At 42.0% G+C, this 72089-nt stretch overlaps 1 protein-coding gene across 1 annotated transcript; it reads right to left on the reverse strand.

The window, feature by feature from the left end:
• Positions 1–8774: 8774 nt before the first annotated feature.
• Positions 8775–58179, reverse strand: LOC132822108 (protein shisa-5-like). Its single transcript, XM_060835143.1, has 5 exons — positions 57933–58179; positions 34399–34465; positions 25898–26013; positions 13664–13843; positions 8775–11665 (listed from the first exon to the last, which is right to left on the reverse strand). Exons 1-5 carry the CDS (start codon positions 57994–57996, stop codon positions 11568–11570), a joined length of 525 nt encoding a protein of 174 aa, XP_060691126.1. The 5' UTR covers positions 57997–58179; the 3' UTR covers positions 8775–11567.
• Positions 58180–72089: the final 13910 nt, after the last annotated feature.

Raw genomic sequence — 72089 nt, forward strand, 5'->3', positions numbered from 1 at the left:
TACAGTTGGTGAGGACGGCCTATCGGGAGAAGCCATAGTTGTCAGATTTCTGACACTGAGGCTCAGAAGGGAAGGAGGGGAGAATAGAAAAGTGCCAGTGGTAGGGGACTCAATAGTTAGACGGATTGACAGGAGACTTTGTGGTCAAGGAACAGGACTCCTAGAAAGTACCAGGGTCAGGGATGTCACCAATCGGGTTTACAGGATTCTGAAAGGGGAGGGTGAGCAGCCAGAAATCATGGTACATATTGGCACCAATGGTAAAGCCAGGAAAAGGATTGAGGATCTGAAAAGTGACTACAGAGAGCTAGCTTAGAAGCTGAAGAGCAGGACAAGTAATGATCTTGGGTTTGTTACCGGTGTCACGGGATAGTGAGATAAGGAACAGTCATCGAATGCAGCTTAACACGTGTATGTGAGGCTGGTACCTAGACCATTTGGGTTGCCTTCTGGGGAAGGTGGGACCTGTACATGAAGGGCAGGTTGCACCTTAACTGGAGGGGCACAAATGTCCTGGATGGGAGATTTGCTCATATGGTTCGGGATGGTTTAAACTAGTTTGACAAGGGGGCAGGAATCCGAGCTACATATCTGAGAGGGGAGCAGTTGCAGATGGGATAGTAACAAGGTGTAGTGAATCTATCAGGAAGGTTCCTCACGTGATGAAACAGAGGGATCAGTTAAAGTGTGTCTGCTTTAGCGCAAGGAGTGTCAGAGATAAGAGTGATGAACTTAGAGCATGGATCAGTACTTGGGACTATGATGTTGTGGCCATAATGGAGACATGGGTTCCACAGGGGCAGGAATGGTTGCTAGATGTTCCAGGGTTTAGAATGTTTAAAAAGAACAGGGTGGGTGGAAAAAAAGAGGAGGGGGTATAGCATTGCTAATCAAAGAGTGCATCACAGCTACAGAAACGAAGGTAGTTCAGGAAGGTTTGCCAACTGAGTCAGTATGGGTGGAAGTTAGGAACAGCAAGGAGACAGCCACCACTCCCCCTGCCCCCCCCCCCCCCCCCCGCTCTAATGGTAGTAGAGAGATTGAAGAACTCATAGCCGGGCAGATTTTGAAAAAGTGCAGATGTAACAGGGTTGTTGCTATGGGTGATTTCAACTTTCCCAATATCGACAGGAACGTCTTTAGTGCAGATGGTTTGGATGGAGCCATTTTTGTCAGGTGTGTTCAGGAGGGTTTCCTTACTCAGTATGTAGACAGGCTGATGAGGGGAGAGGCCATTTTGGATTTGGTGCTCAGCAATGAACCAGGACAGGTGTCAGATCTCGCAGTGGGAGAACACTTTGTTGACAGCGACCACAACTGCCTCACATTTACCATAGCCTTGGAAAGGAAAAGGAGCAGTTACCGAGGGAAGATATTTAATTGGGGAAAAGGAAATTATGACGCTATCAGGCAGGAGTTGGGAAATACAGACTGGGTTCTGGATTAGTGGTGCTGCAAGAGCTCAGCAGTTCAGACTGCACTGCTCCTCGGATGCTACCTGAACTGCTGTGCTTTTCCAGCACCACTAATCTAGGATCTGGTTTCCAGCATCTGCAGTCATTGTTTTTACCAAGTACAGACTGGGAGCAATTGTACCAGAGAAAGGGCACAGCAGATATGTGGAGACTGTTTACGGAGCTGTTGTTGTGAGTGATGCAGGAATTTGTTCCTCTGAGTCAGGTAAGAAGGGGTAAGATTAAGGAGCCTTGGACGAGGAGAACAGAAAAGCTTCTCGTCAAAGAGAAGAAGGCAGCTTCCATAAGGTGGAGGAAGCAAGGATCGAGCACAGCTTTAAAGGATTACAGGCTTGCTAGAAAGGACTGAGGAGAGCCAGGAGAGGGCACGAAAAAGGCTTGGCAAGAAGGATTAGGGAGAACCCAAAGGCATTTTACTTATACATGAGGAATAAGAGAATGATCAGGCAAAAGGTAGGGTCAGTTAGGGATAGTGTAGGGGACTTGTGCATGGAGTCTGAGCACTTAGGGGAAGACCTAAATGAGATTTTTGCTTCATTTTCACTAAGGAAAGGGGCCTGGTTGTGAATGCGTACTTTGAGGAGATGGAATACAGGCTTTAACAGCGCAAGACTGATGAAGTTGATGTGCTGGAAACCTTGGCAAACATTAAGATTGATATGTCCCCAGGGCAATGAGAGGTATGGATAGAGTCAGTAGCCAGAGACTTTTTCCCAGGGCAGGATTGACTGGCACGAGGGGTCATAGCTGGAAGATATTAGGAGAAAGGTATAGAGGAGACGTCAGAGGTAGGTTCTTTACGCAGAGAATTGTGAATACATGGAATGCGTTGCCAGCGGTGGTGGTGGAAGCAGAGTCATTAGGGATATTTAAGCGACTGCTGGACATGCACATGGATAGCAGTGAATCGAGGGTGCATAGGTTAGGTTATTTTATTTTAGATTACAACATGGCACAACATCATGGGCTGAAGGGCCTGCTCTGTGAGGGTGACCCTCATCTTGACCTCCTTCCACCTATCACACCTCCATCGCCCCTCCCCCAAGTCCCTCCTCCCTACCTTTTATCTTAGCCTGCTGGACACACTTTCCTCATTCCTGATGAAGGGCTTATGCCCAAAACATCGAATCTCCTGTTCCTTGGATGCTGCCTGACCTGCTGCGCTTTTCCAGCAACACATTTTCAGTTAAAATGAACAGAGAAACAAAATCTCCCAGCGTGAAGAGTGCAAGGAATTAATCTTTCTTAAGCTTCAAAATTTGGTTTGAAACATTTTCAATCCATTTAGCCACACAACTTGTCCATTTATTACAAGTGCTGAGACAGTGGTGCAGATCCAACAGCAGTCCATTTTGTAATAGCAAAGAAACTGTTCATGAATCTCATTTCTCAGTCTTTGTATTGCTGCCAAGAACTATTGCAGAACTAGGATAGGGAGACCACAGAACACCAAACAATGTTGCACTTTAAAGCATTAAAGCTGTACCAAATAAATAATTGACAAAGGTCAAATTGACCCCAACTCAAGTTTATTTTTTTAAGTACTTTAATGTTATTTTTCATTTTAAATTGAATGTTAGATACTCTCTGCAGTGAGATTACTTTTGATAATCATCCCTGGCACCATTATACTAAATCTTTTCTGCACTCTCAGTAAAGCCTTGACATCATGCTGTGTCCCAGAATTGAATATTCCAGCTGTGGTTGAACCAGTATTTTAGAAAGCTTTAGAGTCATACAGCACACAAACAACTCGTTCATGCTGACCAGACATCGAAATGTTGTAATTGTGCATGCCTCCACCACTTCCTCTTGCAGTTTGCTCCATATAGGCATGAAAAAGTTACCCCTCAGGTCCTTTTTAAATCTTTCCTCTCTCACCTTAAACCTATGCCCTCAAGGTTTGGAGGGCATAGGTTTCCCAACCTAGGGAAAAGACCTTGGATCAGTGGTGCTGGTTTCCAGCATCTGCAGTCATTGTTTTTACCTAGGGAAAAGACCTTGTCTATTCACCTCATCCATGCCCCTCATGATTTTATAAACCTCTATAAGATCACCAACAAATCTTCCAGCTCAGCGAGCAAACTTACAACCTAAACCTTTAAAAGGTCACCCCTCACTCTCTGATGCTCCAGGGAAAAAAGTCCAAACCTATTCAGCCCCTCCCTATAACTCAAACCCTCCAGTACTGGCAGCATCCTTGTAAATCTTTTCTGCACTCTCTCAAGATTAACAACATTCTTCTTTTCGAAGCATCACTAGAACTGTACGCAGTATTCTGAAAGAGGCCTCACCAATGTCCTGTACAGCTGCAACTTGACATCCCAAATCCTATACTCAGTGTTCTGACCAATAAAGGTAAGAGTGTCAAACGCCTTCTTCACCAACATGTCTACCTGCGACTCCACTTTCAAAGAACTACGTACCTGCACCCCCTAGGTCTCTTTGTTCAGCAACAATCCCAAGGGCCAGACCATTAATTTTATAAGTTCTGCCCTGGTTTGCCTTACTAAAATACAACACCTCATATTTTTCTAAATTAAACTCCATCTACCACTCCTCAGCCTATTGGTCCATCTGATCATGATCCTGTTGTCCAATACAATATCTATTTTGATGACATCTGTAAATGTATTAACCATATCTCCTATATTCATACCCAAATCATTTATATAAGCAATGAAAAGCAGTGGACCCAGCAACGATCCTTATGGAACAATGCTGGTCACAAGCCTCCTGTCTGAAAAGCAACCCTCTACCACCACTCTCTGTCTCCTGTGCTCCAACCAATTTTGTATCCAATTGGCTAGCTTGCTCTGGATCCCATGTTGATCTAATCTTATTAACCATCTGGAACCTTGTTGAACGTTTTGCTGAAGTCCGTATAGACATTATCTAATGTCATGCCTTCATCAATCTTCTTTGCCAGCATGTTGACTATCGATAATCAGTCCTTGCCTCTCCAAATGCATGTAAATCTTGTTCCTCAGAATCCTCTCCAACAACTTGTCCACTGCTGGCATCAGACTCACCAGTCTGTCAGCTAAATTTATTGGTCTTGACAATCCACCAGTCTGAACGTCAGTGTGTGATAAACGTGCTGTGACCAGATGTTACTGGAGCACAGGAAGAGGCAGTTACTGTCTGTTCCAGGGATCTCAGGTCAAGGTTAAGATTAGGTCTACAATGGCTGCTGGCAGTGTCACCAGCAGGACAAATGGCTAGTGATGGATAATAAAACTCTGTTATCTCACTTTTTAGTTTACAATCAGTCTAAACACTATGGCAAAGAGAGAGAAAACACCTTTAACATACTGTCTAGCTAACACACATTGTTACAGTTAACCAGAGAATGCAACTTTTAAAAAAAAGGTTTGTGATTTACACACAAAAGAAGTGAAACTATCATAGTATTCTAACAGATGAAAGCCTCAACAAAAATTAAGGTATTATTCAATGGACAATTTCAGTTACATCACACTGTAAACTTTTGCTATAAATTCTGTGTCTTACAGTTGTGTCCTTCACAACCACCTGATGAAGGAGCAGCGCTCCGAAAGCTAATGCGTCCAATTAAACCTGTTGGACAATAACCTGGTGTTGTGTGATTTTTAACTTTGTGCACCCCAGCCCAACACCCTCACCTCCAAATCATTCTAAAAGATGAGCGGCACAGTGGTTAGCACTGCTGCCTCACAGCACCAGGGACCCGAGTTCAATTCCCACTTCAGGCAACTGTCTGTGTGGAGTTTGCACGCTCTCCCTATGTCTGTGTGGGTTTCCTCTGGGTGCTCCAGTTTCTTCCCAAAAATGTGCAGGTTAGGTGAATTGGTCATGCTAAATTGCCTGTAGTGTTAGGTGTAAGGGGATGGGTCTGGGTGGGTTGCTCTTCGGAGGGTCGGGGTGGACTTGTTGGGCCGAAGGGCCTGTTTCCACACTGTAAGTAATCATCTAGTTCTGGCTTAATAAACAATCCATGTCTTTTTCAACATTTCAGTTACATCACACTGGAAACTTTAGCTATAAATTCTGTGTCCTATGATGATTTGGAGATGCCGGTGTTGGACTGGGGTATACAAAGTTAAAAATCACACAGCACCAGGTTTTGGTCCAACAGGTTTATTTGGAAGCACTAGCTTTCGGAGTGCCACTCTTTCACTAGGTGGTTGTGGAGTATAAGATGATACGACACAGAATTTATGGCAAAAGTTTCCAATGTGATGTAACTGAAATTATATTTGTACACACCAGTCCAACACCGGCACCTACAAATCATCTTTTTATATTGCTTTCTCGTGGCTTGCCACTAATCTTTGTAGCGTTGCATGCCTTTTATAAAAATGTGATAACATCCTAACTTCTTTTGATTAACCATAGTTGGCTTATCACATACCTAGAAACCTTCTTCCTCTCTGGCACAGGCTTTTGATGTGAGTCATGATCTATTTTCTTAAATGTCTGCCATTGTTCATCAACCAGCATGTTCATTAAATTTATTTCCCAGTCCAATCCAAACCAGACACTTCTGCTCTCATTGCTTTGAATTTTTATTTAAATTAATAACAGTTATTCTGACTAAAGTTATTCACTCTCAAACTGAAAGCTAAGTTGTTCCAAGTAATGGTTATTGTTTCCTTGGGGTCTTTTACTCTCACATTATTTATTAAATTTGCCTCATTTCATATTATCAGATAGAAATAATTTTATCCATGGTTGATCTACACCATACTTTAAAGAAACCTGTTTCAAGTACTCTCTCAAAATATTTTTGCCTTGTGGCTATCACTACCAATTTGACTTTCCCAATTGACATGAGGCTTAAAGTAGCCCATGATCTTTGTTATATACCCTTATTATCTTCTCATTTATTCTTTGGAGATTATCTGTATTTGCTAACTTTTTGAGGGGTGATAGACTATCGACTATTCCCACTGGTGTCTTCTCTTAATTCTTACCCTCCCATTTGGACTCTTCATCTTCTGATCTAAAATCATTTCTTGCTATTCCATCTTGGACAAATAAAGTACCCCATCAGCCATTCTATCCTGCTAGTCCTTTTCAAATGTCACGTGCCCCTGAGTACTCCATTCTCAGATTTGGTCCCTTTGCAACCATGTCTCCACAATAACTATTCGATCATATACAATAATCTCTATTTTTACTGGTGTTTTCCCACAATCCTTCTTTTTATTTACTTGTGGAATGTGGGAGGCACAACCTGGCTAGCATTTATTGCCTCTGGAATTCAATTCTTTTGTCACTGTTTGAACCAAGTCTTTAATGAGGTCAGGAGCTGAATGGCCCTGGTGAAACCCAAACAGGACATCACTGAGCAGGTTATTGCTGAGCAGGTGCTGTTTGATAGCACTGTCAATGATGCCTTCCACCCCATAATGATGATCAAGAGTAGACTGATGAAGCACTATTAGCCATGTTAACAAATTTCCATACTGTCAGATAGATGCCAGTGTTGTAACTGTACTGGAAGAGTTTGGCTAAGGGAGCAGCAAGTTCTGAAGCACAAGTTTTCAGTACTGTTGCTGGAATGTTGTTAGGGCCCATAGCCATTGCAGTATCCAGTCTCTCAAAACATTTCTTAATATCACATGGAGTGAACAAAATTGGCTGAAAACTGGTATCTGTAATGCTGGGGACCACTGAAAGAAGTTGAGATAAATCATCTACTTGGGACTCCAAGTTGAAGATTGTTGTGAATGCTTCAGGCTTATCTTTGGCATTGATGTAACCATAATGCATTCATTTGCTGAGTCAGCCATATCTGCTATCTTTGACCATCAGAAGACAGCAGAGACTGGCTTTTTGCTGACATGAGTCACTTGCCTACACATATAGGTCATGACACATCTGGAACAAGAACCATGATACATCATTGGCCAGGCAACGGACTTAGGAACATAGCAATAATATGGAAGGGAAAGATTGGATAGAAGGAAAGGGTTTAAAGGAGGTAAGTGAGAGGGCTGCAGTCACATGATCTACAGCTTAGATTTCATGTTACTCTCATTAGAATGAGGGTGGGATTCAGGTGGTACCTGCCTTATTGGGATGGGGCATCAAAATACTAGGCTGAAAACAGGACTTATAAAACCTCTCCCTGCTCTAGCTTTATTCATCCAAGAAGTTCTATCTTCCTCTTTGAAAACGGGTTCTAAGATGGGAGGATGCAAATGATGGGGTCCTTGTGTACTATGGTTCTTAAACAGCAACGTCTATGAATGTACATTTGTATTTGGAATGAGATGTTAGCTGTACCGCCAATAAGTCCTCATAATTGTTTGCTTTTGGTTCTCGTTTCACTCCATTCATGCAGGGCACAGCTGGTCTTTAAAAATCACACAGGAAGTGGAAATCCTGGGATATTCTGGCAGTGGCTCTGGCGAAAGGGAAGATCAAGATTGAGACATGGTCTATAGTGAATGAGATATGTTTTGGAAATCAATGCAAGAAACTCACTGCGGCCATGGTGACAAGCCCCTCCATGAATCTCACCAAAGTAGATGAAGCTAATTTTGGGTGCAATTCAGTCCTCTTGTGTGCAATGAATTTGCAGAGATCAATGAAAAGGATGATCTGCTAGTGCATGAAAATAATTGAGTTCAGTTTCATTAATTTGGGTAGCTCATGATGTAAAAGATGATAATAGATGCAATTTTTTTAAATTTGAAAGTGTGTGGGATAGAAACACAATACTGCACTAATGTGCCTTCCTGGCTTTTTGTAACATGATCTCTACCATGAGCCACAAGCATCCATGTGACAGCCAGTTCAATAAAAGATACAGTACAATCTAGACTGTTGTTTTGCAAAATCCTGTTGAGTACAGGCCTGTTCAATTCATCTTGAAGTATAGTGGCTGAACTCTGACATTACAATGTCTAGGAGAGGGTGAGAAATTCCTGTTAACCCCTGCACAGTAAGATTTACAATTCAACTGACTTATAATGGATAGCTGGTTTGCAATGCAGTGTGATGCCGACAGGGTTCAATTCCTGCACTGGCTGTGCTTACCATGAAGGATTCTCCTTCTCAACCTCTCCCCTCACCTGAGGCCTGCTGACCCTCAGGTGAAAACATCTCCAGTTTTCTCTCCTCTCAGGAGAGAGCAGCTCTTTGCAGGTCATGTGCTGAAATGGACATGATTGCTTGAGAAAATACATTCCAGGTCCTGTGCAATTCAATACAAAACCTCCAGATTGGAAAATTCCACTCATTCCTCAGGAGAGAAATATTAATGCACAGAAACATTGAGAAATAAATTGTATTTATTGTATGCTTGCAAAGTTTTGAACAGTTTGTAAGATCATGAATTGCAAAGTATTGATTATTTATTTTATTTTCATTCACAAACCAAGCCGTCTCCTTAAGTATTATAAAAGATCACACACACATCAAACCTAATGAAAAGTAAAATGACCAAATTGCTATAAAAGGCACAGATCTTAAATGCACATCAGAAGTTGACCAAAAACACTCTTTAAAGTTGTAACTATTGAGTGAATATATTGTCTGAAGTAGTCTAAAGCAAAATATATGCGATATCACCACACCAAGCTAAATAAATGCAGCATAAATTTCTTGCTGCACCTAAACTTTTACATTTACACACATATTTTTAGATATGTCAAGATTTGAGCTAGGAAAAGATTGCAAGCAATAAGATTCGATTGAAACGAAAACCTTCAGAAACAGTAAACTCACAGGAAACGTATCATTATATTAACTATTTTCTCACGATGTGATGGCAGGTATATCAGATGTAAATTATTTCAATCTATTTTGGACCATTAAAGTACTCCTCATCCATGAGTTTCCAATGTGAGGATGGAGGGGTTTTGAAATGGAATTCTAGAAGGTAAGGCCTGGACAATGACAGTAATTCTACACAGGGGGATGAGGTGGTGGCCTGATTAGCCCTTCTCCTCCCCCCCATAGCTATAAGCTGTTGCAGGCCGAGGCTCTCAAGTTGCCAACCAATCTGATAAGCCAGCATCAGAGCTTAGCAGTGGTCACTGCAGGAAGTGGAGGCAGGAAGCCCCCAATACAAACCCAGCCAAAGGGGAGAGCAGGCATCGGTGGGAGGACTTGTTTAAGAAGTGGGGGATGAGCATTTTGTACTTGTTCATGGACATCACTGGCTTATTGTCCATCTTTAATTCCACAGAGGGCATTTAAGAGTCAACTATATTGCTATGAGTCTGGAGTCACATGTAGACCAGACCAGGGTAAAGATAGCAGATTTCTCAGGACATCATTAAACAAGATGGGTTTTTTACACCAACTGGCGATGGTTACCATTGAGTCAACTTTTTAACTGAACTCAAGTTTCACTACCCACTAAGGTGGAGATTCAAACACATGTCCACAGAACAGTGACTAGGGTTCTGGTTTTTTAGTCCCGTGACATTATCACTACGCCAACTCCCTAGCATGTCATGGCACGTCCCGTATGGATTAAGGGTGTCCGACAAAGGCAGAACACCCTTTTTTGAAACATTTAAAAAAAAGACTGCCCACTCGCATTAGTCTGGCTTCAATAACTGTTTTATGACTGGGAAGTATCAGGGTCAATTGATCATTTAATTATTTATTTCCACACTCAGTAGACGGACTGCTGATTTTGGTTTCTGATTAGAAAATCCTTTACCTTCTTCACACTAATCTTTTGTATGATGAGCACTCAGTCACATGTTTGGAATGCCACCCCTCCCACACCCGACAGAGTTTCTAGGAGCTGGTATAGCATTCCTCATGGACCTCTCCATTTACATAACTGGGGCGAGGGAGGAGGAGGAAGAGCACAGTGGCGTTAAGCAGAAGCAGGCACCATTTAAAAAAGTGTAAGCAACCAGTTCTGAATCCCTACTTTTGGATGTACAGGGAGCAAAGCTGTCATGTCATCCTGGGATGGGAGGACTGATAGATGAAGAGAGATTGGATTGGTTAGGATTACATTCGCTGGAGGTTAGAAGAATAAGTCATAAAAGCCTGTAAAATCCTAAGAGGTAAACACAGGAAGGATGTTACCAGTGACGAGGAAGCCCACATCCAGGAGTTACCGTTTAAAAATATGGGGTAGGCCACTTAGGACTGATATGAGGAGAATATTCTTCACCGAGAGAGTAATGAGCCAGTGGAATTCCTGCCACAGAAAGGCATTGAGGTCAAAACAGTTGATATTTTCAGGAAGGAGTAGGACATAATTCTTAGGGCTAAAGGGGATAAAAGAGCACAGGGACAAAGCAGGAATCCAGTACAGAGTTGGATGATCAGCCATGATCGTACTGAATGGCGGTGTAGGCTCGAAGGGCCGAATGGACTACTCTTGCTCCTATTTTCTATGTTTTGTTAAAAGGACCTTTCTGAGGAATTGTGGAATTGTATATTGTGGCAGGGTTCACATAAATAAAGAAGAATCAAGCCTCTCTGACTTGATTCTGTGATATTGTGGTTCAGGAACAGACCAACTTGAAGCATTGTAAATGAACTCAAAACCGATGGGTTTCACTTTGGACCTGATCTCTACGTAAATCAGCAGGCCAGCCTGTCAGGTGGCTGCTGTGCTTGAATTGGAAATCCAGGGAAGTTTAGACAGACTAGGCTTAGATCGGCTGGAAATTAGAAGAAGTAAGAGGTGACATTGATTGAAGCAAGTAAGTTCCTGAGGGGTTTGACTAGGTGTATGTGAAAATATTTCCGCTTGTGAATTGAACTAGGACTTCACTGTTTAAAAAGAAGGGGTGGTCCAAAGAAGACAGAGATAATCACAATTCCTATGCTTGCATGTTCACATGTAGAAGATACAGTGGTAATGGAGGCCATTTGGTCCATCATGCCTGGAGCTAGCACCGAATAACTGAACATCCATTTCCAATGGGAATGAAGGAACAATCCCACACTGCAAATCAATGTTCTAAAGAAATTTTCTCCTTGTTTAGCTTGCAAGACCAAGACATAGTACAGCATTTGTGTGTTCCAAGTACTGGAGCGAACTTGTGTTAAATTATGCAAAACAAAATGGCGAGAGGAATGAAAGCAGGTGTTCGCACTTTGAAGGCACAGCTGGTCAGGTTCTCACTTATGTGGCTCCACTGGATCCATAAAGCTTGGATTATCCCCAGGGATTGGAGTGTGTAAAGACTGTGTTGCAGGATAAATTTGAGGTTGACTCACTATAACAAGAGAAAAAGAAATCAACAGCCATTAGCCCTGTTGCTATGTTCTAACATAGATAGGTTCTAAAGTCGCAGCATTTGAGCACTGCTCTCTGAGTGTAAAGGAAACTGAATGCATTTCAATCCCTTCAATTTGCAAACTGACATGAAATTCTGGCAGTCTGTACAAATGGAATCCTGATTCTTCAATCATAACTTCAAATGAAGTTTCCATATGACACTTCAAGATATATTTGAAAAATAAATATAAATGAAATGCCAAAATTAGTATTAGCATCTACTGTGTTTAGTTTTCTTAATTGTACAATTATTGCTGCAGTAACTCACTCAGCAAATGGGCATTCACAGCTTGTACTGAACACTGAGGATCTAGTTCCTCCTCTTCTGCGGATGCTTGAAGGAGGTCTGGTGTTCCTCTAGGATTTTCAATTCCAGCCTCATCCACAGCTGCTCCAGATCCTGCTGCCTCCAAATATTCCGCTGTCTACTTGTACCCATAATGGGCTTAACTGCTTTTATCAGGCTGATGGAAAGGCTGCTAAAATATTACAGGGTCCTAAATCGCACGGCACTCACCCACATAATACTGTCCTAAAGCAAGGGAGGCTCTACCCTCAAAATGAACCAGACCTTCAAGCATCATTATTGTCTAGCTTGCTGCTACCAACTATATCTAACAGAAAAATGCATAAAGATCAAATTAGCTATTTTATTTTCTGGCATAAATCTATATTGCAAATCAGAAATCCATGCAAAAGGGTAGACACAGTGGCTCAGTGGTTAGCACTGCTGCCTCATAGTGTCAGGGACCGAGGTTTGATTTCAGCCTTGTGGAGTTTGCATGTTCTCCCCATGTCTGCGTGGGTTTCCACTGGGTGCCTTGGTCTCCTTGCACAGTGCAGGTGAGGGTGGATTGGCTAACCTAAATTGTCCCAGGGTGGGTGGGATGGTCTTTGGAGAGTCAGTGCAGACTCAATGGGCCAAATGGCCTCTTTCTGCACTGTAGAAACAATTTTACATAAGAGCAGGAGTAGGCTATTCGGCCCTTCGAGCCTGCTCCCCCATTCAATAAGATTGTGGCTGATCTTTTCATGGTGTCAGCACCATTTACCCGCCCTCTCACTATAACCTTTATTCCTTTATTGTTCAACAAAAATTATCTATCTTAGCTTTAAAAACATTTAATGAGGAAGCCTTGATTACTTCACTTGGCAGGGAATTCCACAGATTCTCTGGGTGAAGAAGTTCCTTCTCAATTCAGTCCTAAATCAGCTCCCCCTAATTTTGAGGCTACACCCTCTTGTCCTAGTTTCATCTGCTAGTGGAAGCATCCTCTCTACTTCTATTTTATCTATTCCCTTCATAATTGTATGTTTCCATAAGAACCCCCCTTCCCCCGCCACCAACTCTTCTAAATTCCAATGAATATAATCCCAGCCTACTAAGTCTCTCCTCATGAGCCATTCCCCACAACTCTGAAACTGACCTAGTGAACCTCCTCTACACCCCCTTCATTCCCAGTACATCCTTTCTCAAGTAAGGAAACCAAAACTGCCCACGGTACTCCAGGTGTGGCCTCACCAGCGTCCTATACAGTTGCAACAGCACCTCCCTACTTTTAAACTCAAACCCTCTCCCTACTTTTAATCAACATAATTGGGCTTATAACACTGAAAATAACTTCCTGACAACAATCCCTATAAACTTCTTCAAACCATGATGAAAAGCTTACTTCACATGCGATCCAGGAATTGCTTTATTTATTGCTAGGATGTGGGCATTGCTGATGAGGCAGCATTTTATTGCCCATCGTAAAATATTGTTTGAAAGTGAAACAGCCCTTCATTTATGACAATATGTTTCTAAATTAAAAACTTGGGAAGCTCAAAGTTTCCCACTGGAAAAACATAACTTTTTAAGAGTAAATGCATTGCATCATTAGCACGATTTGCATCATCAACTGAAAATGCATGGTGGAGCATTCCATTGACTTACTTGTGGAAACTTCTTGGTAGGTTGGCGGTTGTCCATAATTTGGATATGCCACTGGATGATTATAAGGATACGGAACGGTGGGAACTGCTGACTGTGCAGGATGATATTGAAGAGGCCGGTATCCTTGGACTTGTGGATAAGCTGCCATTTGTTGTGAACAAGCTACAGTGGTTACAACAGCTGAAACAAATAAAGAGGCAGAAAACTCATGAATTAATTACAATGCACTAAGATATTTCTCATGTAAAGATTCTTAATGCTTTTGTTCAAATTAGACATTTTGATTTCCCTCCAATTTTGTCATCAAGGAATAGATCAAATACAATATATTTTATCTGAATGTTCTCAATATGCAAAACAACATGATGTGGTTGTCTGACTGGTTTCTCAACACAGTTGGGACGGACAAACCACCAAGACATCTATCATTTCTTTTCACTGCCTATAACCATTCACTTCAAAAAGAAGCTATGGTTTCTTAATATTAGCATGAATGAATTCAAGACTTGAACAGGATCTTTGTCGTTGCCAGTGGTTAATGATGGAGCCTCCCTGCTATGCCATCATCATTATACTCATGCCATTATTATTCTGTCAAGTATGCAGCTTTTGCACAGAAACTGCTCGACTACTTAAGCCCACAAGTATCCACATATGGGAAGAGATTTTGAAATTTCTGCTCTGTTCTGCATACAAGGATGCTCGTTCCTCTTGTTCCATGCATTCTTTGCATTCCAGCTTTATGGATTCACTAACCTTTCCCTACTTGGTTTGTATCAGTCAGAGCTAGTTCTTGTTGACTCAGCGCACAACAACAGGAGTCAGCTCATCTTGCCTGTGTGCTAGTCTATTCTGCCAAAAATGAAATATTTTCTTGTCAACTTAACTGAAGTGTGAACCTGGTTAGCATAAAATGGTTTCAAGAAGAGATATGTCAATCACAATAATTAAACATGATAAAAATAATCTATTTTTCCAAATTTTGACCAACGCAGGTTACAGGCAGCTATCACCAGCTCAAATGACTCATGTGTAATGTAAATTACAAAGCATTAAGTGAGGAAGAAAGCATTTTGTATGTGACTTCAAGACAAATTCCTTCACTCCTCATAAAAGGAAATGGGCTGAGTTTTCCCAGTCCCCTTGGGACTTGCCCCATGGTCATTAAACAAAACAAGCAGCATCTTCCATGGAAACAAGCAGCCAATTAGGACACTTAAGTCCCTCCTAAGGCACCAGCATTTGAAGCCAGTGGAAATTTATCATCATAAGACAGACTTACTATTCAGTGTAGAGTCTACCAGATCATGGGTAGAGACAAAAAAACTACAGATGCTGAGAAAGTCTATAGCCTTAAAACTTGTCCTTAAACATTTAGACTAAAATGTATCATTGAATTATAGAACACATTTGCTGCACACCAGGCAGGAGGGTTGGGCCACAGGAAAATGGAGAACCCAAGTTATGCAAAAGATAAAAGCATCTATTCTCACCAAGTGATAACAGGATGCTCTAAGCCAATTGAGAACATTTACCTTAACATCAGTGAATCTATGTAAACAGGACACCGAGTGATAACTTTCATGGCTATTCTCTTGTGAAATGAATAATAGTGTTTGATTCTAACCTCAAAACAAAACTTGGTATAATCAAAAATATCGCAATTGACTGTCAGGTCCTAACAATTATAATGGATTCTTATTACCCCTGACAAATTAGGCAGACATAGAGGGTAAAACATCTTTTCTGTTATGAGTCCCTGACTTGAGAACTCAAAAGGACACGAGAGAGAAAGAGAGAGAGAGAGAGACCATTTTAGTGCGGGGACTGTCAAAGCCAGTAGAAAATTAACTCTTTATGCTTACTTGCTATGGATTGAACTTAATTGCATTTTAGAGACTTTATGATGATTTTGAGAAGCTATTACTGGTTATGAAATGCAAACTCTGTATAAGGTAATAATGATGAAGCTTTAACTTACTTGTTGTTCTTACAGACCACTCTACCGACCTTACAGACTGCTCCACTGTCAATTCTAACTAATCAGATCTTATGTATTATTTGAATTTGAAACACAATCCTGAAAAGAAAGCATGTTTAATTTGAAACTAATGAATCAATTTAAATGCAACTTATGGTAACATCTCAGCCTCGGGACAGAATGATTCAGATAAAAAGCAGCTTAAAAAATTATTCTAAACCTAACATTGAAGAGATTCTGGGCAGGAAGCCATTTTATGATCAAAAGTTTGCCCTCCTTGCTCAGAAGCCATTTTGTAAACAAATTGTATCTGACATGTGAGCTGTGCAAGGTTACCTATGAACTCTTCCAGTTAGCTCAGAATGGTACCTCTTTATGATAGGAACTTCTCAACAGCAGATGCCTAACATGGCTGGATTTGTTTTGCCCACCTGATGAATGGCTCAGGGCCTGTAGGAGTGATCAGTCAAGCGCACACAGGCCTGTCAATTAACTTCTCTTCCTTACGAATTATTGCCGTTCACTGCTATCTGTTTAATTAAGAACATGCTGTGTTTTTGTCAACATTTTGTATAAAGAAACCCACTTTGTGTCAGTACAGCAAGGGCTCTTAAAGGAAGAGTGATATCCTGCTGTCTTGGGTTATTAGAACCTAAGTAGTTTAGCTTATGTTATCAGTGTTATGCTGTTACAGTGATGCTATTGGTAAATAAAGGGGATGACTAAAATTAAACTAAACTGTAAGAGGTTTTCTTATTCCAGACTACCAAAGAGTACGATCTCTGGGACGAACTGGAGGCTTACAGAGGCTTACAGGTTGAGTCCACAAGGGATTCCCTGGGCGGTCTCAAATCTGTACTTTAACAATGCTGGAATCCAAAGTAGACAGGAATGAGGGTGGAAGAACACAGCAAGCCAGGTAGCATTAACAGGTGTAAAAGTTGACATTTTGGGTGTAACTCTTCTTCAGGACTGGGGTTGTGTGTGGGGGAGGGGAGCTGCAGATAAAGGGGAAGGCAGGGGCAGGGTGGTGAAGTGGGGTTAGGTGAAGACAGGTAGAGGGTACAACCTGGTGGGTCAATGGGAGGAATGAATCCCATTGATGGCAGGGCAGAGTGGAAGGGAGGGGGAGGGCCTGGGAAGGGAGTTGGGGGATGGGAAAGGAGGTTAAGTGAAATTGGAGAACACAATACTGAGTCCTCCGGGCTAACAGGGTGCCCAGGTGGAAGACAAGGCATTGTTCCTCCAATAAGAGGTCTGATTTGTTTTGGCAATGGCAGAGGCCAAAGATGGTCATGTTCGAAAGGGAGTGGTTGGACGGGGTTGGGGTAGGGGCAGTGTTGGAAGGGGTTGTGGGTGCAGTCGGGGGGAATGGGGTTGGGGCAGGGGTGCCGATGGGGTACAGGGTGGGGGCGGGGGCAGGGGTTGGACAGGGAGCGGTGTGCTGCTGCCTCGTGTCCTGAACGGGGAGCAGACATAACAAAAACTCTGAGTCCTGGAGGAAAGGCATTGAATCAATTCACCGAATAATCAATTATCGAGTCATACAGATGTACAGCACAGAAACAGACCCTTCGGTCCAACTCATCCATGCTGACCAGAAATCCCAACCCAATCTATTCCCACCTGCCAGCACCTGACCCATATCCCTCCAAACTCTTCCTATTCATATACCCATCCAGATGTCTTTTAAATGTTGCAATTGTATCAGCCCCCACCACTTCCTCTGGCAGCTCATTCCATACACTTGCTACCCTGTGCGTGAAAAAGTTGCCCCTTAGGTCCCTTTTATATCTTTACCCTGGATGTAGGTTTGCTTGCCAAGCCAGAAGGTTTCTTCCCAGATGCCCCGCCATCACACCAGGCAACATCCTCAGTGAACCTTCGAATGATGCTACCTAGCATGGTGACGAAATGTCGGAAAATGAACCCTCCAGCTCAGTGAGCAAACCCACATCCAGAACCACAACCTGAGCTACAAATCTTCTCAAACCTTGCTAATATCTTTCCCCTCTCACCCCAAACCTATGCCCTCTCCCACCCCAGGGAAAATACTTTGTCTGTTTATCCTATCCATGCCCCTCATGATTTTATAAGCCTCTATAAAGGTCACCCCATAGCCTCCGATGCTCCAGGGAAAACAGCCCTAGCCTATTCAACCTCTCCCTATAGCTCAAATCCTCCAACCATGGCAACATCCTTGCAAATCTTTTCTGAACCCTTTCAAGTTTCACAACATCTTTCTGATAGGAAGGAGACCAGAATTCCATCTCCAAACATTCACCAGCCCCAACTCCTCACATAAGTCAGCCACCTGCTTGGCCTGTGAAGAGATAGCTGGGGGCCTAGTAGGCAGCCTGTCCACTGACAGATCAAAAAGGCAATTGAAATTCCCCCTATAATAACGTGCCATGTTCCAAAGGCACCCAACTTAAAAAAGCACTAACCAAAAATTTGAGGGGATGCGCCAGAAGACAGTAAATACCATATGCCATTTAAAATACCATATTCCTCCTCATGCATCAGGGCCTTAAGTATCACAAACCACTCTCGCTCATCTTTCACCTTCTCTAATAATGTGAATGGAAGATTTTTCTGGATAAGTGCTACCACTCCCCTACTTCTAGTAGTAAAGGATGAAAAGAAAACCTGGTCATAACCCTCCTGTGATGTCAACCCTTTCCCACTTAAGACTATAAAGAACTTTTTTCCTTTAACGTGCGAATGACTTGCCTTGATGTTTCAGGTGTACCATTTAACAAGACACTTAGCCATATCCCCTTTCAGAGACCCTTGAACCCCTGGGATGGTGAACCGTGCTTCCAATGCGAATGAAATAGTGCCTGCCCATCTCGTTCGGATAATCGAGGTTCCTCTGTACTCATTTGCTATCTCTGTCAAATTATGTTACACTTCTTATATTTTCCCATTGTCCTAATTATGTTATGAAAGGACAATTGATTCTTACTATCTGCTGTAAGATTCATCATATTAATTTCTGTTATAAAGTTAGTTATGTGTAAAGTTTTTACATCTATCCCTACTGTAGGGTTTTGATCAATTTGTTTCTTACAGGGTATACTAGGCATTCCTGTAGTGATAAAGGCATGTTTCCCAAGACAAATAAACTTTCATATCAATATTTGAATTATTTTCCTCTAATGCTTTTCGTGATCTTTGTATTTTGTTACATGTGTATTTATAATTATGTTGAAATCTCTTGTGATTATCTGAAGAATTTTTAACTAGAACCTACTTCTTAATATTGTGAATGATTTCAAAGAAACAATTTATCATTGAAGAATGCTATTATCTGCTGTTTTCACAATTGCATGATACATTAGGCTGGCCGTTTGCTGTCTTCTGGACTGAGATTTATTGTCCTTATCCTGACTAGCTCTTTTCACCTAATGGGACAACATCCTTTCATTAATGAAGCTGGAGTCATTTGCTGTCATAGTTTAACAAACTTGTTTACTTGTTTGATCCTCCAGATTTTTACAAGCTATAATCCCATTAGTTTGTCTGTGTTTGCTACTGCAGGAGTTTACTTTCCCTTTCAAATCTTCAAACTGCCTATCTTTGGGCATTTCTTATCAAACTGCTTCTAACTAATCTTCTTGCAGCTGTTTGGGCAAGGGTCCCTTTTGCCTCTGAATAACCTCTTCTCAAAAGTACCATTGTGTCGTACTTAAATGTCGGAGCAGGCTTTTAATTCTGTTTCACCACTTGTCAGCCATTTTGTGCAGGACTTGAGGGACAGCTTAGCAGTCAACCAGTTTGTGCGCCTCAAATATGGGCAGCCCGAGCACAATGCCAGACACATCTTTAACATTCTGGGAAATGGTCTGCTATGTTGGATGTGCATCAAGAGATGCAGTTATATGTATTGGGTGGGACTTGCAAGCCAGAGGCCTTCAAGGTAGAATAGTGATCAATTTCTACACTAGCTGAGGCTTTCAGGGTACAATATGTAACCTGTTTGTCACCTGACAGGCTACCATACATAGTTGCATAGATACTTTATAATTTGAACAGCACCACAGCAGAGTGTAAAATGATCTACTCAAATGTTGATATTCACGCACTGTTGGCATAAGCAAGCACAGAGAGTGTAGGTGAACTGAGGAAATGTTATCAGTGAACAAAAATACTATCAAGCGAAGCCAACTCAGGGAATTAGTCCAGCTGTATCTGTGCATGGGGCTAGTCCACTTCTGATTTAGATTAGATTAGATTAGATTCCCTACAGTGTGGAAACAGGCCCTTTGGCCCAACCAGTCCTCCGAAGAGTAACCCACCCAGACCCACTTCTCTCTGACTAATGCACCTCACACTATGGGCAATTTAGCATGGCCAATTCACCTAACCTGCACAGAAAGTCACCCAAGGCTGGAATTGAACCTGGGGCCCTGCTGCTGTGAGGCAGCAGTGCTAACCACTGAGCCACTGTGTGAGGAAACTTGAGGGACTAAAGCCAGGAACGTTTTGTGATGTTTACCCATCTGTGATGCACATGGGGCAGCTCTTGGTAAGATTGTGGTTTGGAGGATATAATACCCAGAGGAGTAACATAGTCTATCACTGCCAACAATCAATATTTCAGTTCAATAGCACTGAGGTGAAATCAATTATGGGAGCCATCAAATGCAGTTTGAAATATGTAGAAAACTCTTCTTTCTCAATAGGCTGGCTCTAGTAAGATGTGGCAGAGCACAGACACTTCTATCTAAAAAAACACTATCAATGGCTCAATGTGTCTGTACCAAGACAAAACTTCCTCTGGTGTATATCTTTGGACTGTCGTTGAATTTCAAACACATTGTTGATTATTACTGTGAGAGAAAATTTACTACCCTGTCCACCTACAGCATGGCCACAAAGAGCATAAGGAACCATGTCTGCCTAATCCTCAACAGAAACTACCCAGAGTGCCTCAGCCCCTTGACTAAACAGACAAACTAAGACACAAGGCGGCAAACAGGCAGTGACTCAAGCCACTTCCAGACTGGGGAATACACATCCCAAGACAGCCTGGCAATAGACTTCCTAGCCCTCAGTAGGCACAACTGCTCCCAAAGCCCTAAGGGCAGCCTCACTCCTCACACATACTGGAACTCCACAAAGGGTGCTCAGACTGAAAGGCACCGAGGTATCTTACTTGCGAACTAACCTCAATAAAAACCCATTGATGCCTAGATGAGAGACATTAGCACCTACTGTCGCAGAGGATCAGAATCTCCTGACTCAATCACAGACTGATTGCTGCTAACAGGTGGTTGATTGTCCTCCCATTGATTGTTTTTTAACGTTGATTGTTCAGTAATTCACACCACATTACTATACCTCTATAAAACTGCCTATTCCCACTGCTTGAGGAGGAGAACCCTTGGTCTACCTGTACAGACAGTCAGTTCTGTGTCAGCCTAGTCAATTTCTTTTCCAGCAATATGGCTTGTAATAAACAGTTTGTCAATTTCACCCGATCCACGCTTGTGTTGTCTCTCTTCAATTGGGTAATTTCTCCGACAATGACAGTACCGTGAAAAACACTAAATGAATCAATGCTGAATCTACCATTGACAGATGATTCAATTTTAGCTGAATTCATTGTCATTCATACATGCATTATAACTATGTTGAATCAGTCAAGACAAAATATACAGCTTCAGAAGAGAACAACTACCTGGTGGCAATGATTGCATTTCAAAGTGTTTATTGTGAAGCTTTTTAGGATGAATCTGAGAGACATTATACAGTGTAAAAACATTTTTTTTCTTTTCTGCATTATCCAGATACCATAAATATTACAACCTGATCATTGAACTGGAGGCTACCATTTGTATCCAAAGGTGTGAACATAATATATATGAAGCAGGTATTCAGAAACTGTCTTGTGCTCAGATTAAATGACTATATAATCTTCTTATCCAACAATAGACTTTCTAACGGGGAGCAATTGGAATATTACTCAGCTCAGCTTGATGCTATTCCCGGTTAATAATAAAATTCTATATATACTTCCTCTCCAGACTGCTGTGAGCTTGTTCAGATCAAGTGACACTTCCAATGTTGATTCAAGTATTTATGTATCTGATGTGCCGTGGGCTAACCACTTATTTAACTGGACCTGTATTTTCTGAAGGAGCCCAGCGAAGGTTCACTAGGCTAATCCCCGGGATGGCAGGACTGACATATGAGGAAAGACTGACATACGAGGAAAGACTGGATCAACTGGGCTTGTATTCGCTGGAATTTAGAAGAATGAGGGGGTATCTCATAGAAACATAAAATCCTGATGGGACTGGAGAGGCTAGATGCAGGAAAAATGTTCCCGAGGTGGGTTAAGTCCAGATCTAAAGGTTGCAGTCTAAGAATAAGGGATAGACCAATCAGAACTAGGATGAGGAAGAATTACTTCACTCAAGAGAGTTGTGAACCTGTGGAGTTCTCTCCCACAGAAAGCTGTTGGGGCAAATTCATCAGATATATTCAAGAGGGAGTTGGATGGGGCCCTTGCAGCTAAAGGGATCAACGGGTATGGAGAGAAAGCGGGAATGGGATACTGAGATTGATTGATCAGCCATGGTCATATTGAATGGTGGCACAGGCTCAAAGGGCCAAGTGGTCTACTCTTGCACCTAGTTTCTATGTTTCTGGTGTAATTTCACACACTGCTGCTGCCAGCATGTCTGGTGACCAACCACTGGTGGCTCAATGCCTGAGATAGTTAACTGACATGAGTCCTCTTCCTTTCTACTAAACTAAAACATTAAACTGGCAACCCCTGAAGGGCATTGTAAATATAGTCAAGAATGTCAAAGGAAATTTACAAATCAAATGTCATTTTGGGGGAGTCATCTTTTATAAATATCTTTTAATCAACAATTAGTGACATACTGCTTCGGCATATGGGACTTGAATGTGGACTCTAGTCCAGAGTTAGGGATACCATCACTGCACCGCATAAGCCAGGTTAATTTTCCTTCCTACTCTTAAAATCCCAAACTAACAAATGGTTAAATAGTCTAATCTTTCTTACTATGCTGAATCTAAGGACCTGCGTAATTATCAGGGGCAGAGGATAGACCACTAGAGGGTCTTAACAAGAAAGGTACGTGTCTTGTATTAAAGTATAGTTTACTGCACCATAACTAACATTAACTAACTAGACATAATTACAACTGTCAGGAGCCAGGCAAGTTGGGATCTCATATGACCAATAATTTCTCTAACCATATTATGTCATCAGTTTGGTACAGCTTAATAGAGCTCAACATTACCTGGTCTGGCTGACATGTGCCTTCCAGACCCACAGCAATGTGGCTGGCTCTTAACTGCCCTCTGGGCAATTAGGGATGGGCAATAAATGCTGGCCTAGCCAGAGACGTTCTCATCCCATGAATGAATAAAAGAACTTGACTCAGAAACTGTGCTTACTATAACATTTAGATGGACTGGCATGGGAGGAGAGGTTATGTAGGGTGGCCGGCGACGACCCAGAGTGATCATAGATAGGTTATTTCCCCTTGTGAGACAGTCTAGACCAGAGTCATAATCTCAGAATAAGGAGTAGCTCACTTTGGACAGGGACGAGAAAGAATGTGTTCTCACAGAAGATAGTGATCTGTGGGCACTTAAATTTATTCAAGGCTGAGAAGGATCTTTAATTGATAAGGGAATCAAGGGCAATGGGATAAAGGTGGGAAAGTGGAAGTGTTCTCATGGAATGGTGAAAGGACTCAATGGGCTGAATTGACTCCTTCTGCTCGAATTTTGTCTAGTTTTATGGACAGTGATGGAATTTAAGATGACATGACATTCACACAACAGGAACATTCCTCATGCATTTGAAATGCTGTTGTAACTCATTAGAATCAATCAGACTGCAGCCCAGATAGTATATTTATCACTGCAAACTGATGCAATGTTTAAATTACTTTTATTTTGTTATACTTTAGCAATCAGCCACAGTGCCAATGATCTGAGAGCTTTGTTTGCTCTCCTGTTAGGTTATTGCCTCTTGTTCTTTAAACCAAACATTCCTATCTGGTTGGCTGCTTTTCAGGAGCAGTTTGAGAACAGTCACTTCTACATGTGAATTTGTTCCACCAGTACAAGGTGTTCATTTGAGGGTCTTGTGGTGCAGTGGTAGTGTTCCTACCTATGGGCCAGAAGATCTGGGTTAAAATCCCACCTGCCCCAGAGTGTGTCATAGCATACTTAAAGTAAGTAATGTGCTCGTTTGGACTCTGGTGGCATGGTGACAGTGTTCTGGCCTGCGGGCCTGAAGGTTCAAGTACCGCCTGTACTGGAGATATGCTATAACATGTCTGAACTGGTTGACTAAAAATACTGTTCTCATTAATAACACCTGCAAATGTGTTGCTGGTCAAAGCACAGCAGGTTAGGCAGCATCTCAGGAATAGAGAATTCGACGTTTCGAGCATAAGCCCTTCATCAGGAATAAGAGAGAGAGAGCCAAGCAGGCTGAGATAAAAGGTAGGGAGGAGGGACTAGGGGGAGGGGCGATGGAGGTGGGATATTTTTTACTCATTAATAACACATCATGTAGTGGCAAGAACAAATAGGGTGTATACGTTGCTGTTTGCCCTGAAGTAGTTGGTAACAGTTGAGAAGTTTAGGATAAACCTGACAGGACATACGCAGTCAGGGATGACCCTTACGTGAATTGTGAAAAGGATCAAGACTAAACATGTCGAGAATCCAACTGGCACATTAGGACAGGAAACTGGATGTGATTCTTAGAAGGGGACATTAGTGTGTTGCATGAATCATGTTACAGGAATGACAGAAATAGCTGAACTTTTACAACAGTTTGAACAGAAAGTGCATGGCTTTTAATTGAGCAGCTTTTGTTGGATGTTTTTAGTGTATTTCTTTCATTCATTCATAGGATGTGGATATCGCAGCCTAGGGTAGCACTTATTGGTCATTACAATTGACCGTAAGAAGGTGGTGATGAGCTACCATTGTGCAATCATCAGCGAATATTCCTCTCACTTCTGACCTAATGATGGAGGAGAATTCATTGATGAAGCAAGTGAAGATGGTTGGGCCAAAGACACTACCTTAAGCAACTCTTCCAGCGATGAGATATGATTTGGAGAGGATGTTGCATTAACTACCCTTATCCTTTAATGAGGTAAAGTCAATGGATGGAATGTGTTGTTAATGGAGACATTCCAAGTGACTGCAGTGCATCTTGTATATGGTACACGCTGCTACTATTGAGATGATTGAACTCAATCAACCACAAGTTCTAACTTTGTGGCAGGTATTTTTCCAACCAGTGACAACTTTCATACTGATTTCCAGTGACACCAACTTTGCACGGGCTCCTTGACATATATTCAGTGAGATGTTGCCTTGACATCAAGGACCAGTCACAACTCACCTCGGAAAGTTCAGCTCATTTGTCTTGGATTTGACCAAGGCTGTAATGAAGTCAGGAACTAAGTCAATTCGGGAAATGTTAGAGTCACCAATTCCATTGAATGCTGGCAGTCTAGTCCTCAACTAATGAAATTGGCCAAGACACAACCAATTTTCATAGCTTTGGGCAGTAAAGCACAACTCAAAGGCTGTTCTTTAGTCAGTTGGGACAGAGGGAATGGCAAGATTTTGGGTGGGAGCTGCTGGCAGGTGGCAAGGAGCTGAGTCAAATGTCTCAACTTAAAGGGGTATACCCTCTTAGAGGGGAGGGTATATTCTCGTCAGAGGAACAGGGAACATTTTGTGTGCACTGTTCACAAAATGTTTCCTGTTCTGCTGACTAGAATTTCTTTAAAATTAAGTATTTCAGTGTCTAGTAACATAGTAAAGTATCATAGTAACATAGCAAAGCCCTTCCTGATGAAGGGCTTTAGCTCGAAACGTCGATTTCGCTGCACTTTGGATGCTGCCTGAACTGCTGTGCTCTTCCAGCACCACTGATCCAGAATCTGGTTTCCAGCATCTGCAGTTATTGTTTTTACATAGTAAAGTAGAGCATATATGACTCATATGCTGCCCAATGGTTCACTGTAAAGGTGGCAGTGCTTACAATACGCTCAAGATGTTGACTTAAATATTGAAATAAGGCATCCTCTGGTTAAGTTCTAGTTTTAGTCAAGATTTTGTTCCTAAAGTCATGTCTACCCTCTGCCTCTGCGGGCAAATGCAAAAAGCTACCATTGAACTTTGCGCACTTTATTTACAGAAATGACCTTTTAAACCCAACTGTTACTTACTTGAACGCTGTGGTTCTGATCTGCAACATGCACAGCAACCACAGCAGCAGCACGTCATAACACCAACAACCACAAGGATTGAGAGCGCCACTCCGACTCCAATTAATATCTTTTGACTGATGAAAAAGAAAGCAAGTATGAAAATGTGAAATAGAACTGACGAAAAATATGTGGAGACAGTGTGGCATCACCATACAAACTTTTTTAAGACCATTTGATCTACATGCAAATGAAGCTATTTGTTAAGGAAAGCTTTATGTTTGGGTTGATGAACCAACAGAGGATTGGCACAGATTTGGAGGGAACTCTTGTTGAAATATAAATTTTCAATTAATGCATTTCTAGCTGAGCTGCTGTTGAAGAGTTCTTATGGCCAGGACCGAATTGTGCAGCATGCAGTAAATGCCTCCCTGAAAGTTATACTGAAGTACACATCCAGAACACAGAATCCCCACAGGGTAGACGCAGGCCATTCAGCCCATTGAGTTTACACTTACCCTCCAAAGAGCATCTCAATCCCCTACACTATCCCTGTAACCCTGCATTTCCCACTGCCAATCCACCTAACCCGCACAGCTTTGGATGATGGCAGGAAACAGGAGCAGCCAAAGGGACCATGCAGACACAGGCAGAATGTGCAAACTCTATACAGACAGTCACCCAAAGGTGAAGCAGCAGTGCTAACCACTGAGCCAAAGGTCTGAAAGAAAAAAAGTTTGATTTGCAGCAATAAACTAATTATAGGCTTGAAGATGGGTCAAATTCACACTTCATGATATAACATGTGTGATTTCTATTGAAGAATGGCTGAAATGTGGATTGGACCCAGTTCCAATGCATTTCCCCTCATTTTAATCAAACTACTGAACTTCAGGCTGATGACAATGGATAAGTTTGCCTTCTCTACAAACAGTGCTATCATCAGCAATAATATGACTTCACTTGGAGTTGATGGACGAAAAGCAGATGTTTCCTCTCTAGTCCATTTGGAACAACTTTTGGCTTCATAAATAATCTAGTGAATGACCTAAACTAACTTTAAAGTCAGTTCTGAGCCAGGAATTTAAGTCCATGTGAAACATGGTTTAGTGGTAGTTTTGGAACTATTTCAAAGAATCCCTTTGAACTTTTAACCTCTCATAAGACAGTTTGTTACCCTGTGTCTTGTCTAAGTTGTCAATACAGTTACCTTTTTTTTCACTCACTCAGACACTGCAGTCACTTGGAATGTCTCCATTAACAACACATTCCATCCATTGACTTTACCTCATTAAAGGATAAGGGTAGTTAATGCAACATCCTCTCCAAATCATATCTCACTCTAACATTCCTTCATTGTCAATGGATCAAAATCTTGGAAATCCCTCCCCAACAGTGTTTGCGATGGGGCTACACTAGGTGAACTGTGCGCGCATATGTGCTGTACAAGAAGACACTACTTTCTTAGGGCATTTATATGGACCTTTCCAGAAGCAATCACATTCCACTAATCACTGTTTTAAATCCCTCATTCAATTAGCTGTCCTTATTGAGTGCTCCAGCTGCACACTAATCACAGGGAAGTTTCTAATATTTTTACTTAACAGCATTCTTGTAGTCTCTGGGAAGTAGGTATTCCTACAATGCATTTCGGAAGGATGTTCCTGTGTTTTGACCCAATGACTATGAAGGAAAGGCAATATAGTTCCAAGGGACGTTGCTGTCTAGCTTGGAGGGAATTTGTAGCCTGTGGTGTTCCCACATTTTTCCTTTCCTGCCCTAGTGGTAGAATAAATTAGGAAGATATTGTACTCTTATTTGGCAGGTTACTATAGTCCATTTTGTAAATGGTTGTGTTTGGGACAAGGCTCAGGTCATTAAGGCAGCCCACAGTGCTGGGATTAGGGATGGGCAAGAGAATTGAGGTTGGGACAAGGGTGGGCCTTGTTGAGATCTGAAGAACTGAGCCAGGAGGAGCATGTGGCCCAACACTTTTGTCCCATCCCCATTGCAAGCAATTGCTGCTGCCACTGTGTCAGTTGGAGAGAGAGTGAGTGTTTAAGGTGGTATATGGAGTGCCAATCAAGCAGGCTACTTTGTCCTGGACGGTGCCAACTTTCTTTGAAGTTGTTTGATGGGCATTCATCAGGCAAGTGGGGATCACTCAGATGGATAGGCTTAAGGGAATTAGGAGATGAGTTATTCACTGCAGAATTCCTAGTCCCTGTCCTGCTTTTGTAGACACAATATTTATATAGCTGGTCCAGTTCAGTACCTGACCAAAGATAACCCCTGCGATGTTGATGGTGGGGGAGTTCATTGATGCTAATGCTATTGAAGAGCAAAGGCAGCTGGTTGGGCTCACTCTTGTTGGAGATTATTGTGGTCTGCAGTTGTGTTGTGCAAATATCACTTGCCACCATCAGCCCACTTACATGAGTTGTCAGTGCTGATTTCATTCCATTTTCACAGTTGCAGACATGTTCGTATAAAAGCACACAAATGGAAAAAAACACCCTCCACACATTCAGTGTCAATTGCTTCACTGATATTCAGGAATAGACTGATAGGGGTGTGCGTGTTCTTACTATCACATAGAGTGTATAGAATTGGCTGAAGATGGGCAGCTGTGATCCTGCAAGCCTCAGGAGGAGGCTGGATGGATCATCTGTGGCTGACGATGGTTTCAAAGCTTTAGCCTTGACTTTTGTGCTCCTGAATGTTTTGATAAAATGTTGGAAAATACAGCAAGGCAAACATCAAAGTTCCCAGTCATACGCAGCACAGGAGCTGTGGAACACCAATTTGATAGTGGTTCCATCGATATCATGAAGATAACTTGCTCTTTCAGATGTTGGGTCACCATTTCTGTGCCCTTCCTTAGACTTTCTTTGTTGTCAACTTCTCAAATGATTAGTTATTTCATGTCTAAAAATTCAGATGTCACAGATTTCCAAAAAGAATTTTGGAAAACCTTACCCCTGGAAATTTCTCACCCCATTTCATTTCTGACGATCTGCTTAGCAATCTCTGCCGCTTCCCTTCCTATCTTTAGCCCAATAATCCCAACCTTCTCTAAGGCTTCACCTTGACCTACTCCTGGTTTTGTTTCTTTGTCTAGTTTTTCTCCCCAGAAGCTTTCTCTGGGCTCAACCTTTCCTTAAAGCCCACTTCCTAATCCCACTCAACTTGCCCACTTGAATCTTTCATTAGCTGAGGTTATTCATAATTCTCTATACTGGCCCAACCTCCAATTCTGCAGTTTTACCACATCAAAGCAACCACTGACTCATATGCTTTTGCAGGTTTACACTCCATCTCAAATTTCCTTTCTAAAGTCCTGAAATGTGCAATCACCTCCCAAACTTGTGTACATCTTTATATGACGACCACATTTGAATCCCTCCAATCAGGCTTCTGCCCTGCCACATTACCAAGAATATTCTTGTCAAATTCCAATTGAAATGCTGTGCGTTTGTGACAGTGATACATCATCCGCAATCTTTGATACAACTGCCCACACCATCCTCCAATGCTTCCTTACATTTGACATTTTCTATTCGGTCTGTTCCACAATTTTATTCCACACTTCTAGGGCAGGTGGGTCTTGAACCTGGGCCTCTTGTTTCAGAGGTAGGGACACTACCACCATGCCATAAAGGTTGTCCTCCCTGATAATATCAAGCTGGGTGTAACTCCATTCATCTAGTTGCAATCACATCTGTTTGGAGCCAAATACAGAACATTAGAACAGAGAACATTACAGCGCAGTACAGGCCCTTCGGCTCTGGATGTTGTGATGACCTGTGGAACCAATCTGAAGCCCATCTATCTTACACTATTCCATTTTGATCCATATGTTTATCCAATGACCATTTAAATGCCCTTAAAATAATCACTTAAATGATTTATCTTCCCCTTCCTAAATCTTTCCCTCTATTCTGCCAAAGAATCTATGGGCTTCTTTTATTTCTTGTTCACATATTGCCTTTTGACAACTGGACTGGATTCAAAAACACAACCTCAATTTTCACATAACCCATCTCTGCTTTTTCTCTTGTAGTGGAGTCAACTCCACTACTTTTGTGAAACTATCAGACTGTTTGTCCTCTATCCTTAAAACATTAGCAGAAATTTCCTGCAACTAATTATTAGGAAGAACGGAAGGCATTGTTTTCATTTTCTGGTACATGCTGACTCCATTCTCTTTGTGATGACATGACTGAGGCCGAACCAAACTGTTTGCAACCTTGGTGTCATCTTGGGTCTCAAGATAAACTTTCAGCCATATATCTATTCCATCACTAAGACCATGTTTTCCCATAACATAGATTCATAGAGATATACAGCACAGAAACAGACTCTTTGATCCAACTCATCCATGCAGACCAGATATCCTATAGATCTAGTCCCATTTGCCAGCATTTGCCCGTATCCCTCTAAACCCTTCCGATTCATATACCTATCTTAATGCTTTTTAAATGTTGTAATTGTAACCCCCTCTGGCAGCTCATTCCATACGCGCACCACCCTCTGTGTGAAAACTTTGTCCCTTCAGTCCCTTTTATATCTTTCCCCTCTCACCTTAAACGTATGCCTTCTAGTTCTCCCGCACCACAGGGAAAATTTATCCTATCCATGCCCCTCATGATTTTATAAACCTCTATAAGGTCACTCCTCAGCCTCCGATGCTCCAGGGAAAACAGCCCCAGCCTTTTCAGCCTCTCCCTATAGCTCAAATCCTCCAACCCTGGAATATCCTTGTAAATATTTTTTGAACCCTTTCAAGTTTCACAACATTTTTCCTGTAGGAGGGAGGCCAGAATTGCACGCAATATTGCAAAAGTGGCCTAATCAATGCACACCAAGCATACCAAATGCCTTCTTCATTATCCGATCTACCTGAAACTCCACCTTCAAGGAACTATGAACCTGCACTCCAACTTCTCATTGTTCAGCAACTCTTCCCAGGACCTTACCATTAAATGTATAAGTCCTGCACTAATTTGCCTTTCCAAAATGCAGCACCTCACATTTATCTAAATTAAACTCCATTTGCCACTCTTCAGCCCATTGGCCCATCTGATCAAGATCCCATTGTACTCTGAGACAATCTTCTTCGCTGTCCACTACACCTCCAATTTTGGTGTCATCTGCAAACTTACTAACCATACTTCCTATGTTTACATCCAAATCATTCATATAAATGATGAAAAGTAGTGGACCCAGCACTGATCCTTGTGGCACTCCACTGGTCACAGGCCTCCAGTCTGAAAAACAACCCTCCACCACACCCTCTGTCTTCTACCTTTGAGCCAGTCTTGTATCCAAATAGCTAGTTCTCCCTGTATTCTGTGTGATCTAACTTTGCTAACCAGTCTCCCATGAGGAACCTTGTCTAGTGCCTTGCTGAAGTTCACATAGGCTACATCCATTGCTCGGCCCTCAATCATTCCTCTTTGTTATTTCTTCAAAAAATTCAATCAAGTTCATGAGACATGATGTACCAAGCGCAATGTCATGTTGACTATCCCAAATCAGTCCTTGCACTTGCAAATACATGCACATCCTGTCTCTCAGGTTTCCTTCCAATAACTTGCCCACTACCAATATCAGGTTTACCTGTCTATAGTTCCCTGGCTTTTCCTTACCACCTTTCTTAACTGGTGGCACCACGTTAGCCAACACCCAGGCTTCTGGACCTCACCTGTGACTATCGATGATACAAATATCGCAGCAAGGGGCCTAGCAATCTCCTCCCTCACTTCCCACAGAGTTCTAGGGCACACCTGATTAGGTCCCAGAAACTTATCCACCTTTATGTGTTTCAAGACATCCAACACTTCCTCCTCTGTAATATGGACATTTTTCAAGATGTTACCATCTACTTCCCTACAATCTATATCTTCCATTTCCTTCTCCACAGTAAACACTGATGCAAAATAATCATTGGTATCTCTTCCATCTCCTGCAGCTCCACACATAGACCACCTTGCTGGTCATAAGGGGCTCTATTCTTTCCCTAGTTACCTTTTTGTCTTTAATGTACTTGTAGAATCCCTTTGGATTCTGCTCAACCCTATTTGTCAAAACTATTTCATGTCCCCTTTTTGCCCTCCTGATTTCTTTCTCCTCTTCTAAGGATTCATTCGACATCTGCTGTCTCCACCTGCCATATGCTTCCTTGTGTTTCTTGACCAAAATCTCAATTTTTCTAGCATCCAGCATTCCCTACACTTACCAGCCTTGCCTTTCACACTAATAGTACCATACAGTCTCATTTTTGAAGGCTTCCCCTTTTCCAGCCGTCCCTTTACGTTCAAACATCTGCTCCCAATCAAATTTTGAAAGTTCTTGCCTAATACCATCAAAATTGGCCTTCCTCCAATTTAGAACTTCAACTTTTAGATTCAGTCTATCCTTTTCCATCACTATTTTAAATCTAATAGAATTATGGTCATTAGTCCCAAAGTACTCCCCCACTGACACCTCAGCCCTGCCTTATTTCCCAAGAGTAGATAAAGTTTTGCTCCTTCTTTAGTCGGTACGTCCACATATTGAATCAGAAACTTTTCTTGTGCATATTTAACAAATTCCTCTCCATTTAATCCCTTAACACTATGGCAGGCCCAGTCAATGTTTGGAAAGTTAAAATCCCCTACCATTACCACCCTATTATTCTTACAGATAAATGAGATCACCTTACAAATTTATTTCTGATTTTCCCACTGACTATTGGGGCATCTATAGTACAATGCCAATGAGGTGATCATCCCTTTCATATTTCTCAGTTCCACCCAAATAACGTTCCTGGACACATTCTCAGGAATATCCTCCCTAAGTACAGCAGTAATGTTACCCTTAATCAAAAATGCTACTCCCCCTCCTCTCTTGCTCTCTGGCTTTTGAGGGAGTGCAGCGTAGGTTTACGAGGTCAAGTCCCGGAATGGCGGGACTGTCTTACGTTGAAAGATTGGAACGACTGAGCTTGTATACCCTTGAGTTTAGAAGGCTGAGAGGGGATCTGATTGAGACGTATAAGATTATTAAAGGATTGGACACTCTGGAGGCAGGAAGCATGTTTCCGCTGATGGGTGAGTCCCGAACCAGAGGACACAGTTTAAAAATACGGGGTAGGCCATTTAAAACAGAGTTGAGGAGAAACCTCTTCACCCAGAGAGTGGTGGCTGTGGGAATGCTCTGCCCCAGAAGGCTGTGGAGGCCAAGTCTCTGGACATTTTCAAGAAAGAGTTGGATAAAACTCTTAAGGATAGTGGAATCAAGGGTTATGGGGATAAGGCAGGAACAGGATACTGATTGAGGATGATCAGTCATGATCATAATGAATGGTGGTGCTGGCTCAAAGGGCAGAATGGCCTACTCCTACACCTATTGTCTATTGCTCCCCTTTCTACCTTTCCTATAGCATCTATACCCTGGAACATTTAGCTACCAGTCCTGTCCAAACCTGAGCAATGCCTGTGTAATTGCTATGATATCCCAGTCCCATATTTCTATTCATATCCCAGCCCTCAGTTCATCTGCCTTACCTGTTAAATTATCCAACTCCGTCTTTCCCTCAGCTGGTATGCTGCCAGAATTGTCATCCGTGCCCTTGTTAACATGTAAGGCATGACAGTACGAATGCACATCTCGCTGCCCTCTCATATTCTACACTCTGTGATTTTTCCACTCCATTTTCCTTCTTTAAGACACTTGATGGAACTTGCCTGTTTGCCTGAGATTTTTTGTTATCTGACCCTAGTCTCTCCTATGTGACTCCGTATCAGACTTTGTTCTGTCATGTTCCTGTAGTTCATGTTGGAGAATGAGAATATTTTAATAATGTAATCCAAATATAAATTGATATTGTTATCGTGTTTGCTCCAACTGCATAAAATTCTTTGTCAAAATTCATTTTTCTCCTGACTCAACATGATGTTATTTTGCATTCATGAAGTTCAGCAAGTTAAGTAATTCATTTTGGCACCTGTCCTCAATTTACCTTCTTCTTTTCCCCTGCCATTGCTTACATTCTTGAATGAACTTGTATGTTGCCATTTCCACTAATTCTTTGTAAGATCACTATAAGTTCATGAGACCTAAGTCTTTACTGAATTAATTTTGCAATCCATATCTATTTTGCTAATTTAGATAATGCCAACTCTATTCAATTCACTTCTCTCAGTTCTGTACTGTATGCTTTCCCTGTCATTTCAATATTTCTAATGAAAACATTTCTCTAGATCTACTCCTCATTTATGAAGGCTGCATGTTTATTGATTATTATTGTTTGTTAATTGATGAGTTTAATGTTCTATTTTAATTGCTTCAATTATTTTGATTTGCTGATAAACCCAAATTTAATTAACAATTTGAATTCAGAAATTAATAACCCCATATCTGTTTTTTAAAATCTCATTCTCTATTTTAAATTTCTTCAACATCATAAAACATAAGGTATATCCAAATAATAAGAGATGATTAAAATCTTTTCTGTGAGCAAGTTGTTGATCACTTACGTGGTGTTGTTCTCTCTACAGGACACTCCAGTAAAACCCAAACTGCATTCTATGTCTATAGCTGCAACTAAAAATGGAAAGTAATGTTATAGAATGATTTTGTTCTCAACAAACATGCTCAAATAACAACCAAATATACAATGCAATCATCTCTTGGTTTGGCAGAACAAATAAAAGGTTCAATTTACTCATTTAAGATACATTTAGCAAAGCTTTATAGACAAAATCTATTATGCAGGTATAATCATAAAGAAGTACTGCCAAGAAGATTGCCTTTATAATCAAGCATATGAAAATATCCCTCCAAGCTATCCCTCCCATTTGAAAGATAGCTGAAGCTTACGATAAACTCGAACTGTCAAGTCACTTTTTATCAGTGGTTGGTGAGAATAATTTTAACTTTACCCTCTCAGTGAAAATCAAGGTATGAATCATCCTAGTCACCTGACTGCCTGAAGCTGTTGGGATTAGACATCCTGTGCTTTTACCTTCTCAGCTCAACAGGCAGGAAGGACATACAGATCGTCCTTCCATAGCATGCGTTTCGTCACCACGATTTGGCTGTAACATAATTGGTGAATTGTGGAACAACATTTTTAAAACACGAATTCCCATTGGCTATTATGTGATTCCATCCTATAATAATCAAAACAGATACTTTAAGTCTACTCTAGGTGTTTACTTCAGGTCAAGCAATTCAGTTTGGATGACAGGCAAATTCTTTCTGACCTTATTGTTGATGTTTTTGAGGATGTTTGGATTTCAAGATTCTCCTCATTCAGGACAAATGCACCAAGCCATTCTCCATTGCTGAGCTTTCTGAAAACATCAAAGTGCTATTTCCACCTCCAAACACAACCTCTCTCATTTAACTCATGGACCAGAATGCAATAGCAGCTTATAAAGCTTATTATTTAAGGCACACGTTCAGGAAGCTGATTGTAGTTACTCAGGGTGTTAATGAAGACTGTGTTCCTTAATTTTGGAAGAGCTTTAACATTATGAATGATATTGACATCATTGTGGAGGTCTGGGGTGATGTCAGTAAGGACTGCTTGCATGCAGTGTGGCACAAGCTTCTCCCAGATTTTCTCCATGATTTTAAAGACTTTGAACTGTCAGGGGAGCTTCTGGCAATCAAAGAACATTGTGTCACTTTTGCAAAGCATGTTGGATTTGAAGAAATGGAGACTGATCTAACACAACATGTTGCTGTGGGGGAAATTGAAGCTCAAGATGAAGACAATGAAGTCCAGGATGCAGCAGCACGAGAACTTTCCACTTCTTAGAGGGTGGATGGTGGCTCAGTGGTTAGCACTGCTGCCTCACAATGCTAGGGATCCAGGTTCAATTCCATCCTTGGGTAACTGTATGGAGTTTGTATATTCTCCCTGTGGGTTTTCTCCCATAATCCAAAGATGTGCAGGGTAGGTAAATTGGCAATGCTAAATTGCCCATAGTGTTCAGGGACATGCAGGTAAATGTAGGGTAGGGGGATGAATTATTCTTTGGAGGATTGGTATGGATTTGTTTCCACACTGTACAGATTCTATGATTCTCTTTTGCCTTCTATCCTGAGGGAAGTTGACAAACAGTTGCAGCTCTCAGACAATGACTATAATGCAGAACGCAGCAGAATAGCAGTTTGTAGCATAAAGTCTTATCTGGCACCCGATGAACAGCTTCTTCATGAATGAAGAAAGATGGCAAAGCAGCAAAAACTAAATGCCTTTTTAAGCCAACCCCCAAGAAACAGTCTGAGGACAATGAACCACAGCCATCCACTTCAGGACTAAATATTTTCTTTCGTCATAACCCTCAACCCAGAACTGTACCTGAAAGTAATGATGATGACCCTCAGCCCCTGTCTTAATACAATATTGTAACTCAACAAACTCAGAAACCCCTTGAAGTGTTACATTGATTGTATTATATCATTAAAATATATGATTTTAACATTTACTTAGACTTTGCTATCATTTGAGTTAGGCTAACTACTATTCTTTTGATTTTTACTGATATTTTTGGTGGTTTGCCCTGTTTTTCCTGATAGGCCTTAGAACACAGAACAGTAGCACAGTACAGGCCCTTCGGCCCACAATGTTGTGCCTTTTATCCTATTCTAAGATCAGGCTAACCTACATTCCCTGAATTATATTAGCTTCCACGTGCCTACCCATGAGTCCCTTAAACGTCCCTAATGTGTCTGACTCTACTACCACCGCTGGCAGTGCACTCCATGAACCCACCACTCTCTGTGTAAAGAAGCTACCTCTGACATCTCTCCTAAACCTTCCTCCAATCACTTTAATGTGATCACCTCGTGATAGACATTACTACCCTGGGAAAAAGTCTCTGACTATTCATTCTATTTATGCCTCTCATCATCTTGTTATGTCTATTGCACAATTTTCTATAACACAAGGGAGCACAAGAATGCAATTACCACGTTATAGCAGAAAAGACTGCATCCACCTAAACCATTGATAGTTCTTTCAAACTCCAAGTGAACTTGTAAGGATATGATGACCACCTTTCTGATTTAACTAAGAGAGTTGCTGAGAAAGCACCATGAATTTAATTATATCATTGTGATTATTTACAGTTTACAGGAATGTAAAGAGTCCATGACTCACAGCAAAGGCACATCCCAGTGATGAAGACAGATTTTAGAAAGGGGGTAAACCAACCATGGTTAACCAGGAACATTAGAATAGTATCAAATTGAAATAAAAGAATGTACATTGTGACAAAGATTATGGTAAGCCAATGGATTTGAAAAATTTTAAAAGCCAATAAAAGAATACCAAAAAAAATTAACAGAAAATAAACTTTGAAGGCAAACTAGTAAATAACAAAGGAATAGGTAGTAAGAGCTTCTTAAATATATAAAAAAGGAAGAGAGAGAGGTCACAATGAACATAGATCTATTAGTGAACGAAACTGGAGAAGTAGTTATGGGGACTTAGGAAATCGCAAGGAAGTTGAATAAATACTTTGCATCACTCTTTAAAGCAAGGTCAAAAACTTCAAAACTGCTAATTAATCAAGAAGCTAAAGGGGGAAGGAAATAAACACAGTAACTATCATGAGTGAAAACATACCAGAGAAAAAAATGAGGCTAAAAGCCAATAGGTTGACTGGACCTGACTGGTTGTCCCCTGAGATTTTAAAGCATGCAACTACTGAGATAGTGAAAGTACTGGTAATAATTATCAAAGAAGACTGAGGGAGGCAATGGCCTAGCGGTATTATCACTGGACTATCAATCCAGAGACCCAGCTGGTATTCTGGGGGCCAGAGTTCAAATCCTACAACAGCAGATGGTAGAATTTACATTTAGAAAATCTGGAATTAATTGACCAATGGTGATAAGTGTTAGAAAATACCCACCTGGTTCACTAAATCGTTCAGGGAGGGAAACTGTCATCCTTACCTGGTCTGGCCTACGTGTACCTCCAAACCAACAGCAAGGTGGTTACCTTGTAACTGACCTCTGGGCAATCAGTGCTGGCCTAGCCAGTGGCACTCTCATCTAATGAATTAAAAAATAAGATTCTGGAAATTTTCTAGATGATTAGAAAACTGCTAATGTAACATCCTTCTCTTAAAATTAGAGAAGTTATATATGTGTGTCTGTATGCGTGTCATGTTTTGTTGTGGAGTCTGGTTGGACCTTTCTGATGTGGAGTGCATTACCCAAAGTGACCTCCTGAGTTGATGTGGCTAATAAAAATTTAGTTACTGTAATCCTCTGAATAAAGGGACAGCAAAAACTGTTTTGGTACAGGAATACAGGGCTTTACCGGAGAACTTATTGCCATCAGTTCTTACATTGATTAGACAATTGGAAATGTAACTACTATAACTTGCTCATTGAAAAAAATTTCCTTATGTCAATTTCTTAGCACTGTATTAGCTAGTGCTATACTGCAGTGACAAATGAAGGCATGTTTTAAGGAAGCAAAAATTGAAAAAATTCCAAATTATTGAAGAGCAGAAAGCTGGGAAATGAGTGCATCATTTTCTTTTCTCAATCTATTCAATCAATATTTAAGAAATTGGAGCACACTTGAAGTTATCTTCCTGATGGCCATGGGGTAAGATTAAGAAGGTGGAGGAATATCTGTAACTACAATCTGGGACTGTACAGCCCTGCTGCTGATGATGATGCTGAAATCTTTCTGACACCTATCTGATCAATCATGATAATAGCTCTCATTCAATGTAGAAATCAACATCACAACTTTGGTCCAGTGGGCAATCAGGCCAACTGGTATTCAAAAAGGAGGGGAGGAAAAAATAGATAGGGCAGTTATTGTCATTGGGAAAAAGTATGTAATAGTAGAGCATTTGGAAACACATAATATAGTACAGCAGAATCAACATGGCTTCATGAAGGGTAAAACATACCTGGCAAATTTATTACAGTTGTTTGAGAAGGTAACAATCAAGATCGATAAAGGGGAAACAATCCATTCAATACATTCAGATTTCCAAAGATGTTTGATTTGTCACCTTATATGAAACTACTTAATAAGATACGAGACCATGCTGGTGGCAGTATATTAGTGTCAATAAAGATTAATTAGTAAATATAAGACAGGGAATTGGGACAAAGGAGACATTTTCATGATGACAACCTGCAATACGTGAAGACACAGACAATATCCAGGCATAAGCTGAAAAGTTGCTAAAAACATTTATGTCACACACCTCAGGCAATATGTCATTGAGTCATACTGCACAGAAACAGACCCATTGGTCCAACCAGTCCATGCTTAACATAATCCTAAACTAGTCCCATCTACCTGTCCCTGGCCCATATCCCTCCAAACCTTTCCTATTCATGTACTTATCCAAGTGTCTTTTAAATGTTGTAATTGTACCCACATCCAAGACTTCCTCAAGAGGGTCATTCTACATGCAAACCACTTCCTGTGTAAACAAACTGCCCTATGTCTTTTTTGAATCTCTTTCCTCTCTCCCTTAAAAATGTTCTCCCTAATCTTGAAATCCCTATCCTTGGGAAAACATAACTGCCATGAACTCTATTTATACCTCTCATTATTTTATAAACTTCTATAAGGTCACCTCCCAACCTCCTAACTCCAGCAGAAAAGGTTCCAGCCCATTCAGCCATTCCTTATAAGCCAAACTTTCCATTCCTGGTAACATCCTGGTAAATCTCTTCTGAATACTCTCCAGTTTAATAATATCCATTCTATAACTGGGTAACCAGAACTGGACACAGTATTCCAGAAGAGATCTCACCAATGTCTTGTTTAATCTCAACATTACTTCCCAACTCCTACATTCAGGGGACTCAGCAATGAAGGCGAGGGTTTAGATCAGAATGGTGCTAGAAAAGCACAGCAGTTTAGGCAGTATCCGAGGAGCAGGAAAATTGACGCTTTGGGCAAAAAGCCCTTCATCAGGAATAGAGGCGGGAAGCCTCCAGAATGGAGAGATAAATTGGGGGGAGGTGGGGGAGTGCTGGGGACAAGTTAACAAAGAATACAATGTGGGGATGGAAGTGAAAGGTCAGAGGGGAGGGTGGAGTGGATAGGTGGGAAGGGAGATCGGCAGATAGGACAGGTCATGTGGACAGTGCTGAGCTGGAAGGTTGGAGGTGGGGTAAGTTGGGGGGAGGGAAATGAGGAAACTGGTGAAGTCCACATTGATGCCCTTGGGTTGAAGTGTTCCAAAGTGGAAGATGAGGTGTTCTTCCTCCAGGCGTCGGGTAGTGATGGAGTGTGGTGGAGGAGGCCCAGGACCTGCATGTCCTCGGCAGAGTGGGAGGGTGAGTTGAAATGTTGGGTCACAGGGCTGATTGATGCGGGTGTCCCAGAGATGTTCCCTGAAGCGCTCTGCTAGGAGGCGTCCAGTCTCCCCAATGTAGAGGAGACCGCATCGGGAGCAACGGATACAATAAATGACATTGGTGGATATGCAGGTGAAACTTTGATGGATGTGAAAGGCTCCTCTGGGGTCTTCGATGGTGGTGAGGGAGGAGGTAGCAGGGGAGGGTGCCAGAATGGGATGGTGGTTTGTTGGAAGGTGTGGACCTGACCAGGTAGTCACGGAGGGAACGGTCTTTGCAGAAAGCGAAAAGGGATGGGGAAGGAAATATAGCCCTGGTGGTGGGGTCCGTTTGGAGTTGGTGGGGTGGAAAGTGAGGACAAAGGGGGTTCTGTCCTTGTTACGGTTGGAGGGGTGGGGTTTGAGGGTGGAGGGGCGGGATGTGGACAAGATGCATTGGAGGGCATCTTTAACCACGTGAGAAGGGAAATTGCAATCTCTAAAGAAGGAGACCACCTGGTGTGCTCTGTGGTAGAACTGGTCCTCCTGGAAGCAGAGGCGGAGGAATTGGGAATAGGGGATGGCATTTTTGCAGGAGGTGGGGTGGAAAGAGGTGTAATCCAGGTAGCTGTGTGAGTCGGTGGGTTTGTAAAAAATGTTAGTGTCAAATCAGTCATCATTAATGGAGATGGAGAGGTCCAGGTAAGGTAAGGAGGTGTCAGAGATGGTCCAGGTGAATTTAAGGTTGGGGTGGAATATGTTGGTGAAGTTGATGAACTGCTCAACCTCCTCGCAGGAGCACGAGGTGGCGCAGATGCAGTCATCAATGGAGGGAGAAACAGGTGGGGTGGTGCTGGTGTAACTACAGAAGATGGACTGTTCTATGTGGCCGACAAAGAGACAGGCATAGCTGGGGCCCATACAGGTGCCCATGGCTACCCCTTTGGTCTGGAGGAAGTGGGAGGATTCGAAGGAGAAATTATTAAGGGTGAGGACCAGTTCAGCCAAACGAATGAGAGTATCAGTGGAAGGGTACTATTATGGACGTCGGGAGAGGAAGAAATGGAGGGCTTGGAGGCCCTGATCATGGCGGTTGGAGGTATAGAGGGATTGGATGTTCATGGTGAAGATGAAGCATTGGGGGCCGGGGAAATGGAACTCTTGGGCCCACCCCTGCTCATGACTCCACCCCCCCATTCCCCCTACCACCACACCCACTCCAGTTACAGGCTCCACCCCCACTCCCAGCTCCATGCCTACACCAGGTTCTAGCTCCCAGCCCTGCCGAGTTTTCACCAACCCCCCAGACCTTCCCCTCACTGAGGATGAACGATCAGTCCTCAGCAAAGGCCTTACCTTTATCCCCCTCCATCCGTGCATCAATGAATTTAATATATATTGTGACGTCGAACACTTCTTCCGCTGCCGCCACCTCCGAGCTTACTTTTACAATCAGGGCAACCAACTGATGAAGGAGCAGCGCTCCGAAAGCTCGTGCTTCCAAATAAACCTGTTAGACTATAACCTGGTATTGTGTGACTTTTAACTTTGTCCATCCCAGTCCAGCACAGGTGTCACCAAATCACATTCTGAGTGAATTTGTTTTAAAAATGTACTCTGTGCATGATCTTTTTGATTTGATTTGATTTGAGTTATTATTGTTGCTTCCCTTTGTTTAGGTATTTACATCGTTGATAGGCACAGGTGTGGTGCAGAAAGACTGGAGGTTGGCTAACATGGTGCCACTATTTAAGAAAGGTGGTAAGGAAAAACCAGGGAATTATAGACCGGTGATTATAGACATCAGTGATGGGCATGTTGTTGAAAGGGTTCCTGAGGGACAAGATTTACATGAATTTGGAAATGTAAGGGCTGATTAGAGATAGTCAACATGGCTTTGTGCGTGGGAAATTGTGTCTCACTAACTTGACTGAGTTTTTCGAAGAAGTAACAAAGAGGATTGATTGAGGGCAAAGTGGTGGACATGATCTATATAGACTTTGGTAAGGCATTTGACAAGATTACTAACTAATCTAGCATGAGGAAAGTTAGATCACATGTAATACAGGGAGAACTAGCGATTTGGATACAGAACTGGCTCGAGGTGGAACACTGAGGGTGGTGGTGGAGGGTTGCTTTTCAGATTAGAGACCTGTGACCAGTGATGTGCCACAAGGACTGGTGATGGATCCACTGCTGTTTATCATTTATGAAAATGATTTGGATGTGAATGTAGGAGGTATGGTTAGTAATTTTGCAAATGATACCAAAATTGGGAGTGTAGTGGACAGCTAAGATGCTAACCTCAGAATACAATGGGGCCTCAATCAGATGGACCAATGGGCTTTGGAGTATCGATAAAGTTTAATTTAGACAAATATGAGGTGCTGCATTTCAGAAAGGCAAATCAGGGCAGGACTTTTACACTTCATGATAAGATTTTGGGGAGTGTTGCTGAACAGAGAGACCTAGGAGTGCAGGTTCATAGTTCCTTGAAAGTAGAGTCACAGGTAGTTAGGACAGTGAAGAAGGCATTTGGTATGCTTTCCTTTATTGGCCAGAGTATTGAGTATAGGAGTTGGGAGATGTTGCAACTGTACAGGACATTGGTTAGACCACTATCGGAATAGTGCATTCAATTCTGGACCCCTGCTATAGAATGTTGTGAAACTTGAAAGGGTTCAGAAAAGATTTACAAGGATGTTGCCAGGGTTGGAGGGTTTGAACTACAGGGAAAGGTCAAATTCGCTGGGGTAGTTTTCCCTGGAGTGTCTGAGTGGTGGACTTACAGAGGTTTATAAAATCATGAGGGGCATGGATGAGGTGAATAGCCAAGGTCTTGGGAGGGGGAAGTTCAAAACTAGAGGGCATAGGTTTAGGGTGAGAGGGGAAAGATTTAAAAGGGACCTAAGCAGCAAAGTTTTCATGCAGGGGGCGTTGCATGTATGGAATGAGCTGGAGGCTGGGACAATTACAACATTTAAAAAGCATCTGGATGGGTACATGAACAGCAAGGACTTAGGGGGATAAGGACCAAATGTTGGCATATGGGAGTAGATTAGTTTAGGATATCTGGTCAGCATGGATGAGCTGGATTGAAGGGTCTGTTTTCATGCTATATAGCTCTGTGACTCTATGTTTCTTTGTACTTCGGTACAGTGAAAAGTTTTGTTTTGCGAGCAGTAAAGGCAGTTCATCCCATAAAAAATGCATTAGGGTGATAAAACACAGCGAGGAATACACTGTCTTGGCTGCAGAGAAGGTGCACAAAGAGGGAGATCAATATATAAATTTTAAAACTTGAGAGGTCCATTCAGAAGTCTGATAACAGTAAGGAAGAAGCGGTTCTTGAATCTGTTAGTACTTGTGTTTAAGCGTTTGTATCTTCTGTCTGACAGAAGTTGGTAAGAGATTAAAATCAGACTGGGAGGGGCCTTTGATGATGTTGGCTACCTTCTTGAGGCAATGGGTATAGATGGAGTCAATGGATGGAAGGTTGGCTCGCGTAATGGACTGGGCTGAGTTCACAACTCTCTTCTTACGGTCCTAGGCAGAGCAGTTGACATGCCAGGCTGTAATGCATCTGGATAGAATGCTTTCTATGCTACTTCTGTAAAAATTGGTAAGAATCTTTATGGACATGCCGAATTGCCATAGTATCCTGAGGAAGTAGAGGTGTTGTGCTTTCTTTACCATAGCAACAATGTGTGTGGAGCAGGACAGATTGTTGGTGATCATCACTTCTAGGAACCTGACGACCTAGACCATCTCCAGCTTAGCATCACTGATGAGACAGGGGCGTGATGCCACTTGCTTCCTGTGACCCCAGCTCCTTCATTTTGCTGACGTTGAGGGAGAGATTGTTATCTTACACCACGTCACCAAGCACTCTATTTCTTTCCGGTAACCTGTTTTGTCATTGTTTGAGATCCAGCTTACAACAGAACACAAGAACGAGTTATGGTTTTACAATCCTATTTTTTATACCACATTCCCTTTGAAATAAAGCCTGCACTCACCATTGAACTGAAGTTGGTCCCCTGGCTTGATGTAATGTAGAGTGGAGGGTATGTTGGGCAATGAGGTTGCAGGTTGTGTTGCAACATAATCTGCTACTGTTGCAGATGGCCTGTAGCACCTCATGATGCCTAGTCTTGAGGTTCTAGATCTGTTCAAAATCTTTCCATTATGGACAGTGGTAGCCAAAGTGAAGGTAGGATTTTAGCTCTATGCGGACTGTGCAGTGGTCACATTTTCCAATACTGTCGTGGACAGGGCAGACAGCTGGTGAAGATGTAGTCTAATACATTTTCCTGTTCATTGATTTCCTCACCGCCTGTTGCAGACACAATCCAGCAGCTCTATCCTCTAGAAGCCAACCAACTTGATCATTGTTACGCTGCCAAGCCACACTGATTGTAGACAATGAAATTCCCCACTCAAGGTACATGCTGAACCCTTGCTAACCTTAATACTTCCTCCAAGAAGACCTCAGTTCTGAGGAAGGGTCACTCCACCTGAAGTGTTAACTCTGATTTCTCTCCACAGATGCTGATGGACCTGCTGAGCTTTTCCAGCAATTTCCACTTTTGTTTCTGATTTACAGCATCCACATTTCTTCTGGTTTTTACTTTCTCCAAGTGTTGTTCAACATGAAGAACTACTGATTCATCAGCTGAGGGAAGATGGTATGTGGTATTCAGCTGAATACTTCCTTTCCCTTTTTTTGACCTGTTGCCATGAGACTTCATGTGATCCAGAGCCAATGTTGAGGACTTCCAGAACAACTCCCTCCGAACTATATACTACAGTGGTAAAAACAATGACTGCAGATGCTGGAAACCAGATTCTGGATTAGTGGTGATGGAAGAACACAGCAGTTCAGGCAGCATCCAAAGAGCAGCGAAATCGATATTTTGGGCAAAAGCTTAGTCCTAATGAAGGATTTTTGCCCAAAACGTCTATTTCGCTGCTCCTTGGATGCTGCCTGAACTGCTGTGCTCTTCCAGCACCCCTAATCCAGAATATATACCACAGTGTCACCACCTCTGCTGGATCTGCCCTGCTGGTGAGATAGGACATATCAAGGGATGGTGATGGTGCTGTCTGGGACATTGTCTCTAAAATATGATTATGCCAGGCTGTTGCATGACCAGGCTGTAGGTCAGCTCTTTCAGAATTTGCAGTGTGATTTTAGCACTAACCCTAAAGGTTAGGGCTTTGCAGAGTTGAAAGGCTGCTTGTGCCATTGCTGTTTCTGGTGCCTAGGCCAAGCTAGGTGGTCTGTTCTGTTTGAATTCTTCTTGTAGCTTTTACTGCAATTACTAGACAATTTCAGATGAAGAGTTAACCATATTTCTGGGCTCTGGATCAGATATTGGTAGCAGATTTCTTTCCCTAAAGGGCATTAGTCAACTGAATGGATTTTTCCCCGAAAATCAACTGTATTTTAATGGCCATCATGAGATGCCATATTAATCCATGTTTGATGTGATACTCTTTATTTCTGTTGGTAATTTTTGTTTGTAAGGTGGAGAGGTCAGACATTTTGTTTGACTTTGTCCCTTCCCATCACCTCAGCTCCCCATGGCAGACTTACATTTAGAGTTGGTAGTTAATCATAGTATTATGACCCCAGCAGATGGTAATATTGGACAAGTCAGAACCCAGAGTGCAACCAAACTTAACAGACCATAATTTTTATTTTGCAATTTGTTCAATGAGGTGATCTATTGCTGAACATATTCACAGAGGCTTTCTATGCACATTTAATCCAAAAGCATAAACTTTTATTGTACAAGAATGGAAACAAAACAAATATTATGGTATAGGAACTAGCTGAAATAGTATTATTACAAGTATCAGAAATAAAGATTCATCTGTCAATAGCAACCTCACAGATACTCAAACCTCAGTGATAAATTGCTGCACCTCCACTTTAAAGTTCCTTTGTCAGTTGGCAAGTCTGTAACTTTTCTTTTCACCAATTTTCTGTAGTCTCTTAATGATAATTCTTCAGTTAATTTATCTATCCTGAAATGTACTCTAACTCTGCTCACATGTCTCTTAACATGTATTCTTTATATTCCTCTTCCACAACCTTCTGTTCCTGGAGTTTTTCTCTAACTGACAAGAGGCCACTCAGGACTTATTTTGTTCTATTCTGACTGCCTTGGAGCTGATAAACTGGTCTGCTGCCTTTCTCTCCGAATATGGTCATCGGCCATTTGTACGATCTTTAGATCTTTGTGCCTATAAATTCTGTGCCAGTCTGCTTCCCTTCACTTCACCTGAAGAAGGGCAGCGCTCAGAAAGTTTGTGATTTCAAATAAACCTGTTGGAGTGTAATCTAGTGTCGTCGTGTGACTTCTGACCTTGTCCAGCCTAGTGTAACACTGGCACCTCCACATCATTTCTGTTTGAATAACTTGGTTCTCCTTGAAAGAAACAGGCATCACACTTCCTTCCAAAACAAACTCAACCTCCCTATAAACTTTGACACTTCGTTGTTAGGCAATAGCAGTGTTCTTACTGAGGTACTGAACCATTCACCACAAGACCTTATTTAGAAGCATGAAAAACAAACTTCAGACAGCCTGTCATCAGACACAGGATTCAAAACATGAAACTATTACTGTATTCTTGCCTCCTTAACACCTACAATATAGAAATCAAAACGCAATTTAAAACAGTTTACAGCTCTGATCACTTTAGAAGCCAGGTTTCCAAGAACATATTATTAGCATTCATCACATAAGGAACAATGCATACATTTGCATTTAATTAATACTTTGTATTATGTGAGCAATGACAGGGAGGCATGGTTACAGCTCAATTTTTTAGACTTGCTCTGGTAAGCTTGCTGCCCAAGATGTCTCAAAGCTGAAACCAAAACAAAGAACTGCAGATGCTTGAGATCTAAAACAACAACAGAAATTGCTGGAGAAACTCAGAAGATCTGGCAGCATCTGTGGGGAGAAAGCTACGTAACTGTTTTGAGTTACTGGGAGTTTAGAAACCCATTTGGTTACATAGATGTCAATGATCAGCCAAAGAGGTGGACATGCTGCAATACAGTCTTGGGCTAATCCGATAAAATAATTGAACCGTTTCACCAGCAGCTTATGCAGAAAACATATGCTTCAACTAAATGGTTTTGTCTCAGTCTAAGGAGAGTACTCCTTCGTCAAAATAAAAAGTAAAAACTTTCAAGAAAGGGGTCATGCACAGTTTGAGAAATGCAGCATGGATGTCAGTCCGGGGCTTGGACATAGACAGTCCAGGAAGTGGGATACGTTCAGTCCTGGGATTAGTGGTACATCAGTCAGGTACTGTAGAGAGACCGGTCGGGGCAGATTGCCAACTCATCAGGGCTGTTGTTCCAAGTCAGATAGAAGCATGGGCCATGGTCAGTCCTAGATGGGGTTATCAGGGGCCATTGTTGTAGTGGGAAAGATAGGGAAGACTGCTGTAGAATTGTAGCAGCCTGCTGTGATGCAGAGAGGACAATCATTGTGAAAAAAGCGGTCAAGATATTTGTAAATAGGAGGATAACTCAAAGAACTGCAGATGCAGGGGATCTGAAAGAAGAACAGAAATTGCAGGAGAAACTCAGCTGCTCTGGCATCATCTGTAGGTAGAAAGCAGAGTTGAAGTTTCAAGTCCAGTGACTCCATACCAGTAGTATAACAGAAGGACATGGGTTAGTGTGGAGTTGTTGGAGAGGATGGGGACTACACGTTGATGGTCACAATCATCCCAGATTTGAGTGGGGCAGACAGTATAGCACGATGGTTAGCTATAGGACTGGGATAAGGTGAGTATTATTGGGAAATGAAGTTGTCATTCAAAGATGCCTGTGGAAACATGTGACGTTCAGTACAGATGGTCTTGACAGGAAATATTATGAAGAATGGTACATAGAAGCTTCCACTTGATTACCAGGCTGAGCCTGTGACTCACTGTGTCAACCACAACCTGTGTGATGTGATATCCTCATTTGAATCATAAATGCACAATGGAAATAGAAAATGGCTGTGACCAGGCACAGTGTGGGTGCTGAGATCTTTGATTCTGTCAAAACACTCAGGTTCGATTTCTGAGTGATTTGGGGTCTTCAAGGGCAACTTTTCAGAGTCCTAAATTCCTCATTATTTCAGAAATCTGTCTACCTCCTCATTAATATTTTCAGTGATCTAGCCTCCACAAGTCCCTGGGGTAGAGAACTCCAGACACTCATGAGCCTGTGGGAGATGAATGTCCTTCATTTCACTTTAATGAGTGTCCCCTCATTGTGTAACCATGTCCCCTTGTCCAGGATTGTCCTGTAAGTGAAAATATCTTCTTAACATCTACCCTGTCAAACCCCCTTAAAATCTTTTCAAAGGCATTATGTTCCTGTTAGAATGAAGGGTAAGAATAGTAAGATTAAGAAACAATGGATGAATAAAGATATTGAGGTTCTAATCAGGAATAAGAGAGAATGTTATTTTAGATGGAGACAACTTGGTTCAACCTAATCTCTTTGTATTGATTAAGAGTGTAGGGGCATTCTTCAGAAAGAAATCAGGAAGGTAAAGAGGGGATATGAGATAGCATTAGCAGGTAAAGTTAAGGATAATCCAGAGATTTTACAAGTACACTAATAGCAAGAGGGTAACTAGAGAGAGGGTTAGGCCTCATAAAGACCATGGGTGTCATCTTATTTGAACCCCAGGAGATGGGAGAGATACTAAATGAATATTTCATGTCAGGTTTTACTGAAGAGAAAGAAGTGAAGTCTAGAGAATGCAGAGAAATAAACTTTGATATTTTAAAAATCGTTTGCATTATAGGAAAGGAAGTTCAGGAGGTCATACAGAATATAAAGGTGGACAAATCTCCAGAAACTGATCTAATGTTTCCCAGAATTCTGTGGGAAGTAAGGTAGGTAATTACGAGACACCTTACAGAAATATTTGCATCATCTATAACTACGTTTGAGGTAATTGATGACCAGAGAGCTGCTAATGTTGTACCTTTGTTTAAGAAAGATTGGAAGGAGAAACTGGGAAACTACAAAACCTGTGACTCTGACTTTGTTTGTCAGTAAATTGTTGAAGGTCATTATAAAAGATAGAATTTATTGACATTTAGAGAGGCAAAAATTGATTAGGCATCGTCAACATGGTTTTGTGTGAGGAAAATTGTATCTCTCAAACTTGATTGAGTTTTTTGAGGAAGTTACCAAAATGATTGATGATGGCAGAGCAGTAGATGTTGATTATTTGAATTTTAGTAAAACCTTTGACAAGATTCCACGTGATAGACTAATTAGCAAAGTGCAGTCACATGAGATTCAGGGTGAGTTTGCCAATTGGATATGTATTGGCTTAATTGCAGGAAACAGAGAGTGGTAGTGGAGGATTGATTTTGGACTGGAGACCTGTGGCCAGCAGTGTTCCACAAGGATCAGTTGTGGGTCATCTTTTGTTTGTCATTGACAATATTGAAGGCATGGTTAGTAAGTTTGCAAATGATACCAAAATTGATGGCATAGTAGACAGCGAAGGCATAGAATTAAACATGCTGTATAACTCTATGACTCGAAGATTACAAATCAATCTTGATCAAATGGGTCAATAGGCTGAAAAATAGCAAATTCAGTACAATCTGGATAAATGTGAGATATTACATTTTGGTACAACAAAAACAAGGGTAAGGCTTATACAATTAGCAGTCAGGCCTTGGGTCATATTGTAGAACAGAGGGACCTAGTGGTGTAGGCGCATAATGCTTTAAAGTCTGCCTTGTGTATAGTTAGAGTGGTTAAAGAGGCATGTGGCACACGTGACTTCATTGCTCAGTCTTTTCAATATCAGAGTTGGGAAGTCATGTTGAGGTTGTAAAGGACATTGGTAAGGCCTCTTCTGGAGTATTGTCCAGTTCTGGTCTCCATGTTATAGGAAGGAAATTATTAAGCTAGAGAGGTTCAGAAGAGATTTACCAGGATGTTGCCGGGTATGGATGGTTTGAGTTTTAAGGAAAGGCTGGAACGTTTTCATTGGAGTATGGTGGTTAAGAAGCGACCTTATAGAAGTTTATAAAATAACGAGGTGTATAGATAGAGTTAATGGTAGTTGTCTTTTCCCTAAGATGGGGGATTTCAAGACAAGGGAGCCTTTTCTTAAAGGTGAGAGTAGAGAGATTTAAAAGAGACATGAGAGGCAAATGTTTTACACAGAGGGTAGTTTGCATGTCAAATGAACATCCTGAGGAAATGGTGGATGTGGGTACAATTAAAACCTTGAAAAGATATTTGAATAAGTGCATGAATAAGAAAGGCTTAGACGGTTATGGGCCAGGATCAGGCAGATGGGACTAGTTTAGTTTGGGATTATGTTCTGCATGGACTGCTTGGACTGAAGGGTCTGCTCCCATGCTGTATTACTCAAGGATGTTGGGATACTGCCACATTATCCTAGCACACTGCTCACTGCACAACTGGCAAAGGGGGAAACATGATGGACTTTGAAGAGCTGAGAAAGAGGGCAGCCTTGGTTAACTGTCTGTGTGGAGTTTGCACATTCTCCCCATGTCTGCGTGTGTTTCCTCTGGATGACTTGGTTTCTGCCCACAATCCAAAGATATGCAAGTTGGGTGAATTGGTCATGCTAAATTGTCCCATTAGTGTCCAGGGATATGTAGATTAGGACCTTAGTCAGGGGTAAATGTAGAGTGGTAGGGGAATGAGTCTGGGTAGGTTACTCTTTGGAGAGTCGGTGTGGCCTTGTTGGACAGGAAGGATTCTATTCTTCTTCTGAAGAGGAAGCTGATGATATTGTGCAGGAGGAATATCACCGTTTGTGTCACGGAGATGTGCAGCATCAAGTGAGACAGGACTTAATTGGTACCTGGTTCCAATAGTTAGGAGTGAGGTGTAGTGATCACTCATTGCACGCATGTTCAAAAGGCCAGCAGCCCCCACCTGCTTCCAGAAACAAATATAACTTTTGATTCAGCTTATTTTCCTCGCTCCTCCTCTGGGTGGGATGATACTAAAACTTGTGTAGCTTACTTCTTAATTATCACTAGGTTTAGGAATGTGCCCTTATATTTCCAATTAGGTATCAGCCATGCGACTTATGTGTGAAGTATGTATTTTTTTCATTCCACTCCCACTACAGGCATCGTGAAGGGCAACTCCTGGCTGCAAACACCTCATCTGGTGCACGCCTGGGATTGGGAAATGATGCCACTATGAGGAACCCTGGGGGTCTCAGCAGTGTTGGGTACTTCACCTATCACTGAGTGGAAGATCATGCAAACCTTTACAGGCCTAGTGCATAGCAAATGAGGCAAGCTGTGGATAATAGGCTGTGAAAACAAGCTTGGGTTTATGGAGTGCAACCTTCCTCGAACCCCGCCAAAATGGACAGTTGATTTCTAGGAGAAAGTGAGGACTGCAGATGCTGGAGATCAGAGCTGAAAAATGTGTTGCTGGAAAAGCTCAGCAGGTCATTTCTAGTAAAGTTCAGCCTCTCATTTCAGTGCAGAACATTGATGATGTGGTCTGAGGAAAATGAACTGATTAGAAGCGTGTGTACAAATTAGCTGCCACATTTCCAACATTGCTAATTCTATTTCTCCTGGTCAACATCTATTCTTCACCTCACACCAAACCATCTTGATACTGCTAATTCTTCTGTCTTACTCTGGTACACATAACAGAGCGGTGACAGTATTTAACAAACACTAATGTGAATACTTTTGGATTTCATGTCAGCTAAAATGGTGTGAAGTAAAGTCAACAGTAGCAGCAAGCAATCATTTACACTCATATACCAACTTCTATACTGTAAAATGTCCCAAAGCATTTAATTGGAGCATAATCACACAAACAAAAATGATAACAAACCAAAAATGGGGATGTCAGAACACAAGCCAAGACTTAATCAAGGCTTAAAGAAACAGCCTGGATAGGATAAAGGTGGTCTTCTGTGCTGCACTAATCTATGATTCTGCAAAAAGAATATATTTTTTATTCACTTGTGGGATGTTGGCATCACTGGCTGGCCAGCATTTATTGACCATGCTAGTTGCCCTTGGGAATGTGATGGTGAGCTGCCTTCTTGAACCACTGCAGTCCATGTTCTTTAAATGGGGAATGAGGGGTGAAGAGGAAGAGATGTGGCAATTCCAGACCTTAGGGCTTAGGTAGCTGCGGTCACTGTCACCAGTGATAACAAAAGAAGGCAGTAGCACAAAAGGCCAGAAGTGGAGAACTGCAGATACTTCAGAGATTTGCAGGCAAGGCTGAGGTTACAGAGATTGGGAAATGCAATGCAATGGAGAGAGTTGAATACAAGTGAGAATTATAAGCTGGTGTGACTGGGAATTAATGTGCATAGAGGAGAAAGTGAGGTCTGCAGATGCTGGAGTATCAGAGCTGAAAATGTGTTGCTGGAAAAGCGCAGCAGGTCAGGCAGCATCCAAGGAACAGGAAATTCGACGTTTCGGGCATAAGCCCTTCATCAGGAATCAGGCTTATGCCCGAAACGTCGAATTTCCTGTTCCTTGGATGCTGCCTGACCTGCTGCGCTTTTCCAATTAATGTGCATAAGTAAGTACAGGCACATAATGGATGAACTGGGCAGTGAGTTAGGATATAAACAACAAAAACAAAAATGTAGCAATCCCCTTTAAGACACAAAAAACAAGTTCTCAGGTCCCTTACAGGGGAGTGAGAAAGTGAGACAGAAGAAAATAGACTGGTCAGCAAGGTTAAATTACATGGAATCTAGGGGGAGCTAGTCAATTGAATACAAAATTGGCTTGAAGGTAGGAGACAGAGGATGGTGGTAGAGGGTTGTTTTTCAAACTGGCAGGCCTGTGACCAGCGGTCTACCACAAGGATCGGTGCTGGGTCCACTACTTTTTGTCATTTATATAAATGATTTAAATATGAATGCAGGTGGTATAGTTAGTAAGTTTACAGATGACACCACGATTGGTGGCATACTAGACAGTGAAGAACGATAGCCCAGAGAAGGGACCTTGATCAGATGGGCTAATGGATCAAGGAGTGGATGCAGTTTAATTTGGATAAATGTGAGGAGCTGAATTTTGATAACCTGGCCAGTACTTATACAGTTAATGGTAGGCCTGGGGAGTGTTGCTAAACAAGGAGTACCTAGGGGTGCAGGGGCAAAATTCTCCAAAAGTGGAGTTGCAGGTAGAGAAGGCAGTGAAGGCATTTGAAAGGGTGCAGAAAGGGTTACAAGGATGTTGTCAGGATTGGAGAGTTTAAGTTATAGGGAAGAGGCTAAATAAGATGGGATTTTTTTCCCTGGAGCATCGGAGGCTATGGGGTGATATTATAGAGGGTTATAAAATCATGAGGGGCATGGAAGAGGTGAATTGTCAAGGTCTTTTTTCCCAGGGTAGGGGAGTGCACAACTAGAGGGCATAGGTCTAAGGTGGAAGGGTAAAGATTTAAAAGGAACCTAACAGACAACTCTTTCATGCAAAGGATGGTCGGGTAGGGAACGAGTTGGCCGAGAAAGTGATGGAGGTGGGTGTAATTACAACATTTAAAAGGCGCCTGGATGGGTACATGAATAGGAAGGGTTTGGAGGGACATAGGACAATGCTGGCAAATGAGACTAGATGAGTTTAGCAAGTTATTTCTGTGCTGTATAACTAACTGGCAGCATCAAGATTATTTAATGCAGGATGAGGTATAGATGTTGACCAGGAGAAATAGAAATAGCAACATAGGAAATGTAGGCAGTTAATGTGCAAATAACAAAGGCAGCACTTTCAATCAGTCAATATCCCTCAGATCTCATTATCAATGTGTGCACTGAAGCTAGAGGCTGAACTTTACCAAAAATTGACTGATGAAGGGCTTTTGCCCGAGACGTTGATTTTCCTGCTCTCGGATGCTGCCTGACCTGCTGTGCTTTTCCAGCACCACTCTGATCTCAACTCTGCTTTCCAGTATCTGCAGTCCTCACTTTTGCCTAGCCAAAAATTGACCGTCTGTTATGTCAAGCTTCAAGGAAGGTCTCTCTGTGCGAGCCTGAGCTTGTTTTCACTGGCTGATATCTGCAGGACAGTGAGAACGCAAAGGGACATTGAGCCAAAGAAAGAAATATAGGTTTTAGATGTGACCAAAATCCTGGTCAAAGAGGTAGCGACCAATGATTGGACAAAAGGGGAGCCTGAGTAAAAGTAATGAGTGTGGTGCTGGAAAAGTACAGCAGGTCAGGCAGCATCTGAGGAGCAAGAGAATAGCCATTTTAGGCATAAGCCCTTCATCAGCCAGAATCATGATGAAGGGCTTATGCCCGAAACATTGATTCTCCTGCTCCTCAGATGCTGCCTGACCTGTTGTGCTTTTTCAGCACCACACTCTCAACTCTGATCTCCAGCATTTGCAGTCCTCACTTTCTCCTGAGTAAAAGTAATGGTCATTTAAGGAGATTTCTTAAAGTGTCACAGAAGGTTACAGATGGGAAGAAAAGGGAAATGGGATTTGATGTGGATAGTGAACAGGAAGCGTAGTGAGTGATGGAGATCAGGAAGAGTGGTGGTTATGAATGGAGAGGGGGCGGGGAGATGGAGCACTGGAAATGTCATAGCTGCAATGAAAGGCAGGGCTGTGGTACCCCACAGTTTAAATGTGGGGTAATGATGAACATTCCTGTGTTGCTGACTCCACATTCAAACAGAGAACATTTTAAATACTTACGCATCTGCTCGAGGCCTCTGTCCTTTTAATGCTGCAATCTTTTGGACACAGACAGACTGGTGTGATTTCTAAAGCACAGAGGACAATGGAGTAATGGATTCTGATGGTGACCCTTCATGCAGTTTTAGGATCAGAGGCACTAAGATGAGGATGCAGGCAGATAGTTTATGAGAATTGAGAATAGGCAATCATCATTAAAAAGTGGGTGAGTGATGGAAAGTAGTTAGGAGTTGAAATGAAAGCAGAAATTGTGGATAATCTGATTTAGCTTGTTCCCCCAAAGCTTCTGCGGGGCGTTGAGACTGTCAGACAGCTCCTTCTAGAAATGTGCCTCTGCAAAGGAAGTCTAGAGAGAAATGCAATGGCTTTTGTCGAGATTCGTCCTGAGCAGCACCGTGAGGTGGGGCTCTGTGCCCCATGGTCTGTTTCCCTGAATGCACAGGGGGACAAACATCAACTGCAGCTGGAGAGCATTAACTTGGTGAGAGATGCTCTTCGGTCTGCCCAACACATGGTGGTCCTTCAAAACAAAGAGTTGACCCCAACCAATGACACACTCTAAGGTCCACGACTACGTGCTGAGGGATGCACTAAACTCGAAGCAGCTGCTGCCAAATTGCAGAGGGAAAAGATCATTGACTGCAGTCTTCTTGCTGAAGTTAAATGGGGATCTGTTCAATTACCGGACCATCCTCGTGCCTCAAATGCATGTAAATATGGTCTCGTTCAAATAAGAGATGCTCTTGGTTTGTCTGGATCGAGTCACACTCCAATCTTTTTTGTTTTGTTGATGTGCTCCTGTGCAAAACCGATCTGCATTTGTGATGATGTATAAATAATGATATTTTTATGAATAAAGTATATTTTTGAAAGAAAAAAGAAATATCGTAAACTAGGAGCTTATAATGAGGGGCTTGTCTCAATAGACTAAATTTAAATATCGATATTTTCAAGGACAGTTGATGGTTTTATTTTAAGAAAAGAGCATATGGAATTATCAAACTTCATAGAATCCTTACAGTGTGGAAACAGGCCAATTGGCACAACAAATCCACACCATTCCTCCAATATATATCCCCCCAGACCCATTCCCCTACATTTCTCCTGACAAACGCACCTAGACAACACATTCCTGAACACTGCAGGCAATTTAGCATGGCCAGTTCATCCAATCACCACATCTTTGGACTGTGGGAGGAAACTGGAACACCCGGAGGAAACCCATGCAGACATGGGGAGAATGTGCAAACTCCACACAGACAGTCACCCAAGGCTGGAATCAAATCTGTGTCCCTTGCACTGTGAGGCAGCAGTGCTAACCACTGAACCAACCTGCTGCCCCCCAACTCATCCAGCAGTGCACTGAGAGAATTCTACAATACAGTACTCAGGAACAAAAAAAAATGGAACTTGAAGCAACATGAATTTTTCTCTAGATCCAACACTAGTTGTCAATTCCTGTTTCTAATCTTCTACAGTTCCCAAATTCCGGGCTCACTGGTCATCATCCCTGATTTTCCTCATCTCTCTACCCAAACCCCACTTCAAATCCTTGACCCTTAATCCCATGTTTACTGACTCTGGACTCCCTCATCCTGTCAGCCACAAAATGTGCAGAATATGTGGATTCGCCATGCTCAATTGTCCATATGCAGTTTAAGTGGATTTACCATGGTAAATGTCAGGTTCCAGGGATAGGTGAGGGGTCTGGTTGAGATGCTCTTCAGAGGGTCAGTGTGGTCTTGATAGGCTGAATGGCCTCTTTCTGCACTGTAGGGATTCTATTATTCTATGGCAGTATTCGCCTCAGGGAAAGACCACCTTTCAGCAAAGACCTCTAGGGTAACTGCCCACCAGAAGTTCCAACTTTCAGGGCAGTCTGTCAGGCTGCACAGGGTCCCCGCTGTGCCTGGAGACTGGAAGATCTGGGCTATTGCATTTGATTGTGTTTACCCGATTTGGATTATAGGACACTGCTATTCAGAAGAACTGTCTGCTTTCGTGCCTGCCCTTCTGTGGATTAAGGAGTCTGTGTTCCCTAAAAATGGAGCCAATTTTTAGCAATAGTGCATAAGTTCTACTAAATTTAATGGTATTCATAAATGCCAGATTTCAAACTTAAATTTAATTCAACAGCAGTAGAACATTAATAAATGTTTGATCTCATTAAGTCATATTCTAATTAATAGTCAATACATTAAAATTTAATTCAAAGTAAGACTTGCTATTTAAAAATTACCAATTACATTCATAATTTGAGCTATCAATTTCAAATAGTCTTGTAACTTAATTTTTAACCATTTACAGAGAATGCAAATTAGTTTATTGTAACATGTACAGGCCTGATAACTTGACAAAATCATTTTGTGTTTGACTCATGCAATGCACATTAGGTGTCTTTGCATAAACCATGTAGGGTTAAAGCTAACTGAATATTGTACAAACTGCAAACACATCAAAAAGAGTCAACAGTTGAAAAGGAAAATGGATTTTGATCAAGAGCCAATACAAATTGCTTCCAAAAACTTTAAACTCAATTTAAAATACAATTACCACAGAAAATGTGAAATAACATTCTTTGCAAAACATTTGTACATTTTTGACAACAAATACAAAATTTACACATTAATCCAGAAACTGGAGTTGTGTGAAGTTATTTGATAACATCCAATTTTAATCCCAGTTACAGCATTTTTTAAAGAAAATTATGGGAAAAAAGGTCAATTCCGTTTCTCACATGCTTGTGCTGAACTTGTACAAAAGATTGCTAACTGCTGCATTAACTCTTAACATCGATTTAGTGGAGTTTGCACACGAAATACCGTAATTTTTACAATGATTTAAAACCCAAGGCTTTAACACATTTTTCACTTTGTTGTATATTTTCTGATTTTATTTAACATTCCAACATTTGTGTTAATTTTCTTCTTCATAAATGCTACAATCACTTAAGAGTAAACATATAAGAATGTATATCAAATCTTTTTTCTGAACTTACCAGAAGGCAAAACTGTCATGTAAACCATCAACAAACAAGCAATGTGCAAGCCCACTTTCTCCATCACGATACAGGAGATTTTCTTTTTCACGATTTAAAGTGTTTAGTTCCAAAACAACCGACCAAATCACACTCCTTATTCTTCGTAAAGCACGTGGTTGAGATCACAATGAAAACGTGTCCTTGCAGTCTTCCCAAATGGTGAGATAGAGGAAGTAACTTTGAACAGTGTGCGCTTTGAATTATAGATTGGTAGGTTGACAATTTGGAATCTTAAATTATATTTAAAGCTTACTGTACTGCCCTCTAATGCTAGGTAACGATAATGGGAATCATGAAATAGGTTTTCTACCCTCTGCTGGAGAGTTTCACCAAGTGTCATTTAGATTGTGATAAAGATGTATATTGTTATATCTTCGGGAATTTAGATTTTGAAGAGATAAAATAGATGTGTGGATGCAATTTCAATTCTGAATCTTTGTTTTCTCTTGTGAGGTCAGAAATTTGATTGGAACAGTGAACCAAATCCATAATTTCCAAGAAAGTACATGAGTGTCTAGTGGGACACTGTGATTTTACTTGATGAAATGTTTACAAAGTTGAACTTTTATGACAGATAGAGAAAACAGACCAGAGGCAGCGAGGTGGTTTGAATTCAGTTCAGGATCAGGTTTCAGTTTTGAATAAAAGAATAAAAGATGATTTAGGTTGTGAAGTCTTCAAGCCGTGAGTTTGGGTGGAAGTTTTCAAGCCGTCAGAAATGAAAAGACATTTACACCGTCAGAGCTGGAAAGACATTTCCAGGCCTTTATGCTAATGAGCTTCTCACTGGGATTTAAGCTACGGAAAGAAGCTTACTGGAAAGCAAATTGACATTGGTTTTGTTAAGATCGTTCTAATCTGCCTTGCTTTCTCTTATGAAATCAATCATATTCTTTCCGTGACTTTGACAGCTTCATTTGAATATGTTTAGGTGACAAACTAATCAACTATAAAAATTAAACTTACGAACTATCAATGCAGGTTTCATTATGAACTCTGACTTTTCCAGTACTACCATAAGCTTGGATCATAACTCAAGTCATAGAGTCATACAGCACAGAAATTAATCCTTCAGTGCAACCAGTCCAGGTTGACTATGTTCCCAAACTAAACTAGTCCCACCTGTCTGTGTTTGGCCCATCTCCCTCCTAACACTTCCAGTTTATTTATCTAAATGCCTTTTAAATGTAACTGTACCCACATCCACCACTTCCTCTGAAAGTTCATTAAATGTAAGAAATTGAGAAATAAATCTAGAAATAAGCTTGAATCTCAGGAGCGGCTGCAAGGTCCATGCTGCTGTCAGTCTACCTAGGCTCAGATGAGAAGATGAATTGTACACATAAGTTGGGCACTTCTGGCCAGTATTTATTATCCATCACTAGTTGCCCTAATAGGTTTGTTAGGTCCATTTCAGACAGTAAGTAAGCATCAGTTATGTTGTAGAGATATAGAAACAGAGAAAATAGCAGCAGGGATAGGCCATTTCAGCCAAATCAATTTCCTACTGGTTCTGATTTCCTTTGGGTCCTTGTCTCAGCAGACTGTGTTCCTCAACATTTTTGGGACATTATGTGCAACCACAGTAAGTATTTATTGGGTCTGCTGTCTCTTTATTTCCCATTGATTGTTTGCCTTGTTTCTGACTGTAAGGGATGTACATTCATCTTCACTCATCTCTTTACATGCCTATGGCTTTGCAACCAATTTATACCCACAAGCATACTCTTGTAGTCTATTTTTTTGCTTCTTAATCAATCCACTGTCTTTCTTTCGTGAAATCTTAACAGCCCCTCAGCTCTGCTACTTTTCTGACCAATTTCTATGCCTTTTCTGGAATTGGTACTCTCTCTAATTTCTTTTGTCAACCATGGTTGGATCACTTTTCCGGTTTCATTTTTCTGCCAGACAGGAATGAACAATTGCTACAATTCTTCCAAATACTCTTTAAATGTTTACAATTGCTCATTCACCATCATCCCTTGAAATAACATTCCTCATTTTATCATAGCCAGCTCGCACCCCACACAATTGCAGTTTCCTTTACTTAGATTCAGGACACTAGTTTCAGAATCAATTATGTCACTCTTTAGCAGAGAGGCTTAAAATTCGCTTGAAGTTATATTCAAGAGTGCCTCATCCTGAATGGATTTGCAATGAGTTATCAGTCCAACCCTGCTTGCATTGAACACTTTTTTTGTAAGGCCTGGGGACGAATTTTACGTTTTGCAGCATGTTCGGGAAGGCAGAATGGACATACAGTGTTATGCTTGCTACCATCTCTGTCATGTTCAGCTCACCAGGTCAAAGGTCAGAAGGCCAATTACTGGCCATCTGAGGAATTGGAGCTCACACAGAGAAGTATAGCGGCATTCCACACCCAATCACACTATCGGCCAGGACATCATGCAGCACTGGGTAATAAGTCAAACAGGAAGTAGCTCACAGCTTAACTCCTCCATGAATGCCTCGGTTTTTTTGAAAACAATTGCAGGCTGAAAGCAACATATAAACTAATTTCCAACAAACATACAGATGCTGCCTTTTTCACCAGCAGGGCCTGCTGCTACATCCAGGTATAGTCTTAATGCCAGGCTCTCTCTCCTGCCCTTGTGCCATTTCATCATAGCTGCACTGAAAGAACTCTCAAATTGTTTCACAGCTGACATTTAAAAAGGCTGTGGGCAACAACAACATTTCAGATAATTGATTCATTAATTAGCTCACAGCTTTTCAAAAATTCTTCACCAGAAGTGGGTCGTGCAGGTTAGGCCCCAACATTTATTGCCCATGTCTAATTGCCCTGGAGAAGGTCATGATGAACTGCCTTCTTAAACTGCTGCAGTCCAAGTGGTGTAGGGACACCCACAGAGCTGCTAGAGGGAGAGTTCAAGGATTTGGACTCCATGACAGTGAAGGATTGAGGATATTATTCCAAGTCAAGATGGTGAGTGGCTTGGAAAGGAGCTTGCAGGTGGTGTTGTCCCCATGCATCTGCTGTCCTTATCTTTCCAGACAATAGAGGTCACAGATATGAAAGGTGCTGTTGAAAAGAGGCTTGATGATTGCTGCGTTGCATTTTGTAGATGGAGAGACTGCTGTACATCAGTTAGTGCAGGGAATGCCTGTTGAAGGTTATTGTTCGGTGTCAATCCAGGCTGTCCATTTCCTGTCTGTTGGTTTCGTCAAGTGGAGAGTACTTCAACACCCTCTGGATTTGTGTCTCATTGATGGTGGATACACTTTAGGGAGCCAGGAGGCTACTCACTGAAGAAATCCTAGCATCAAACATGCTCTTGTAGCCTGATATATATTCTATTTACATAGTTAGTCCAGTTAGGTTTCTGGGTAATGGTAACCCCCAGCTGGTAGATATGGGAATTTCACCACAATGCCATTGAATGCCAATTGGTGATGGTTAGATTCTCTCTCGTGATGGTCATTGCCTGAGTCCACTTTATTATAGTTATTACAACTTAGTTGTCATATCCTTGAAGAAATTGGTTAAAATTGTAAACGTAGCACAGCCATAAAGCATTAGGATAAGCTCAGGTAAATGTTGGCTACACGTCATGACAGGTTCAGAAGCTATGAACAGAATTAACTTAGATGTTGTAAAGATTCTTTCCGTAAAAAAAGTTCTTAGGATATGAATAACTACTGTTCACTTTTTAACCAGCAATGACAGTAAGCATGTTCAGCCAAATAATTGTGATAAGGGATAAGTGCACCTTAGTCTCATTATTGATGAATGAACAGCAAGGAAGCATGAATTTGGAACATCCCAAAATGACAATAACAATAACCTAAGCCAGGTTCCAGGGAAAGGAAGGGTAGTTAAAGGTCATGACAATCAAAATAGATGGCCAGAAACATGGTTTTACCAACTATGGTACAGAGACAAACTGGCAATGCTGTATAAAATAAGGATTTGCAAAATGCTTAAGCACACATCATCATGAAGAAGAGATAATGGAAGAGCGGCATTTATCAAAAGACGGCATCCAGTCAACCAGAGATTGAGGATAAGTGTTCCATCGTGAACATAACTGCTGATCAGTGCCCTTTGCAGTGTGTATTGTCACAAAGCTGGTCCTTGATATTTTTCAGAGGGGTTGTAAAACAGCCCAGGCTCCAAAACGGCTGAGTTGGTACAGAGGTGAATAGTTTATTGGGGCCGTTTTTGTTTACCCCTAAACTGATGATACCTCAGGCCAAAGACTTTCATGTTTTAGAAATAAGTTGTATGATGAGAGGGGAGTGGCCAGTCCGGGCAGCTGAGGTTTTTTGGCTCAGATACAGCAGGGCATGTGTGAAACAAGCTGCTGGACCTCTCTCTCTCCTTGCAAATGGTTTGGAGATGCCGGTGTTGGACTGGGATATTGCAGGTGTGCTTCCAATTAAACCTGTTGGACTATAACCTGGTGTTGTGTGATTTTTAACTCCTTGCAAATGGTAAGCCTGTGCCATAGTTTACTGTTTTTGCTAGGGAATGGGTGTGCTTTTGGAACAGCATCATTAAGTCAGGTTTGGATAGGATATGTTATCAGGTATTCAATTTTCTGTTCTTTATGTTTCATTCTGTAATTTTGTAAATAAATTTTGTTGGTTTAAAACCTGGCAGACAACCCAGCTAATTTACACTGGGAGTATCCACTATACAGTAGCTGAAAATGTGTTGCTGGTTAAAGCACAGCACGTTAGGCAGCATCCAAGGAACAGGAAATTCGATGTTTCGGGCCAAAGCCCTTCATCAGGAATGAGGAGAGGGTGCCAGGCAGGCTAAGATAAAAGGTAGGGAGGAGGGGCTTGGGGGAGGGGCGATGGAGATGTGATAGGTGGAAGGAGGTCAAGGTGAGGGTGATAGGCTGGAGTGGGGTGGGGGCGGAGAGGTCAGGAAGAGGATTGCAGGTTAGGAGGGCGGTGCTGAGTTCAAGGGAACCGACTGAGACAAGGTGGGGGGAGGGGAAATGAGGAAACTGGAGAAATCTGAGTTCATCCCTTGTGGCTGGAGGGTTCCCAGGCGGAAGATGAGGCGCTCTTCCTCCAACCGTCGTGTTGTTATGTTCTGGCGATGGAGGAGTCCAAGGACCTGCATATCTTCGGTGGAGTGGGAGGGAGAGTTAAAGTGTTGAGCCACGGGGTGGTTGGGTTGGTTGGTTCGGGCGTCCCAGAGGTGTTCCCTGAAGCGTTCTGCAAGTAGGCGGCCCGTCTCCCCAATATAGAGGAGGCCACATAGGGTGCAGCGGATGCAATAGATGATGTGTGTGGAGGTGCAGGTGAATTTGTGGCGGATATGGAAGGATCCCTTGGGGCCTTGGAGGGAAGTAAGGGGGGGAGGTGTGGGCGCAAGTTTTGCATTTCCTGCGGTTGCAGGGGAAGGTGCCGGGAGTGGAGGTTGGGTTGGTGGGGGGTGTGGACCTGACGAGGGAGTCACAAAGGGAGTGGTCTTTGCGGAACACTGATAGGGGAGGGGAGGGAAATATATCCCTGGTGGTGGGGTCCGTTTGGAGTTGGCGGAAATGACGGCGGATGATACGCTGTGTACGGAGGTTGGTGGGGTGATAGGTGAGAACCAGTGGGGTTCTGTCTTGGTGGCGGTTGGAGTGGGCGGGGCTCAAGGGCGGAGGAGCGGGAAGTGAAGGAGATGTGGTGGAGGGCATTGTCGATCACATCTGGGGGGATTCTGCGGTTCTTGAAGAAGGAGGCCATCTGGGCTGTACAGTATTGGAACTGGTCCTCCTGAGAGCAGATGCGGCAGAGACGAAAGAATTGGGAATATGGGATGGAGTTTTTACAGGGGGCAGGGTGGGAGGAGGTGTAGTCCAGGTAGCTGTAGGAGTCAGTCGGTTTATAGTAGATGGCTGTGTTGAGTCGGTCGCCTGAGATAGAAATGGAAAGGTCTAGGAAGGGGAGGGAGGAGTCTGAGACAGTCCAGGTGAATTTGAGGTCGGGATGGAAGGTGTTGGTAAAGTTGATGAACTGTTCAACCTCCTCGTGGGAGCACGAGGCAGCGCCGATACAGTCATCGATGTAGCGGAGGAAAAGGTGGGGGGTGGTGCCAGTGTAGTTGCGGAAGATGGACTGTTCCACATATCCTACAAAGAGACAGGCATAGCTGGGGCCCATGCGGGTGCCCATGGCAACTCCTTTAGTTTGGAGGAAGTGGGAGGATTGGAAAGAGAAGTTATTCAGGGTGAGGACCAGTTCAGTCAGTCGAAGGAGGGTGTCAGTGGAAGGGTACGGATTGGTGTGGCGGGAAAGGAAGAAGCGGAGGGCTTTGAGTCCTTCGTGATGGGGTATGGAGATGTACAGGGACTGGATGTCCATCGTGAAGATAAGGTGTTGGGGACCGGGGAAGCGAAAATCATGGAGGAGATGGAGGGCGTGGGTGGTGTCCCGAACGTAGGTGGGGAGTTCTTGGACTAAAGGGGACAGAACCGTGTCGAGGTACGCGGAGATGAGTTCGGTGGGGCAGGAGCAGGCTGAGACAATGGGTCGGCCGGGGCAGTCAGGTTTGTGGATTTTGGGCAGGAGGTAGAAACGGGCGGTGCGGGGTTGTGGGACTATGAGGTTGGAGGCGGTGGATGGGAGATCCCCTGAGGTGATGAGGTTATGGATGGTCTGGGAGATGATGGTTTGGTGGTGGGAGGTGGGGTCATGGTCAAGGGGGCAATAGGAGGAGGCGTCCGCGAACTGGCGTTTGGCCTCAGCGGTATAAAGGTCGGTGCGCCAACTACTACCGCGCCTCCCTTGTTTGCCAGTATCCACTATACATCTAGCTAAACAAATAGCAAAGTTACAGTCTGGGCTACCTGCTTAAAGAGGTTTTGAAGGGACTGGCCTAGTCCATAATTGACTGGGAGCTCTGTGCAGGATTTAAGCAGTGAGTGATAGATGTCAGTGTCTGTTATTTCAAGTGTTGATTTGGTTTGTTTAAACAGCGTTCAGATAGCAATGGCTCTTTCAGTCACCAAGGGCTTTCAGGAAGTGGAAGAAGTGACCTGAGGGATTTTTACAAAATGGAAATAAGACCAATCTGTAAAAATTAATAGACAAGTTGGGGTTGAATTTACCCCTAAAGTGAGGAAAGAGGCGATGATTTCAGCAGTAGCTCAGTATTTAAATTTGATGGAAACATCATCAGGATCTGTAGAAATGGCTAGAATTCAATTGCAAATGAAGTAGCTTGAGTTAGTGGTGAGAGAGAAGGGCAGCAGAAACGAAACAGTTTGAGTTACAATTAAAGTCGGAAGAGAGAGAAAAAGAGAATGAATGAAGGGCTTCAGCGGAAGAGAAAGAAAAAGGAAGAGTTTGAACTTCAGAAATTGACACTTAAAAAGGGAATCAGCATTAAAAAATGGAGATGAAGGCTGAAGGTAGGTTTAGTGAGGAAGAGAGTCAGGATGAGCAAGCCCCTGGTAGTCAAATGCCTAGTGAGAAACTGTTGAAGTATGTTCAAGCATTGCCTAAATGTGATGAGAAGGATGTGGAAGCCTTTCCCATCTCATTTGAAAAAGTGGCTAAACAAATGCAGTGGCCAGTTACCATGATGGTTTTGTTGATCCAAACCAAACTTGTAGGTTGGGTTAGTGAGGTCTTTGAATCACTATCAGAGGAGGTATCTCAGGAGGTGAAAAAAAGCCATCTTAGGTGCATATGAGCTATAGACAAATGTTTCAGGAATCTAAGAAGGGACCCTGCTCAAACCTACATTGCATTTGAAAAGAGCAAACAAAGTGATTTTGATAGGTGGATAAGAACTTTAAAAATAGAACAAACTTATGATGCCCTTAGAGAGGTGATTATTTTGGAGGAGTTCAAAAATTCACTGCCTGAAGCAGGGCGAACTCATGTGGAAGAGCAGAGAGTTAAAACAGCAAGGTTAGCAGCTGAAGGGGCTGATGGTTATGAGCTGGTCCATAAAACATGATTTGGCTTCCAGAATCAATTTCAGTCCATGAGGGATAGAAACTGGGATAAAGAGAAATCCTCATGTGGAAAGGGAAAGGTAGATTTCAGTGAAGATCATAAGGATAACTTACCTGAGGGGAAAAAGGAAACCCTTGAGGGGGGCAAAGAGGGTAAAAGCTTTGGTGTTTTCATTGCAACAAAGTAGGCCACAAGAAATCAGTGTTGGTGAGCTAGGAAAAGTACAGGAAAGTCAGATATGGAAAAGCAGGGTAAGCCTGGATGTTTTGTTGGAATGGTAACAGAAAGCACAATGGAAGCTAGAAAGCTGCATCAGAGTGCACATGCTGATCAAAGGTTGGTTAAGGAGGATGTGCCAGATCTGCTTAAAAAATATACCTGCAAGGGTAAAGTTTATTCACATAGGCCAGGAGTAGCAGGTAAAGAGGTTACAATATTAAGGGACACAGGATCTTCTCAGTCTGTGGTGCTGAAGGATGAGGAGGTATGTACTCCTGAGGGAGTATTGCCAGAAAAGGTACTGGTAACAGGAATTCATGGTGAGACAAAAAGTACTCAATTATGTAAAGTGAGGCTAGAGTATCCAGAAAGAATGGAAAATTTATGGTCAGGGTACTTGACAAACTCTGTTTTAGGAATACAATTTGACCTTGCAAATGATATAGCTGATTCACTGGTAGGCGTGCTGCCTACCTCAGTTGAAAAGCTAGTAGAGACGCAAGCAACAGAAGCAATGCAGGATTCTGAACTAGGAATCTTTCTCCCCAATTGTATATTAACAAGATCACAATCAACAAGCTGAAATAGGAGAGATCAAAGGGTATAGATAAGGAAGCTGAAGTGGCATTAGCAGAGTTTGTGTTCGATCAGTTGGTTGAGATAAAACAGGAGCAAATAAATAATCATGAAAATATCTTTACCTCTGCAAAGCTCATTGAGTTACAGCAGAAAGATGAAAATGTAAAGCAGTTATATCAAAAGGCATACACAGTAAATGAGTCAGAATGCATCCCTGCATGTTATTACCTGAAAAACAATGTCTTAAAGAGGAAATGGAGACCATCGCATATTCAAGCAGATGAGAAATAGGCAGAGATTCATCGAATTATATAGAAAGGAGGGGTGTGGAAAGGAGGTGTTGCGAGTGGCGCATGAGCTACCACTTGGGGGTCATTTAGGAGTGAGGAAAACACAGGGTAAAATACAAAGACATTTTTACTGGCCTGCACTGCACAAGGATGTAGTTGAAATTTGCCAGATATGTCAGGTAATTGGAAAGCCACAGGTGGTAATAAAACCTGCACCTTTAATACCTGTTCCAGCATTTGAGGAACCTTTTACAAGAGTCTTAATTGATGACGTAGGACCCCTACCTCATACAAAAAGTGAGAATCAATATTTGTTAACAAAAATGGATGTATCGTCGAGATTTCCAGAGTCCATTCCATTACGCAATATCACAGCCAAAAGGATTGTAGAGGAATTACCCAATTTTTTAAATGAGATATGGACTACCAATTGAGAAACAGTTAGATCAAGGGTCAAACTTCAAATCCACACTATTCAAGGAAGCTTTGGACAGCTTAGGCTTAAAACAATTCAAATCTACTGTGTACAATCCAGAATTGCAGGGAATGCTAGAAAGATGACATCAAACACTAAAGACCATGTTGAGGGCTTATAGTCAGGATTATCCAGATGATGGGATAAGGAAATTCCATTTGTGCTTTTTGTGATCAGAGACGCACCAAATGAATCGAGCAAATTCAGTCCATTTGAATTTGCTTTTGGGCATGAAGTGAGAGGACCATTAAAATTAATTAAGGACACACTAATAAGTCATAATTCAGAGGCCATACACTCTGTTTGTTTAAAACGTGACAGTCAACCCAGCTAGTTTACACTGGGAATATCCACTATACACCTAGCTAAACAAATAGCAAAGTTACGGTCGAGGCTACCTGCTTAAAGAGATTTTGAGGGGTCTGGCCTAGTCCATAACACTATACAATTCTGTGCTTATTGAAGAAAATGCAAGTTCTGCAAAGTTTGTGAAATTTCTGTTACTTGCGTTGGTTTGTGGCTACTTTGAGCTGAAAATTCATTTTTGACTAGCTTTCCTAATTTAATCTTTAAATGTAATTGACCCAAGTCTCTCAACTAAATTAAACCATCCATCACCTCTTAAACCTGGAACTTGATTGACATGAATGTTACTTGAACATTATCAGCCCAGATCTGAATATTGTCTGGGTCTTGTTACATATGGTTACAGATTGTTTTAATAGCTGAGGAATCACAAATGGTATGGAACATTGTGGAATTAGCAGTGAACATCCCCACTCTATCCATATGATAGAGAGATGGTCATTGGATAAGTAGCCGGTGATGGTTTGATATAGGATAGTACCCTGAGGAACTGGTGGAAAGATGTCTGGGGACTGAGATGATTTACCTCCAACAACAATCATTTTACACGTGGTAAGTATAACTTCAGTCAGTAAAGAGCTTTACCCATGTTTCCCATTGACTTCATATTTCCAAGGGCTCCTTGCTGCTACATTTAGTCAAATACTGCTTTGGCGTTAAGTCACACTCAACTTGCTCCTTGACTTAAGCCTTTTTGCCCATGTTTGGACCAAGGTTTTAATGAGACCAGCAGCTGAGACATAAACTGAGTATCAGGGACCAGGTTATCACTGAGTAAGTGCCACTAGTTGGCGCAGTCAGTGACACAGAATCATGAAAGCTTTTTGGTGCAAAAAGAGGCCCTTTGGCCCATCATATCTGAACCAGCTCTTTAAACAAGCATAATGACTGAGTGCCATTCTCTTGCATAATGCTTCTATTTAAATAGGCATCTAATGCCCACTTGATTTTCTTTATTGTATCTGCCACCACCACACTGCCACCACACACAGTGCATTCCAGACCTAAACCACTCATTGTCTGTAAAAGATTTTTCTCACATCATATTTACTTCTTTTGCAAACCACTTTACATCTGTGCCATCTCAAAGATAATAAGTGCCCACAGGATGGCATCTAGCATGAATGGCATGTGGTGACAGGCCTGCCTGCAGATGAGACAATCCTAGCAGCAGTCAGGTGAGGCCCCAAGTAATCTCTACCACATAATGGCCTCAACTAGCAGTGGGACATGTAGGTTGATCATGGGTCTTCCTGCTCAGAATTTAATTACAGTGGGGGTGAGGAGGCGGCATAGTTTGGATGTGCTAACCCTTACCCCGTGCACTCCCACACCCCCATTCCCACACCTCCCCAAAATAGCTGTTCCTCCCAACTTCAAGCACATTGTCTCTGGGAGCAAATGGCTCCATTCATTATCTCCATCACCTGCTTTCCTTCAGTTTAAATCAAAAGAATGATCTTCAGAAAGTGACACTGACAATGATGAGAGAAATATGCTACAAACATCTACAAATGTAAACAGTAATTCCACAGAATTCAAGAACAGCTAAAAGAAAGAATCCAGGAATTGCTTTTACAATTACCCCTAGCTAAAACCTCCTATACCAGGAAACATCCTGGTAAATCGTTTCTGTAACCTCTCCAAAGCATTCACATCCTAGTAGTTAGTGTGATAACCAGAACTGTATGCAATATTCCAAATGTGGCCTAACTTGCCTATCCTTATACCCAAAGCCCTTTTCAATGAAGGCGGCATGCCATAGGCGTTCTTTACTACCTTGTCTACCTGTGCTGCCACCTTCAGTGATCTGTGGACCTGCACATTCAGAACCTACCCCCCCCCCCCCCCCCCCCCGCAAACCCCACATATCAACGCTCTAAGAGTTCTGCCATTCACTGTATAATTTCCAAATGTACTTGACCTTCAAAAATGTATTCCCTCACATTTGTCCAGATTAAACTCCATCTGCCATTTTCTTACCCATGCTTCCAACTGATGTATATCCTGCTGAATCCTTAGGACAGCGTATTGGTGGTAATCACTCCAGGAAACTTGCCATTCTTGACCATCTCCACCTCAGTACCGTTGATGCAGATAGCAGCATGCCCTCCATTCTGCTTACGAAATGAATGACCAGTCACTTCAGTTTTCTTAGTACCACTCCCCTCATGATTGGAACTTCACAATGTCCCTTTCCCTTCCACTTCCTGGGCTATACCTGAAAGATTGTATCCTCTTCCGTGAAGACAGAAGCAAAATATTTGCTCACTTCATCCCCCATTTCCTTATTACCTACCGCTAAATTCATATCCAGAAGATTAAGATGCATGGGATCTATGGTGACTGTGGGATCTATTCAGAATTGGCTTGCCCATAGAAGGCAGAGGTTAGTGGAGGAAGGGTGTTTTTCAGACTGCAGATCCGTGACTAGTGATGTTCCACAGGGATCCATACTGAGACTTCTGCTGTCTGTGATAAATATAAGTGACTTTGATGAAAAAGTAGATGGATGGATTAGTAAGTTTGTAGATGATATAAAAATCGGAGTTGTGGATAGTGTAGAAGGTTGTCAGAGGATACAGCGGGATATAGGTCAGTTGCAGATATAGGTGGAGAACTAGCAGATGGAGTTTAATCCAAGTAAGTGTGATGTGCTGCAATTTGGGAGATCAAATGTTAAGGAAAATTATACAGTTAATGGCAGAACTCTGAACAGCATTGTGATACAGAAGGATCTTGGGGTTCAAGTTCATAGCTCCCTGAAAGTGGCCATGCAAGTAGATAAGTTGGTAAAGATGATGTATGGCATGCTTGCCTTTGTTGTTTAGGAAATTGAGTACAAAAGTCAGGATGTCATGGAGCAGCTTTCCAAGACTTTGGTTCAGCCACATGTAGAGTATTGCATTCACTTCTGGTTGCCACATTACAGGAAGGATGTGGAGGCTTTGGAGAGGGTGCAGAAGAGGTTTTCCAGGATGCTGCCTGGACTAGAAGATATTAGGTATAAGAAGAGGCTAGAAAAACTCAGGTTGTTTTCTCTGGAACAGCAAAGGCTGCGGGAAGACTTAATCGAAGTCTATAAAATTATGAGATGCATAGGTTGGATTGACAGTCAGAATCTTTCTTGCCCAGAGTTGCAATGTCTAATATTAGGGGGCATGCATTTAAGATAAGAGGGGGAAAATTCAAAGAAGACATAAGAGGCAAGTTTTTAATACAGTGTGGTAGGAGTCTGAAACGCACTGCTGGGGTGGTGGTGGAGGCAGATGCAATTGGGGCATTGTAGGGATTTTTAGATAAGCACTTGAATATGCCAAGGAATGGAGGGATATGGGCCAAGGGGAGGAGAAGGGTTTAGTTTCATTTGACATCATGTTCAGCACAACACCGTTGCTATGTTCTATTTCAACTTTTCCTTCCTTAATTACCTGTAGAAACTCCTGCTAACACTTTTTACATGCATCTCTGGCTTCAGCCTACATTCTAATCTCTTCCTCTGAAGGAGTAAGAGACTTTTCAACCTCCCTTGATCTTTAATATTCCAACATTGAACATCTTCAAACTCCTCAGAGCTTGCCGTAATTTTATCTTTTATTCCAAGGTGACAGATATTTGTAAAAATAAAATCAGCTATAGTGAGCCCAAAACAGAACGCTAATTTACAATAGAAAGCATTGACATCACCCACTTAACTACAATCCCAATACAGCCAAACATTTACTCTGAACTGGCAGATTAGAGCTACCAGTCTTTTTGCTGGAAACTCCCCAGCAATCCAGACTGCTGGGGGAAATATGAGGTTTGAGGATGTACTGACTTCAATTGACAAGGAGTCTATTCATTGGATAGTTTTGTTGGGCATTCTCAGTGGAGTTATATTGAATGATCAATAGAGTATGTATGCATGTTCACTGAAGTTTTCTACTGAAGCCTCATCAGTCAGTCAGAGCAGAACTCTGAGGAAATTCCCAATGTTTATTTTCCATAATACAAGGATGAGTCAGTATTCTCAACTCAAAACCTTACAGCTGATCTGATGACAGGGTATTGATCTGAAACACTGAGTGGAATTTTTCCAACCCCTGAACAACATGGGCAATGATGAGGCACTTTGGAAAAAATGATGAAATCATCAGAAAGGAGATTCTCGACGTGGTCAGAAAAATAATCTGATTCTACAACCACATTTTGAAAGAAGACAATCTCAATCGTGAACAGCAAGAGACCTTTCTGCCTTCAATTGCATGTTAT

This window comes from Hemiscyllium ocellatum, chromosome 14, assembly GCF_020745735.1.
Source record: "Hemiscyllium ocellatum isolate sHemOce1 chromosome 14, sHemOce1.pat.X.cur, whole genome shotgun sequence".
In the NCBI taxonomy this organism is placed as follows: domain Eukaryota; kingdom Metazoa; phylum Chordata; class Chondrichthyes; order Orectolobiformes; family Hemiscylliidae; genus Hemiscyllium; species Hemiscyllium ocellatum.

Coding starts and splice junctions, on each gene's coding strand:
- LOC132822108 (XM_060835143.1), bottom strand. CDS start 57,996: ATGGAGAAAGTGGGCTTGCACATTGCTTGTTTGTTGATGGTTTACATG. Junction 34,466..57,932: donor CATGACAGTTTTGCCTTCTG/GTAAGTTCAGAA, acceptor TTCCATTTTTAG/TTGCAGCTATAGACATAGAA. Junction 13,844..25,897: donor ATCAGAACCACAGCGTTCAA/GTAAGTAACAGT, acceptor TATTTGTTTCAG/CTGTTGTAACCACTGTAGCT.